The following is a 71,874-nucleotide window of genomic DNA, read 5'->3' as shown; positions in this document are numbered from 1 at the left end:
TCGATTCCCGGTCAGGGCACATGCCCGTGTTGCGGGCTCAATCAATGACTCATCATTGATGTTTCTCTCTCTCTCTCCCTCTCCCTTCCTCTCTCTGAAATCAATAAAGATATATTTTAAAAAAATAATAAAAAAATAAAAATTAAAACCTTATTACATTAAAAAATATTGAAAGGCCAATTTGGAAAACAACTGGCAGGTTAACATTTTTATTATTGTAAAGAATTCATTCAAATTAGTTTAAAAAAAAAACGCCCAGGAGATGCAGAGCAAAGGTCGACCACAGACATCTCACAAAAGAAATAAAACCGGTGAACAACTGCTAGCTAAATCATTGCAAATTAAGCAATTAATATTACAACTCTAAAAGCACTTAAAAAATAACAGTGATGCCCTGGCCGGAGTTGCCAGTTTGATTCCCAGTCAGGGCACATGCCCAGGTTTCAGGCTGGATCCCTAGTAGGGGGGCATGCAGGAGGCAGCTAATCCATGTTTCTCACATCAGTGTTTCTCTCTCTCTTCCTCTTTCTCTACAGTCAATAAAAACATATTTTAAAAAATAATAACAGTGGCTTGCTGGAGAGGGTGCAGACAAGCCTCTGTCTCATACAGTGCCGGTGACACGTCAGTGCTGTCCAGTCCTGTTAGGAACAAGTTAGCAGTTCTTACTATGACTCATGAAACCATCCTACCATCAATTTAGCGATCCTATTTTATGGACTCTAGCTTAAGTAAAGAATCCAAAATAGTGGATATGGTGAAAACTGTGTGAAAACACGTTACTCATTTATAAAAGTAAAACATTGCAAATGAGTTAAATGTTTAGCAATAATGGGCTATTTAGTGAGTGATGACATAGTGCCCAAAGGAATATTGTACAGCTATTGAAAGTAATGATTGTGGCCTGACCAGTGTGGCTCAACGGTTGATCCTCGCCCCATGAACCTGGAGGTCACGGTTTGATTCCTGGTCAGGACACATGCTCGGGCTTCAGGCTCAGTCCCCAGTAGGGACAGTGCAGGAGGCAGCTGATCAATGACTCTCTCATCACTGATATTTTTACCTTTTTCTCTCTCTTCCTCTCCCTTCCTCTCTCTAAAAATCAATAAAACACCCTTAAAAAAAGAAAAAGAAAAATTTTTAAAGTAAAAAAAGAAAAGAGAATCACCCCAGGAGCCGTGGGAGCTGGTTCAGCACAGATGGAATGGACTGGAACCAAGGTGGACAGACTGCCATGCTCAGTGCCCTCGCTTTCTGATGTCAACCTTGTGCAGTCCAGTTAAAATCACCAAGGAAACTGGGCCTCAGGCTATCGCCTAGTCCCTTCCACGTGAATTGTCAAAGATTTTCTATTCATGTAAGAGACCCAGTGAGAATCAGTAAGTAGTTGGCTCAGAGCAAACCCATGCCCTTTACCTGGAGACGAAAAATAAACAAGAACATGGCCCGTCGTCGGTGAACAGACCCTTCGGTGAGGGCAGGACGTGCAGGTGAGCGCTGAGAGAGTGGACACGGTGGTTTATGCTCCGGCTCCTGCTGGAAGCAGGCTGATTCAGCCTCCCTATTTCTTCTTGGAGGTGACTACTTAAAAGGACATATGACATAAAGCTTGGTTTTTATCAGGCGTCTGCAAGTCTCCAGTTGGCTTAGTGCAAAGGGCTTGTGTCTCGGGGTTAGAGCCTCACTCCCCACATGAGTGAATCACACTTACCCTCTGCTGGGTTTCAGCCTTGTTCCATGTCTCTTAAGTCTGCCTCAGAGACAGAGTCCCCTCCTTGCTCCATCCTGCGCTAAAGCTTCTTTCTGTTGCAACACACTTGTCTTGGGCCACCAGCTCCGCTCGCTGTGGCGGTTTATTTAGTCCAAGGATATCCGAGCACTGGGGTTGCTATAGAGATTTCAAGTGGGCTGAACTGTCCAGGAAAATCTTGGGAAAGCCAGGCTAGTATCTTCTGAAGCTCAATGTGAAGAGGACACCCAGGCATTCTTTTTTTGAATTTATTTTTGAATTATAGTTGACATAGTATTGTATTAGTTTCAGGTGTACAGCATCGAGATTAGACGTTTAAAAACCTTACCAGGTGATCACCCAGTAAGTCTAGTACCCATTTGGGCCCCTACATAGTCACTGCAATATTATTGACTATCTTCCCTATGCTGTATTTTATTCTTAAAATTTGTGCTGTAAGCAAAAGAACCCCTAGGAAAAGTGGTCGGAATGCCTCTGCCTGAGAGAGAATTTTAAAAGCAGCAAAAAAGCTGTTATTTTTATGATCTGACCAAGGAGATTAAAATCACAACTGTAACTTTTGGTGTCAACTATTTGAGAACATCATGGAGGTCAAGACACAAATGAATGTACCTTTTCACCAAATGTATTAGTTATCTGCTACCACATAACAGATGACCACAAAGTGGGCAGCATAAAATAGCCCACGTATATCATCTCATGGTGCCTGTGGGTCAAGAATCTGGGCACAGTTTCGTTGGGAAGATGCTTGCGGTCTCTCATGAAGCTGCATTTAAGGGGTTGGCTGAGCTGACATCTCCTCTGGACCTCAAATGGACCTCAAGCTCACATATGGGGTTGTTGGCAGGAGTCACCTCCCTTTGGAGTGTGACAGTTTAATTGCTGTCAGTTAAACTGTTATAGCTTTATTGATTATAAGATCCTAGCTGGCTAGTGTCCAGAATCAGCCCTCAATTTCTTCCCACCTGGGCCTCCCCAGCATGGCAACTTGCTTTGTCAAAGGCAGCAAGACAGTCTGCTAGCTAGATGAAAGTCACTGTCTGTGTGGCCTAATCACAGAGGTGACATCCCCTCACTTTTGCCATATTCTGTTGGTTACAAGCAAGTCACAGGTCTGCCCACGCACGTGGGAGTGACTAGGAAGAGGCGAAGTCTGTCTGTTACACCAAAATGTTGACTTAAATAGGACTCACCCCGGGTAAGGCTGCTATGTAGGAGTGAGATACTTAGTTAGTGAAAAAACAGCTCTTAGTGGAAAAAAAAATAGCCCTGAAAAGAAAGCCCAGACTTAGATCTGCTGCTACTCTGGAGTCCATCAAAAGTGTGTGACGCTAAACCTTCCAGTTAGCTGCTCAGGTACCCACAGTCCTTGATTGGTTGTAGGAAATGCTGTCTTACCTGTGTACCCTCAGCATCCCTGCTTTGGCGGTAACTCATGAGAGATGCTAAGTGCTGAATGAATGTTTCTCAAACCTATGGTTTCCTTGGGGTGGAGGCAGTGTACTCACCAGTTCAGACTGTGAACTTCGGAGCCAGAAAAACCTGGGATCACATCCTTGCTCTGCCTTTTACTTGCTATTTGACGTTGGGCAAGTTACTCAAATTCTCCAAGTCTCAGTTTCTTCATCTGTGAAATGGGGATAATACTACCGTATTTTTTTGCATCCGAGGCAGCATGCACTTTAGAATACAACTTTATTTTACGTGTAACTCACAAAGAAAAACTGCTGTCAATTAAACTGATATAACTTGATTGATTATAAGATGTACCCTGATTTCAAACATAATAGAATGTGAACAAAAATGTGCTTTAGAACTGATACATGCTAGTGCCCACCTTCTGTGGTTTTTTAAAGTTTAAATGAGGTCGTATGCATAAAATACTTAGCAGACAGTACCTTTCATATAGTAAGAGGCTAATAAGTATTAGCTATTTTATTATCGTTAGCAATTATGGTCTCCTTGCAAATTCTAAACAAATCATTTTAACATCTGAAACTGAGTTGCAGAACACCGTTACAAAGCCAGTGCCGAGTTTTGCAAATAGGCGTGGATATTAGCAAATGGCTGTCTCAGCTCTGCGGTTCTGTCCAAAGAGCTCAATAAGTGTGACACTCGACAAAGACCTTTTGGTGGCAAGTGTGCTTCTCACATTTCATCTCTAAACAAAGGTAGAATAAAGGCCCGAATTACACTTCATGCTTCCACAGGTTGAAAGCCAGCTTTGAGTGCGGCTCCGCTGCGCTTGTCTGCCCCGGTGATTGCTGCTAATTTGGGGACTAGCCGAGCGGTTGCCCCGCAGTGAGTGGAAGGGAGGCCTTTGTGCTTTGAGCCAGCAATACCGCCCAGGACAATGAAGACCTGGTCGAAGCAGTGGGCTGTCTGGTCTAAGCAGCGGGGTGCTGGTGCCATAGCTCTGAAGGCACCGCTCTAAGAGCATCAGAGAGGGACAGTCCGCACGGAGATGGTGTCCGTTAAATTGGCTGGGACACCTTGTCATAACACTTGCCCATCATATCTCTTAACCCACTCTTCTTGCCGTTCAGTTGCCTGTGGGCCTCCCTGGACTCTGAGCTCCGAGGGGGCAGCAACTGTACCTTTTCCCCCCAATTATCTCTGCAGTGACTGGCACCGAGAGGTTCTGGAATCTTCACTGGCACATTGAGTGAATACTCTCTAACCATCTGCAGAGAAGTGAATTATATATAATGATGCCAAACTTTATCAAATTTAAATTAAATGAACCCATTTGAAGTTGAGTAGAAATGATTACTCAATAGGAATTTGTCAAAATGGTGCTTTATGGGCTACCACTAATAAGGCATGTTCTGGCCCTGGCCAGTGTTGCTCAGTAGTTACAGCGTTAGCCCATGCACCAAAGGGTTGTGGGTTCGACTCTAGTCAAGAGCATGTACCTGGGTTGTAGGTTCGATTCCCGGCCCTGGTCAGGGCGTGTCTGGAAGGCAACAGTCGGTGTGTCTCTCTCACATTGATGTTTCTCTCTCTCCTCCCTCCCTCGCTTCTGTTTTCTCTAGAAATCAATGGAAAAATATCCTCAGGTGAAGATTAACAAAAAATAATAATAATAAGGCATGTTCTGTAGATGAAACCAAGTTCCTGGGAAAAAGGCCACGGTGACAGCTGGAGGAGCAGCAGAGAAATTGTGATGGTGATGAGCCACCTGTCCCGTTTACGCCGCACCACAGGGCAGTAGGTGAAGACCATTCTCCAGTGGTCTTCACAGCCAGGGGACAGTGGGCAGGTCACTTAAACGTGCCGTCTCTGTTTCTTCGTCTGTAAAATGGAAATGATAATCGTACCTTCTCATGGGGTTGGTGTTAGGATAAGAGGAAATTGTGTTTTCGAATACCTCCTACAGTTCCCGGTGCAGGGTGTGCAGTGGGTGACAGATGACACAGTGTGGTCATAGTGGAGACCAGGAGTTCATATGTCTGGGTGCAGAGACTTGGGGTGTTCTCAGGGAAGCCCTTGACTATCTCTCTCCTAAAACCCGAAGGACTTGGGTCCTGATGCAGAAAGCATGTTCCTAGCTCCTCAAATCCGTGTTCTCTGCTGACAGACTCCAGGTGTCTGCAGTGTCCCTCAGGCCCCGGTGACTCTCAGCCCTGACTGTGGGACAGCCAGCCGGCCCCCTGGCTGCGGGCAAACATGTGCTCCAGCACTGGATTAGGGCTAGTGCTCTGGTCGCTCCAGCGATGGAAATCTCCAGTGCTCAGCGACCAACACACCAGGAACTGGGGACGTGGTCTGCTGGGCCAGGGGAGACTGGCAACCCCGAGCCTGAGTCCTCAGTTATGTAACCTGCGCACTCAGCCGTTTGGGGCACCATGCTCCTGCACTTGCCTTTCCTGTAACATGTAATGTCCCAGGGTGGAGTTTTGTAAAACAGCAGAGCTCATCATGTGAAGCCGCGGCCCTCAGCTTGGCTGCGCACCCAAGTCGCCGGGGACATTGGGAAGCAGTGCAGATGCCCGGATCCTGCCACGTAGACCTGAGCCTCTGGGGTTGGCAGCAGGTGACCCCCGAGTGCTGAGGAGTGCAATGTAAAGACCCTGGAATCACCTTCTCTCTCAGCAGTCGTGGCTGGTTTCTTAGCCGGACGCTTTCGGTTTTGTTCTTTCTTAAGTGTCTTACTTGCTTTGGGTTTCGGTGGAGCTGGGAGCTGACTGGACAGGAATCTTAAGCTGTGGTGGGGTGGGGGCGATGCAGTGACTGACCCGAGTGACTACTTGGCACTAGGACCCGTGAGGGACTTTTGCACAGTCATTGTCTGCTGTTTTTATTCATTGTTTACTAATTTACTGCAATGGTCAGATCTGACTCAACCCTCTGAGGTAACAAGCAACCCCCAAATCTCCTTGGATTTAAACATTTTAAGTGGCAAAGGTTTATTTGTGGCTTATGCTTCATGTCCATCTAGGACATTGACCTAAAAGAAATGTTGAAACTGTCTCAGTAAAACGATATTAGGAAAAATACTCTGGAAGAAACGAGTCGAGAAGGGCCCTTTAGCTTTGGGGGCAGACAGGAGGCGCATTCTCATTGCTGACACGCACTCTTTCCAAGGTTCGGCACTAGCGTGAGGGACACGTGCGCCTACTGGCTCAGGGCGGGGGGCCCTTCAGCCCTGCACCGTCTTTTCCATCCACTCCGCAGCCGGCTTTGGAAATAACTTTTCTCGGGGGTGGTCGACAGTCCCAGCATGGCTGATACGACTTTTCAACTTTCAAATCATCCTACCCTTTCCATAGACATTTTCCTTACTGCTTCCTTCTTTACAAAATATCCTTTTTGGGGGGGGGGGGGGGGCACATTATACTTACAGCACCAGGGAAAAGCATCCTTTAGAGCTGCGTCTAGGGCCGACTGCTCTGGAAGCAGGAGTGGCATCTGACACAGATGCACCCATGGGGAGGCCACGCTGCAGGTTTGCTATTTGGGTTCAGCACTGGAACCCAACCAGTTTTTCTTGCCCCCTTTTTTTTCCCGTCTGAGTGGTGGAAAGCCCAGAAATATAAGTTTGCATGCCAAGAGATGGCTCTAAATATAGTGCTGGGTGGGCAGGAAGGTTGTTTGCTCATGAGTGCAACTGGTGTGTGCGGGTGCTCCCGGCCGCCCTGCAGCGGGACGGGCGCGCTGGGCTCCGCCAGCCTCAGCCGCAGGCGCTCCAGGGGAGACGCAGAACAGGAGCTGGGCAGAGGTGCTGCACACTCAGGTCTGCAGCCCAGGTACGCAGATCAGCCCGTCGGCACATGGCTGGCTGCTTTACTCTTTAGGATTTAGGAATGAAACAAAACATAACGGCCAGCTCAGGGACCAGGGCGAAAGCCTTGCACACATTGTTTGTAAGAGGCAGAGAAGCAGTTGCTTTGCCTGTCTGCTTGGAAATTCAGGAGCACGTGGCTGGTTCCCGTCTCCCCGCCAGCTTTGGAACCTGACTACTCTTCCCTTGTTCTCCAAGGCAGCTTTTCATCTCTCCTACCTGCTCGCTCTTGACACAATTGAAAGGAAATAAAGCTAGTGGGATTAGTAGAACAGCTTAAAACCACTAACTTTAAAAGGTCGTTTTTACCAAAAGCAGGGCAGGCCAGCGTCTAAAAGCTTAGTTCAGAACCGCCCACCAATTGCTTGCCCTCAGCAATGAAATAAAATGTACTTTTAAACCTCCACTGGCGAATCAGGTTGGCCCGAGGGGATGGAGAGACTGGGTGCAGTTCCTTGATAGAGGTTTACTTTATCTCACTATGTTTTTTTCTTTTTGTCTTGGCAGTGGACATAAATGACAGCTTTGCAGATACACGTTGATTTGGTTTTTATGGTAAAAGCCCAAGGAAATACTGTAAAGTAGCCAGTGCCTGTTATAGGATGAAATCAGCTGTGTTGGATGTGTTTGCATTGAACAATTCACGTCAGCATGCAGTGGGGTCTGTAACCCGGCGCCTCCTAACTGAGACCGTTAACTCAGTAACAGGAGCAGGGAGGAGCTGGGCCAGGAGCGCCCTGGCCGACATGAGCCAGCCACTCGGAGCTGAGCAAACCAGTGATCTCACAGTGACCAGCTTCGTCACTGGTGGTTGTGGTACTGAAGGACCACACGTTAGCATCTAGCAACTTCCTGAATCCCGTGTGTGCTTCTAGAGTCCATTGATTGGGAAAACTCATTGCTAGTCATTCATCCATGTTTTTACATTAACTTTTATTTGACTCATTATAATATCTTCCTTGCATGTTTGGAAATAGTACAAATATGTGAGAGGCAGATTGCAGTCCCTGAAACACCATTTGCCTCATCATTAGCAGTCCACAGATCGTGGCCACTGAAAATCAAACCTTCTGTCCGTGGGCAGTTGTGGGTGTCCATGCAGACTGACAAAATCCTTCAGGGCCCACAGGTTGGAAGCCAAGAGAAAGTCTTGCCTGGGCCTCTTTCTGGGCTCCTCGTCTTGACGCTGTAAACACAGACCAGTTTAGAAGCCACTGGCTGACCCCATGGTCTTACTGTGGTTGGGGCAGGACGCCCTGACCATGAGAAGCATCTCGCCACCCACTTCCCCCTGCGGTGACATCACTCGTGCGATTACTGGCTGCAAGTTTAACAGTGTCCTCAGCTTTGCACAAATGTGTCCAGGTGTTCAGGTTTTAGTGGCCAAAAAGGAGCAACACTTTCCTCAATACCACTCTCCTGTTACAACAAGGTTAGTAACCTGCGTTGCAAGAAGAAACATTTTCCCACTCAGAATTAATTAGAACTCTTCGTTTGTAAGCATTTTTTATTTTTCCTAAATTGATCTTCATGCAAAACAGACTTGTCTCTTGGAACGGTGACTCCAAGATGCCTTTGGAGGTTTCAGTAAACCCAGAGGCGCGTGGTGCAGAGCAGTGGCCGGGAGCCCCGGCTGCGGAGCGCCCGAGATGAGGCTGGTCGGCGCTGATGTGCGCTCTCGGTGTAGAACGCATGTGGGTCCGGGGGACTTTGTATGAGGGAAGGATGTAAAATATCTCTCTAGTAATGTTCACATCGCTTCCATGTTGAAATAGCATTTTCATATGTTGTGCTAAATACAATACATTATTAAAATTAATTAATTTTTCCTTTTTTTTTTAAACTGAGTACCAGAAAATTGATAATGACATGTGTGGCTTGCCTTGTGCTTCCCAGGGACGGTGCTGCCCTAGGTAGGAGGAGGCCCCATGCCTGCGAGTCAGTGAGCGGGACAGGCAGGACCCGCCCCCAGCTCCCCAGCAGGCCACACTCTGCCTCTCCCAGGAGCAGACTGGATTGATCGAGGGGCCCTGAGGAGAGTGCTGAGAAGGGACCCAGGCAGGGCCAGGGCCGAGTGCGAAAACGTGCCCGAGCTCCCGGCCTCGACTCACTCTCCCAGGAGTTCTTGATGGGCTTAAGGGACAGGCGAGTAGAAGCTTCCCGGGCACTGCTCTAAATTCAAGCCAGAGCTAAGGTGGCTCTGTTAGAATGAGCACCTTAAAGAAGGGGCCGCAGGGCAGGTGAGGGAGCAGTCGAGGCCAGCAGGCCCGATTCAGCTTGAACATCAGCCCTGGCGAAGGGGGAAGGAAGGAGGGAGGGAGGGTCCATTCCTGGACACGATGCTGACACCACAGGGGTGGGGTCACAGGTGCCCACCGTTGCTGCCCTCCACAGGGACACTTTCCTCAGAAGGTATTTTCTGAACGCAAACAGCGCACTTGTTAAATGCCAAATGCGGGCCAGGCACTGGGCTTTTTCTGTGCATTAAAAGATTAAATAAGAGAGTAGGTAAAGTCCCTGAAACCTCCAGGTGGTTGTCATCTGCTAGAGGGTTAAAATTGGATATTTCTTAGGAAGTAGATGGGGTCATTCCTTTGTGGGCAGCGGGTCTGAACACACCCCTCACCCACTGGGAGATGGCCCTGGGCCTCCATCGGCTTCAGACCTCCCCCCAGAGTCTAAGCTCCACAAGGGCAAGGATCTCTGTTTCTGTTTGTTCACTGCTGGATCCCAGCACCAAAAGCAATGACCGGAAAGCTAGGTGCTGAGTGAATATTTGCAAAATGAACCATGGTTTGGATGAACACCCCTTTCCCCTTCAGAAAACAGGCCCAAGGGGGCTCCCGGAGGCCTGAGAGTTGGAGAAGACATCTGCAAACTAGTCAACCGCCTCCCTCCCTCTCCTCCTTCCTCTCTCTTTCCTTCCAAAAGTTGGTGTCTTTTCTGACTCTGAGCCAGGCCTCCCTGCCCAGGTCAGTCTTTCTCTTTCTCCTGTTCTTTCCTCATCACACCCAAAAACATGCTTTTTCTCCTGCCATTTCCTACAGTCATTGTCTTTCCTCTGCTGTTACCCCAGTAAGATGTGGATTTTTGGGGGGAGGCTTAAGAAAGTAAAGGTGTTGCTGCTGCATTGGTTGGGCCCCAGGCTCTGTCTGAGGGGACCTGAGACCCCCAGGGCAGCCTTAGAGCTCTAAGGTCAGAGGTCTGGTTGCTCTGATGCCAGTCGGGCAGGACTAGACAGTGGCCTTAACCCAGAGGCTGTGGGCACCGTCTGTTGTCTGTCAGTTCGTCCTTCCCAGGCGTGAAGAACTCTCTCATGCTTATTTCATCACCCATACCTGCCCTGCTCACGTGAGGGCCTTGGGCGTACCCAGCTTGGGGCAGGGCGCCATTAGATGTCGCTTCTGTTATTTTTGGAAGGGGCATCTCTATGTCACACATCTATTTTCCAACAACCCCAAAAACATCTCCAACATCCGATGGTAACACATCTGTTTCCGAAGGCGGCTCATAACATTTGCATAAGCCCGTCATGAATAGCAGTGCTCTATTTAACAACGCCCCTGCCTCCCAAGAGGAAAATGAAGTACTTTAAACAATTTTTAAAATCTACTTAAATGCTTCAAGGTTCACGCATGGAGTGGTTTTCATCGCAGTTGCTGATGCCGGCGTGGAAGCCCGCAGCTGGCCAGGGTGCAGCGAGGGTGCAGAGCACAGGCCTATTTCTCCAGTGACATCCTTGGTCCAGGTTCATTCTAATGCCACGCTGTCTGCAAAAAGTAATTTCGCAAGTCTTTGTTCCCCTGTTCGCTTCCTACTTCCTTTTTCCCCACATAAAACAAACAGCAAGTGTGAACAAGTTTTTCAGCAGTCGGTGGTTTTTGTACCACTTCATAGTTTGCAGTATTTATGGCATAAACTGTATTTAAGTCCCATAAACAGGACCTTTCAATTAAATTGGAAAGAAGTGTGAAGTGCTTGATGGGTTCCAGAAACATCAGAATCTCGGTTGTTCCAGAGCCTGTCTTGTGCATCGAGACCACAGAGTCATGGACTGTGGACTTAGCAAACCCCAGAAACGGGGCTGGAAGTCAGAGCGGGCCCTGTGAGATTACCCACAATTTATTCAGTGACTCGGTTCCTTCAGGCAGAAAGCTAGAAGTGCTGGGATCTGGGAAACAGAAGTGGAAAACCCAGAGTAAGCACGTGTTAGGAAGACAACAGATTGTCAGGGTATAAACTGGATTCAGGGCCACCCAACAACTTTCCACTCTAACACTCTTGCCCTTAAAATGGGAACAGGACTGCTTTACCTTATAAAGGACTTTGTGGCTGGTGAGTGCTTTCCTGACTGTATTCTCCTCTCATCTTTCTAAGATATGGTGAGCTTGTGAGCACGTTTTGCCTGGTTGACTCTGCAGATTGCATTTAATGCTCTTCCTCCAGGAAGGCTTCCCTGACCCACTCCTGCAACCTGTGTCCTTGCCACCAAGCACTGGTTTCAGGGCCCCCACAGCACTGACCTGACCCCTCTCCCGGCACCTGCCGCTGCTCACTGAGCTGGCCTGCATTGTCCGATGCCCCTGTTGGACGTGTAAAGAACTGGAAAGCGCAGGTTCTGTGTAGTTGATTCTTGTGCACCCCATTCAGCACTGTACCCGGCATGTCACAGCTGCTGTGTTGAATGATGGAGGTAAAAACTGAGGTTCAGAAAACATAAATGTCTTGCCCAAGGCACTAGATTGTCAACTTCATGAGAGTAAAGAGTTGGACCATCACATTCAAGATGATTAGCCCCCAACACCTAGAAGAGTGGTTGGCAAAGAGTAGGTGCTTAAGATGTTTGAATGAATGAATATAGCAGGTGAATTGTAGAGCCAGGACATAAACCCAAGTCTGCACTATTGAAATCATACGCTCTTTTTTATTATGTGCAAAAACATGAAAGGACATTGAAAATATTATCTAATAAGCTCCTATCTCCGCGCATGGCTCTGTGTGAGCCACTTCCACATACACGATCTCATTAATCTCCATGACATTTGGGCACATTCTGTAGGAGGTTACATTTCTCTTGGGTAAACAGCTACCAGTAGAGAGTAGATACTTGTTTAATTTTATAAGAAACCATCAAACAGGTCTCCAAAGACACTGTACCATTTTGCAATCCTCACAACAGAACCGAGTAAAGTCTGAGTTGTGCTAGGAAATTAAATCTCCTTCCCCTTGACAGAAATATATTTAATCAGCTAAGAGTGCTTGAGACAATTTTGATGTTTTCCTGATCTTTCCAGAGGGCCTGCTTTTCCCGTGGCGTGCACTCCGCCTGTCTTTAGCATCCGCTTGGTTCCGAGGGCCCTTCCACTTCATTTTGAAGTGTGGTGTTTTGTCAGCTGTGACCTGACACGTGGAATTTGGCCGCACTCATGTACATGGGCTAGTGTTCAAGGACGCGAAAGCACTTCCAAAACTACAGAAAGAGGAGTGGCAAAGTAATTTTTTATTGAATAAATTTGGCATGTCACATTATATAAGTTTAAGGTGCTACTTTGATACATTTGTGTATCAAATTTAAGCCTATGAAGCTTAAGCATGTTACTTTGACACATTTATATGTCATAATATGATTGCCCATGTGGCACGATTTATCGTGTTGCATTTTACTACAGTATTATTGTCTATTCATTAGACTATGCTTTAGGTTCCCATGGCTAATTTACTACTCATCACAAGTGTACACCCTACAAAGTAATTTTTTAATTGACACACTGATGTATAGGAGTCCCTCTTGTTGTGATATACACGCTTCCTAGCAAAACAGATTGTAAAACTTATAGTGTCCTCTGTTGAGTATAAGTTTAAAGTGTCTCCCTTATTTAAAACTTGGGTGGCTGATCCCTTATGATACTGGACATGTTCAACACACAGTGTTATTTCTCCTGGAAAATGTGATTTCTGCTTGTCATAAAATTTTCTTTTAGAGTATTTTTTCTGGAACTTAGCTACATAATTGTCACTGCCCTGTCAGCCAAAACTAAGGAATTTTCCTCCATGCTTGAGGAATTCCGTGAACTGAAATTCCTCTTTCTATCATGACTGTCGTTTAAGGTTAATATAGTAGATTATACACTGCAGAGGTAGGGGCTGCCATCAAAAATATACCTTAACACTGCTTTAAAATTCCATAGGTCCTCAAAAAGAAGTATAATTATTTAGTGTCTTAGTTATGCATTTGGGGATTTTAATTTTTTTCTGTCAAGTATATTGAGATGATACCTACACTTAAACTATACTGTAGAAAATTAAGGAAAAACACTAATGGAACACTATGCGACGTGGTTGGAAAGGAAGGGACAGGTCTCCTCGTAACTGCTTATCCACTAGTTCAACTATTTTGAAACTTTTTCATCCCATGGCACATGAACTAACTCCTAAAATTCTGCAAACACAACATAAAACAAATTTTTTGCCAATCTGATCAAAAAAATAGATATAATTTAGATTCATTCATACCATACTGCTATTGTTGTGTTGGCCTTTGTCATTTTTTTATTTGACAATCTAAGGGAAAGAGGTCAGTGCCCCTGACTAAATAGCCAAGTATGGCATGTTTTACAAATTCTGGCGGCACACCAGTTGAAAAGCACTCTTCTAGTTTAAATAAACCGTGTGATTAGCTATCTGAATATTTACTATTGGTTAGCTCTCGAGTCCTCCCATTACCTCTGGCCTCCCCAGTGGGAAAAGGGTCGGCCCATCAGTTAAGCGCATTGTTTTAAGCAAAGATCTCCCTTCCCCCGGCTCTGTGCATCAGTTAGTGTATCTGTGGATTGTGATAAAAATGTCGTGCACTAAATTGCAGCCAGATGAGTTCATGACAATGTAGCAGGATGACAAGGAGATCGCTGAATGGATATTTGAAACTTTCCATGATCTGAAAGTCACTGAGTTCTCTGCTCTCCTAAGTGGCTGCACAGGGTGGCAGGGGAGACTGGTTAATGGTATGATTAGCGGTTTGTAACACACTTGGCTTGTGTTCTTCCCTTGTGATTGAGCTACTTTCATGCAGCACCTTAGGGATACATTAACTCTTTCATGGCCCTAGGATGGAATTCCATGAAGAACTTCTCCCACTGTGACTTCGGTGTTCTAGAATCACATGGTCCAAATAAATACATTACGAGATACATGTGTAGTGTTAAGTTTTCTAGGAGCCACATTTTAAAAGGGGAGACGAGCCTGGCCTGTGTGGCTCAGTAGTTGAGAGTCGACCTATGAACCAAGAGTTTACCAGTTCAATTCCCGGTCAGGCACATTGCCCGGGTTTCGGGCTCAATCCCCAGTAGGGGGCGAGCAAGAGGCAGCCAGTCAATGACTCTCTCATCGATGTTTCTCTCTCTCTATCCCTCTCCTTCCTCTCTCTCTGAAATCAATGAAAACATATTTAAAAGGGGAGACAAGGCAGGTGAAGTTGACTTTAATAATGTATTTTATCTAACCCAACATGCCCAAGATATTATATCTACAGGTAGGTAATCAATATTTTTAAATTATTAATGAGATATTTTAGATTCTTTTTTTCAAAATAAGTCTCCAAAATCCGACATCTCTCTTATTCTTACAACACATCTCAACTCAGACAAGCCACATTTCAAGTCTCGAAAGATCTTATCTCACAGCCCGAAGGTCATGAAAATCCCTGACTTTCGTTCTTAGCTTAGAGAGACATTCCACTCTCCTTAGGTCTTAAGATTATTAGAAAGGGAAGCTTTGATTATTAAACAGCCAATATGTACTGAACTTGCACGGTGCTAATAAGCGTGTTCCACTGGCTTGGCATCTCATTGACTTCTCGCATGACCCTGTGCAGCTGGTGTCAGCATCTCTGCATTGTCCATGAGGAGCGGAGATACGGAGACATCGATTTGCCTGTGTGAGGTCACGTGGGGGGGAGGTGGCAGAGTCAAGATCCGAATCCCAATCTGCCGGATGCATCCCCGGCTCACTGTCCGACCTTGGACCACTGGAGACTCCAGGCTTCTGAGCATCAGTTCACATTTATTTAGTGGGGGACGTGTGGGGTGCTTACCCACTAACAGCACCGAGACATCCGTAAGCGTGGGTATAAACCCTGAGTCTTGCTCCCCGTGTGGTTTGGTGGGGAGGCTCTTCTTCTCCCCTGGAGTAAGGCTCTGGGCCCCGGAGCCGCGAGCTGTAGACATAGGTGAGGGGCCAACCTCGCCCCTTCTCGGCTGCCCCGGCAGCTGGTGCTTCGAGTGGAGGAGCGGGGAGCAGACGTGAGCCCCGGACATACTTCCAGCCACAAGGCTGAAGGAGGGTCTGATGAAGTCCCGTCTTGCAGGGAGTTTGTTGGCACGTGGACCACATCTGGAGCTCGCCCTGCCCTTTGAACTGCTGCCTTTTGTCCGTCTCCAGGGCGAACAGGACAAGGTCGGGAAGGATGGGCAGAGCACGAGGCCTTCCTCTCTCGGGCTGCTTCTGCGGCTCCGGTTAGCCCAGCGCGGGGCGCCCCGCAGCCACCCGGACGTCCGCGTGTAAGCAAGGATTGACTGTATGCCTTGCGGGAAGTGTGTTGCCAAACAAACAAACAAAGATTCAAAAACCGTTCACCGAAATCGTACAGGATTATATAGGCTCCTTTGAAAGGAATGAAGCAATCTATCAATTAAGGGAGTTTATCAGCTTGGCAGAGAAACCACAAGATACTTCTGTTGACCTTACTGTGGCAAAACAAGCTATTTGTGGACTGTGGTCAAAGGTGGTTAATGTTTTCCTTGGTTAACGTCCTGAGCTCCTTCTTTCCTGTTTACGCCTCCCTTTTCTCTGTCAAGCGTAAGCACCGAAGCAACATTTGCTGCATACACATCAAAGAGAATTTTCTGCTGAAGGCATCTAGGAAAAAATAAATTACCCATTTGTTTAAATAAACTTTATTTCTCCAAAATGAAGATCTGTCTATTGTATGCTGAAAACACGGGCCCATGAAATAGAGAACCTGCAATTAACGTGGAAGCTTATGTCCTTTCCGCCCCTGGCACATCCCCAGGAAGGAAATAATCTGCCCAGAGCCAGGTCTCCACCAGGGTGGGTGGTGACCGTTTTGCCATCTGGGTAGCTCAGTGGAAAGCGGAGGAGATGCATCCTGGGTGAGGTGGGCTCAGCACCTCCCAGTGAAACTCTTACTTAACTTTGGACTCCAGGTTGAGTATGTGTTGTTGTTTTTTTAATATCTTTTACTGATTTCAGAGAGAGGAAGGGAGAGGGAGAGAGAGAAACACTGATGAGAGAGACAAACGTTAATCGATCAGCTGCCTCCTGCACACCCCCTACTGGGGATGGAGCCCAAAACCAGGGCATGTGCCCTGACCGGGAGTTGAACCAGCGACCTCCTGCTGCATACGACGCTCAGCCAACGGAGCCACACCCGCCGGGCTAGGTTGACTATGTTTGAAAGGATTTTGTTGAGTGTGGATTTTGTGAGTGTCCCCTCAGAAGACGACAAAGATACTCTGCCCCTGTTGCAACACCACTGATAAAATGAAAGCCGGTGTAGTGAGTGGACTGCACACTTTTGCATTTTAAACAATGCTCTCCGGACACCAATCTCCTTCCATCTCCATGTGTTCACCGACCTGGAAGCAAGCTCTCCAAACCCCACATTTGGGGGATTTTTATAGAGGCCTCACTGCAAGGGCACAATCCATTTTTAAGTCCATTTCCAGCCCCACTCCCCTCTCAGCAAACTGGGGGACGGGGCTGGAAGTTCCAAGCTGCTAATCCTGGGCTGATCTTTTGGACGACTTGCCCCCATTCTGGAGCCACCCAGAGTCTCCTCATTTGAACAAAAGATACTCCTATCATAAAGGAAATTCCAAGGGTTTTAGGAGCTTGTTGTCAGTGGCCAGGATCAAAGACCAAACATTAGTAACAAAAGATGCTTCTAGTGCTCTTATCACTTAGGAAATCACCATTGTAGGAACTGGGGAGAAACCAGACTATATCTTTTCTATTAGTTCACTGTAGATTCTTAATAAATACTGCTCTCCACGGCTTTTCCCTTTACAAGATGGGGGTCTAGTGAGGTAAGAGACGCCAGGCTTGGCAAATAGCCCCATTTTGGTGCCTGAGATTTAGGGGTGGGAACAACCCCCTCTCCTGTGTTCTATTGAGTTGTTAGGGCACGTTACCATCCCTCCAGCAGAGCTGTCCCGTGACCTGTAGAGTGGTGTAGCACAGTGACTACCAGTGTGGGCTTTGCGGCTGTCTGACCTTGGCAGATTACCTTTCTCTCCAGCCTCAGTTTCCTCATTGGAAAAGTGTGTGTGTGTGTGAGGGGTGGGGAAGGTATGCCTGCTTCACAAGGTTGTAATAGGATTAAATTAGATCATATAGCCCGGCCCTTGTGCCTCAATGGTGGGGCGTTGACCCATGCACCAGGAGGTGAAGAGGTCACGGGTTCCATTCCCGGTCAGGTCACATGCCCGGGTTGCCAGCTTGATCCCCACCAGGGGGCGTACAGGAGGCAGCCGGTTGACACTGATGTTTCTCGTTCCTCTCTCATCGATGTTTCTGTCTCTCCCTCTCCCTTCCTCTCTCTCTAAAATCAATAAAAATGTATTTTTTTTAAAAAATAGATAATATATATAAAAACATTTAGCAAAGTTTCTAGCATACAGTTAGAGCCAAATAAATAATAATAATTCTATGATTTAATTATTGCCATGGTGGGTTTTTATATACTCTTGGACTAAACCACTTCGAAGTCTCTCTCTCTCTCTCTCTCTCTCTCTCTCTCTCTCTCACACACACACACACACACACACACAGCATAAGGGGCCCGTTTGATAAGGGCAGTAATCAGTGACTTATTCACTGATAAGCTCTGTTTTCCTTTCCTGCAGCAGCAGATAGCAGGCATGCAATGTGTTACATTTCCCACCATGCCTGTGAATAAAATGCCATTTCCTCGGGAACAGCTAGAAATAGCGAGGCTAATTTTTCCCCGTGCTCTGGAAGGGCGGGGGCTCCTGCTGCAGCGACTGGAAGGGGGCCACATGATGTCACCCTGGTTGCACTGCCAGGGGATGAGCTCATGGGGCGGGGCTGCTGCAGCTGTGCCAGCCCCTCCTGATAGCTGGTAGCTGAGCGTCAGCAAGCTCCCCTGTCCCTGCCTCCCACCCGCCCCAGCCGCTGCTCAAAACAGGAGGCCCTGCCTGATGAATGACAGAAAGCCAGTGTGGGGAGGCACAGAGAAGGCCGCCTGTACATTTTAGGTATTTTGCATTACTAAGAAATCAGTAAGCTGCGGCAGAGCCCCTGTGGTCACTGAGAAGCCTCTGTGCTCACTTTGCTCTGCCCTTTGTCTGAGAGCAGCTTTCCCCTTTTCGGCTCAGACCGCAGCTTGATTGGGGCCTGACCCAGCAGGTCTGGGCTGACCACAGGCCTGGCTGCCCGAGCCCCGGGCTGCGGCAAGGGAGAGAGTACGCGGGTTTCCTTATATTCTGCGTTGTGAGTATGTTCACACCCCTACCAGTCTACGTGGCCTGACAGGTAACGGCTAAACACACGGACTATGAGAGTCGGGCAGCCTGAGTCTGGGTCCCCACGCAGACACATGTGCTGTCTTTATGACGGTGAGAATTGTGCCATAAAGCCCCACTTTCCCCATCTGTAAAATGGGGGTGATAAGCCTAGATCGAAAGAAGGTTACAGCCCAGCCGGTGAGGCTCAGCAGTTGAGCATCCACCTATGATCCAGGAGATCGCGGTTCAATTTCCAGTCAGGGCACATACCTGGGTTGTGGGCTCGATCCCCAGTCCGGGGCCTGCAGGAGGCAGCTGATCAATGACTCTCTCATCATTGATGTTTCTCTCTCTCTCTCTCCCTCTCCGCTTCTGCTCTCTGAAATCAGTAAAGACATATTTAAAAATAAGTAATTTTTTTAAAAAGATAGCAGAACTAAATTTAAAAAAAAAGAAAGAGGGTTGCAAACATTAAATAAATGTTGCATGGTAATTGCTAAGATACACACACCCAACTGCTTTATGAACCAGTCACAGCAAGAGAATATAGGTAATATGTAGATGTAAATAGCCAGCTAAGCTATATGTATTTTTAAATGTGAATTGGAAGATGTAAATGTTTTATAGAATATACTTTCAAGGAAATTATTTACTCATGAAAAAAGCCTGTTTGTGTTTTAGCTTTTATTATGGAAATTTTCAAATATACACTGACACAGACTCATATACTGAACCTCCCATGTACCCATCACCCCACATCAACAATCATCAACATTTTGATAGCTTTGTTTCATCTACTCCCCACCCTTTCAGTGGAGTATTTTAAGGACAAATCCCAGACATTGTATCATTGCAACCCATAACACTTGAGTATGTACTTAAAACAGAAAAGGATTTCCTTTTTAATTTAACCACAGTTATTACATACCCTATAACATTAAAATAATTCTTTATTACCCTCTAACCTCCAGCCCATATTCAAATTTACCCAATTGTTCAATAATATCTTTTTACACTTTTTTTTTTTAATTGCAGAAATTTCACTTCTAGGACTATATCCTAAGAAACCCAAAACACCAATGAGAAAGAATCTATGCACCCCTATGTTCGTAGCAACACAATTTACAATAGCTAAGATCTGGAAACAGCCCAAGTGCCCATCAGTGGATGAGTGGATAAAAAGCTGTGGGACATTTACACCGTGGAATACTATGCAGCTATAGAAAAAAAAAGATCTCTTACCCTTTGGGACAGCAGGGATGGACCTGGAGAGTATTATGCCAAGTGAAATAAGCCAGGCAGAGAAAGACAAGTACCACATGATCTTACTCATATGTGGAGTCTAATGAATAAAATAAACTGATGAACAAAATAGATACAGAAATATAAAACCTTGGAGCATTTGGATGAATTTCAGAGGGTAGGCGGGGGGGGGGGTAATCAAAGAGCTTAGATGCATATATGCATGACCTGTGGACACAGACAGCAATGTGGAGAAGGCCTGGGGGGTAGCAGGTGGATGCTGGGTGGAGGGGGTCAATGGAGGGGAAAGGGGGGGACATCTGTAATACTTCTAAAAATAAAGATAAATTTTTTAAATATCACAGAAAATATCTCCAATGCTTAGCTTTTTAAAAAGAGGATTTCTAACTATTTCATATGAATTCTTGCTTTTTCAGAGCTAAATTTTAAACATTAAAAAACACATATACTGATATATATGCAGTAGGCAAAAACAATTGCTAATTTGTTTTTGTCAATTGTTAATCTGAATGATTTAAAGTAAGTGGTTTTGTACTGGTTCGGGTAACTAAGTAACAAGTCTGTTCTTTTTTTATCATTAGTTTCATATCTGTGATTCAGATGGCCAATACGTTTATGTGTTCATTATCTAAACATATGATTTAAAAATCTTACTTATCTGTACTTGGTTATATGTAAACATATAATTTAACTTTCAGAAAAGAACATCTCTTCCCACTTAAGGACAAGCTCTGTATGGGTCCAATGTGTACCCAAAATCAGTGTTAACATTGAAGTCCCCAGGGAAGTATGAGTTATGTCCATAAAAATGTATATGTATACTTTATTTTTCTTTTTTTTAATATATTTTTTTATTGATTTCAGAGAGAGGAAGGGAAAGGGAGAGAGAGAGATGGAAACGTCAATGATGAGCGTTATTGATCGGCTGCCTCCTGCACACCCTCTGCTGGGAATTGGACCCGCAACCCAGGCATGTGCCTGACCAGGAATCGAACCTCGGTCTCCTGGATCCTAGGCCGATGCTCAACCGCTGAGCACACCGGCCGGGCTACACTGTTTTTCATAAAGGATATAGTCTCTCTTTCACTGGTGGTATAAGGTTCCCAGGATGACAGCATGTTCTTCTTTGACAAATCGAGGTCATTCAAAGCTTCTGTGGTCCAGGCTTCCCTCCCAGTAGCCCCGCCGCCTTCCCCTTCCCCACCCCACGCACCTGAGACCCCCACGTTGCGCACCCGGCCATTCTCTCCCTGCTCCTCCCTGGCCGCCTTGTTCTCAAGATATTCCGTGTGACTGAGGTGGAGTTGCCGAATTTGGTAAATAAACCTATGGGAGGCGCAGTTCAATGTGAATTTCAGATAAACAATGAATACATATTTAGTATATCTCAAATCTTGCATGGGACGTACGCACAGTATACAAAAATTTTATTCTTAGTTTATCTGAAATTCAAATTTAAGTGGGATTCCTGGGTTTTATCTGGCAATGAAACCCTTCAAGGCTTGGCTTTTCTTCCAGGAAGCCTTCCTGGCTTTCCTCCTGCCACCCTGCTACCACAGCATTTTGGTGGAACCTCTAATTAAGTACATAGGCACCCCAGTGTTTTTCATTTGATGCTTGAAACTCAAAGCTGATAGGCTGTGGCCCAGGTGAGGGTCTTGAAAACATTTTGCCCATGAATTCTCCACAGGAATTCTGAAAACTATACTCCCTCTCATAGATTTTAAAGGTGACCTCTTAAATCTTGCATTATGGGTCTCAATAGTAATATTGAATTTAAATAGTAATTTAAATAATAATAGTGATATTTTAATTTTTTAAAAATAACATCACTTTTAAAGCATCCACTATAATCTAAATGCCATAGTAATTTGACACCCACCATCACTCACTTTTTAAAATACACACATAAATACACTCCATAGTTTAAAATACACTCCAGTTTTCTGCAACAAAAATATATTTATAAATTTAAATGAAAATGTTTTACATTCCCTGTGACCATGTGATTCTGAGTGCTTAACTTTTTTTTTCTGGTCTGAGTTATAATTACAATTATTGGTCGTGCACATTTGACCAACACAACATATAGCCATCAAAAATTTGGTAAGCAATAAACATAAAAATAAAATTTTATTAAATAACCACATTCCTTGATGACATAGATTTTTTAAAATTTACGTATCTGTGGATGAATATTACATATTTCTAGAATGAGACACTATTCAGCATCAATTTATTCCTATTTTTTTATTTTTAATGTGAGCAATGAAAAAACTTGTCCACATAGGTAGGTGGAAAGAAAAGAGTTTTTTTATATCAATGTTACAATTATTTGAACTTCTTTCAAGAGAGATAAATGCCAAACATAATGGTATATCATGAACCACTATTTTTAATGATCTAACTTGTTTAGGTTGTTCTTCAGTTTTCTTGAAACCAATGAATTGGAAAGCCCTTGAATTGCAAAAGAATTTTTTTAATCCAATACTCAGGGTCATCACTTCTTACGACACCAACTCTGATGGACTTCTCAGGTGCCACCCGGTCCGCCTTACCTCACTGGGCAGTTTACAGGAAGATGGATAAGAGGCTGCCTTTCTCCACGTTGTGGGAGAGGGTGGCTGGAGACATGGACAAAGGGAACCCACTCTCCCCAAGCGCCCGTACATTTTCCAATCACTTACAGGAGCGAGGACACTGTAGAAAGTAGACCGACAAGTTGAAGTGTTTAATAACGAATTATTTCCATAAAAACGAAGTTGATTGCTTTGAAAAAGCCAAGTTGCTTTGAAAATTACCAACACACTGGGTGCTACAAAATATCCTGAAAGACTGGAAAACTCTCTGAATTGTTCACTTCTCTTGCTTGGTAGAAATGTCTTTAAACTCTTGTTAATTCATTACTTATGTGACAGTCATGAACACTGATGGGGAGGCCCCTGTGTGCTAGGATCATCCTAATGAGCTGTTTGCATTCATTAGTTAACGCTGACTGCAGCCCCGTGAGGTAGGCAGCTTCTCGTGCCCATTTCACAGATGAGCACATTGAGACGGAGGAACAGGAACCGGGTAGAGGTCACACAGCTGCTGAGTGTCACCACCAGGCAGTCGTACTCGGGTATTGGTTCTTAATGAGTAACTCTCTGAGATCTGGTTTCTTGTCAATGAAGGAACATCCAAACCTGTAGGAAAATGTTATAAGAAACTTTGGAGCCAAAAAATTAAAATAAAAAACTTTAAAAATGAGGACATACCCAGAAGCAAGATACGCAGTTTTATAAACTGTAAGTCAGGAGCAACGCTGGTGCCTTTAGTGTCCAGAAACTGCTGAGTCAGTTTGGTACAAAACATAATAAATCACTGTGTACATGATGAAAATGGACATTAAAAAGTTTTAAACAACCAAACAAGTTCTAATTTTTAACCAAATACGTTGTCATATGCCTTGGGGGAAAAATTCTCAGAATACCTTTGGCATGCCACAGAGTATGGTTAACAATGTAAATAATATGTTTTCATGGGGCAGACAGGTAAACCCCCATGCAACTTCTGATACAAACATCTGTGACCCATGTGTCCCCCGCCTTCCCCAAGCCCCTCTCAGATCTGAAGACTGTGACATCTGCGTAGGTCCTTCATTTTTACATAAGGCATCTCAAGCTTCCTCCTCTTTCTATTTGCTTTAGTTGCATCCTTCCAAAATAAAGTTAGTTTTCTCAAGATTCAACATTTAGTTTACAAATCTCGGATCCTGCATCAGCTGCAGGCCAGACTCTTCGGCTCTGGATAGATTCGGAGCCAGGAGCAGAAGAAGCAGAAGCAGGTTCTCCCTCCCTCCCAGCTGACAGTTGGGAAGAGGGTGTGAGCATTGCCTGAGGTCACAGAACGGGGGGGGGGGGATGAGCGACACCAGAGCCGGGTGCAGACGCCCGGGGAGGGGGCCCCAGCTGGGCCCTGCCGGAGGACTGGGATGACAGGACTCACCGAAGGCCGGGGCGGCTTAGCCTGAATGGCTCAGTGCAGGGCTTGGTGCAGCCTCTGAGATGTCCTTCCAGATGCACAGCGGGGCCCGTGGACACATCCCTCCGTATCTTCCTGCCTTACCACTGAGGACAATGACGAGAGCTTCCTGCTGGCCCCTGCTCTCCCTGTGGCTGTGGCAGCTCTTACTGGTTAAAAGGAAAAGACTGGGGGCAGCAGGACACTGAGTGCTTCCCTCACCCAGATACTGAGCCTCCTCCGCGCTGAGTTACTGAAATGGAACATTCTGGAAGGCAGCAAGTTTGTGGATGAAGTTCCTGTGGCTGCAACACAGAGTCTGCTCCATAAACTAGTCACTAGTCTTGCAAATTCCCCTCATGCTTTAGCATTTCCTACCTACGGACATTTATGAAAGGAAAGTCCAGAAGTTCTCATACCCTGTGTGGCCTTGGCTACGAAACTGAGAGCACGTCGGGGAGGGAAGGAGAGCAGAGGTGGGCTGTCGGCTTGACTCCCATGGAGGCAGGGCACAGAAATAGAAATCTGCTTTATATTTATATACAAATACACAAGGTCTTGTCAACCTCAGACTCCACCAGGGCTGACTCCAAGCAGTCACAGCTGGGAGCTGGGGAAGGCAGCAGGAATGACCAGCGGGGCGCATGAGGTCCTGGGAAAAGCCTGGAGTAGAGGAGGACCTATGGACTTGCATTCAAAGCCTGGCTGTCCCCTTGAAGACCTGTGTGACCTTGGGCAAATCAACATCCTGAAAGCTTTTCCCGTGGTGCCACTGTGAGGATGAAATGACACAACGAACACAGAACCCAGACCGGCGACCCCACTCCCTTGTGGTCCCTTCCTTGTCAAGTAAGCGGAGTGAGTCCCTGAGGTCACACGTGGGACATGTGGAAGCCAGTCGGGCTGAGGGCAGACCCAGTTCTCAGAGTCTGCTCACTCTGATGAACTCGAGAACGCCCCTGCCAGCTGCAACAGGGACCGGCCCTCAGCTCCTTACTCTCTTAAACTCCATGAACTAGCCAGAGTCCGTGGTGAGGACGGAGAAAATGCCCCCAGGAGGTTGTGGAAGGGAGGAGGCCTTTTGAGTGCATGTCAAACACCCCAAATATGCTCTTTATAAGAAAAGTGGCAGCTCCATTGTCGTAGCTCCTTAAAGCTTCGTGACAGTCGACCTCTGTCACGTTTTGAAAAGGGCCCCCCTGCCCAGCTGGCATGGCTCAGCGGTTGAGCATCGACCTAGGATCCAGGAGATGGTGGTTCGATTCCCGGTCAGGGCACACGCCCGGGTTGCAGGCTTGATCCCCAATGGGGGGCGTGCAGGAGGCAGCCGATCAGTGACTCTCTCATCGTTGATGTTTCTGTCTCTCTCTCCCTCTCCCTTCCTCTCTCTGAAATCAATAAAGATATATTTTTTCATATATCTTTATTAGTGATTTGCGTACCAATCAGTTATTGTTACTTTCATCTTTCTTGGAAGCTTTCATGGAGCTTGTCTTGTTCTGGTGCAGAGCTCGATAGGTAGTCTCTCATGATAGTCAAGACGTTACTAAGTAATGGGTCCCGCTGCCGATTTTAAACCTTAGTAAACTGTTTGTTATCCAGTCGAAGCCAACAAAAATGTGTGGAGTGCCCACTGTGCAAGAATGGACTAAGTGGAGCCCTGGCCGGGTGGCTCAGTTAGTTGAAGTGTCATCCGATGCACTAAAAGGTTGCGGGTTCGATTCCTGGTCAGGGCTTATACTTAGGTTGCGGGGTTGGGCCGCATACAGGAGGCAACCAGTTGATGTTTCTCACATCAATGTTCCTCTCTCTCTAAAATCATTAAAAACATATCCTTGTGTAAGGATTAAAAAAGAAAGATGAGTGTGAAGGAACAGGATTGTGTACACGGAAAGCTAAAACACAAAACTGCAAAAATTGTATCAGGTAGATATTGGCACAGCCATGCTGAGTAGCAAACTGCCCGACACCCACAGTCAGTGGCTTGAAACGTGTTCTACATGCGTGCCCCTTCGTAGGCAGGTCGGCTTGGGGCCAGTGCATCTGGGCTGCATGTCAGGGCCCGGGCTTCAGGCTGCACTTGGGCTCCAGTTCACCCCCATGACTCGCCCTCCTTGGCAAGCCAGCCAGAGCGCGTCCGCCGCACAGGGATGGCAAGAGGGACACGCACAAGCCCGTGATGCTCCTCGAGGCCCAGGCCCAGAGCCAGCACACCTGCCCCATTCCCCTGGCTGAAGCAGGTCCCGTGCACATCCAGAAACAGTGGGGTGAGGAGAACACCCCCCCTCTAGAGGAAAGAACTTCAGGGTTGACGGGTGTGCATGGGTACTGGGACTACCACAGTAACATAAAGTTCACAGCGTCGGGGTGTCGTACAGAGAGCAGTTCATTCTAATTAAGGGATCATTATCACTTGCTTGAATTTGAGATAACCTTAAAAAGTGGGTAGAATTTAAATAAGCCAAGTTGGGGGGGCTGGATATTCCAGGGAGAGTGAACTCCATAAAGAAAATTATGGACAACACTGACTTTAGGAAGGGGTTGAAAAGCTGGGGCGACTGAGGCCCTGGAACAAGGGGTCATTGGAAGGCACACAAGGGCCAGCAGACACTGTTGGGCAGTTCTTCAATATTCTGGGTTCATATGATGAATTTGCCAAATGCCCTGAAGCATTATCCCAGAACAACGGACATAAGCATAAATATTTTCATGCAAGTTCAGCCCATACATAGCTGAGAAAGAGACAATTCTAGATGGGAATCAGCTCATGAATGGCCTTGAATGTCATGCGGGGGGGTGGCTGTCATTCAGCAGGTGACATGGAGTCATCGAAGATCTCTGATTTGGAGAAGGGGAAGTGTCATAATCAGAGTAAAGTTCAGCAAGATCACTTAAGAGGCCGTTTGCAGACATGATGAGAGATGGTGGCCAGAAGGTGAGGAGAGAAAAACTAGAGTAGAAGACAGACCAGCCAGCCGACTGGTAATACTCCCAGTCGGAAGACAGTGATTCAAAAAGGGGATCTAAACAGGAGGGAAGGGACTGGAGTTTGCAGAAACAGTATCAAAAGGAGCTGGACAGAGTTCAGGCCAACAGAGGAGGGCGAGGCCGTTGTATACATTATCTCCCAAATCTCACGACACCTTGCGAAGCAGGTATTGCTTGTTCCACTGATAGTGGAGAAAACAAAACTTGAACCGAGCTTTTCAGCTGCGGAGTCCGTGTTTCCCATCCCCTGCTGACACCTGAGCCTCAGGAGTTCAGCTCTCTGGTTTCCACTGAGTTCTCAGTGCCGGGCTCAGAGGAGGAACCAATGAACATTTTCCCAAGTCACTCGATGTGTGACCGAGGCTGCTTCTTGGGTGCGTGGCGCTGTGACCAGGCAGTGGGATACTTGCGTGTCTTCTTTACCGTGACAAGGAACAGTCCTGCTATTCGTGCGAGATTTGGGGAGTGATGAGTGGACTCGAAGACATTTCACACATATTTTTTCTACTTGCATTTTCCCTGCCAAGGAGGCTTTTGCATTCGCTAAAAGTGTGGGAGAGGCTTTAACCACTGCAGTTATTTAAAGAGTATGGAATGCCTTTGCCACTTAAAAATGGAAGTGTGATAAAGTTTCAGCAGTGTTTTAATTGGCCTTTCTTAGTTTTCCCTGCGGCAGATAAACGCAACCAGCAGAGGAAGCTGACAGTGAGTAGCAGCAAGGAACAGATCTTGCTGGTCTGGTACTGTCCCTGACAGCACAGGCCTTCGCGGAGAATTTAATACGGCTCCTCAGGAGACAGGACTAATGACATTGTAATCCCAGTTCGAGAGACTCCTGAGGTCTTGTTTTCAGAGTTTAGGAACAAATGTGCAATCTTAAGGATACAGGACAGAGATTGGTGCCAAAAATGTAACTGTTGTTCTTGAAATGGCTAAATTATGGGGGGAAAACCAGTTTCAATAGCTCAAAAGAAATTAGTTGGCGTTTTCTGGACATGCTGTTAGACATCTGTCCAAAAACTCCCCCTGTGGGCCAGAATACGTTTCCCGTGAGCAACCAGGATCAGTTACGGTGACCAAGAGTGGTGAGTGTCAGTCTGGAACACGTTGGCTCCAGGGGCTAGAAGGCTAAGGAACGATGTCTGGGTGACCCAGGGATAGAGGGGCTCAGATGAACCAAGATTCCGGAAGTCTGCAAGCTGTTGATTTCTAAGGGATCTGCTTTCCTTTGACCCTGTCCAAAGAAAAGAACATTCTAGAAGGCGGGGGTGGGAGGGCTCATGGATATGGATCCTGTTAAGTACTGGGGAGAATCCTAAAGTCTTCTGACCTATAAGCATCAAGGCCTTTGAAGTCAAACTCCCATAACCCCAGTGTGCCATGTGACTTGGTTTACGGCTCCTGTCCTTAGTGTTTATAAAGAAATTGAATGATATCAAGAGAGCCCCTTGGAAGGAGTTGATAGGAGTCCCCAGTGTCTTGTCCTGAGGGCATCCTCACCTGTTAATTCTGAACGCAGGTCGCTCATTAGAGTCTCCTGGGAAGTTTTAAAAATATCAGTGCCCCAGGCCCACTCCAGAGATTCTGATTTAATCAGTCTGGGGTGGAGCTGGGCATCTGTATTATCTTTAAAAGGTCTTCAAGGGAGCCTAAGGTGCAGGAAGGTTTGAAGAATGCAGGATTAGACCAGTCGTTCAAGCAAATCTATGCAAGGTGGGCATGGAGGCCCCCCCTGGCCTCACCAGCCCCCCACCTTCCTTGGGCCTCATGCTCTCCTGTATCCCCACATCCCCAAATCAGAAGTCGGAAGCCACAGCACAGACAACCCTAATCCACACAGCAGAATCACTGCCATGAATGAGTAGTTGCCTAGGATGCTGCCCCAGGGTGAGGGGCCCTGTTCTGAACCTCTCAGGAGAAAAAGAACAGAACGCTTCCTCTGGGAGAACCAACACGCGCGTCTCAGTTGTCTTACTGAAAACAAAGCACAAGGGCAATTTAATTCACATCTCATGTGGGCTTAATAAACTCACAGTGATACTAACAGTGATCCTAGAAATGCAGCCTGTAGCTCCGCCCACAAGAGCGGGAGGGAATGGCTGTTTCGAGATGTCTCATTCCCTGTCCCGTCTGATAGCCGGCAGGACCTGAATGCAGAGTGTACCTTGGTGGCCTGTATTTTAATGAGTCGTTTCATTTGATGAGTCAGAATTTTCATTTTTGCAGCCAAGGAATGTGATCAGCGTGCATCCATAATTCTTTTTCATCTTAGAAATCACTATTGTTTCCATGGAATCAGTTGAATTGATGAATATTAAATCTGCTCCTTGCGTGCACAGAGGCAAAACAGCAGGGAAGAAAGATCAGTGGCAATAGAGAGATTCTGTGCTAAACAAAATGTTTATGCTGAAATATCCCAGTCCTGGCCCTATCGGCCTCCTGCCACCACCGCCTTTATAGGACCTGTAATGGGACCTGTATGTCACTCACAATTGCCCTCAGATAACTTATCAATCAAATGGGAACCAGTGGTTGCTAAGAGAAACTCAATTTTGGAGCCTTTTTTTATTGAAGGAAACTGCTGATCTAAGTATGTAATGCCAGGAAGAAAAAGATCAGAGGCCCTCGGAGGAGCTGGCCAGTGGAGATCGTTACCAGCATCCAGTAATCCCACGGAATGAGGTTGCCTAGAGGACCCAGAAGCTTCCTGGAAGCCAGAAATACCTCCTCAGAGCCTTGGGAGTTGTCAATGCTTCGTTCATCAAAAAGGAATTTAAAAACCAAATTGAACAAACAAAATAAAACCCAGAACGTTTGATACGCAGATGAACTTGAAAAGTCTCAGGGACAAGAGGACCTACAGAAGTGGGCAGCGTTTTGAGTGGTGCCAAATTTTTCCTCGTGTCTCTCATCCGTTCGACAGGTATTTGTTGGATGTGTCGGGTACTGTATTCAGCTCTGAGAATAAGGCTGCTTTCACCCACACTGATGGGCTTTCATCTCGGAGGTGATAGAGGTTTGGGAAGAGGTTCCCTCTGGTACGCTTCGTTTTCCTTAGCTTCAGTAAGACTTCCTCCTCTTACTGTCCTACTTTGACCCAGCAAACTTCCCGCGAGATGGCAGTTTTCATGGAGAGGAAGAACATGCACCTACCTGGGGCTGTGGCTGCTGGTGAAAGAGTTTGGACTGCACTCCAGATGGCTGTGTTATTTATCCAGGAAAAAGTAGCAGCAGTGTTGTCAGGCCCTCTCTAATATAACAAGTTAAAGAAGTCATTTTAGGATTGTGATATATTCTTCTAGAACCCAAGACTCTGTTGGGTGAGGTTCGTGGTCCAGCCATCCCTGGGGGGAACCCCTCTGAGTGGTACCAAAGAGGGTGTTCTCCTTAATGTCAGCATTAGATACAAGGAGGGCACCTCTCAAAGTCCACCACTCACTGAACTGAATCTTAGGCAATGGCATTGAGACATGCCTGGCTTCTTAGATGACAGGTCTTTCCCTAAATGGCCTATTACTGAAGAAACTCACTATTTGAAATTGCCTGTTTATTAGCTTACTTCTATATTATCTATCTTCTCTATGCCTCCTCCATAGGGCAGTACCTCGTCTTATTCACCGATACCTAGGCTAGTTGCCTGATATGAATTGTACTAAATGTTCCATGACTGATCTAAATAACTGATGATCTAGATGAAACTAACCTGGAGAGACATCAGACTTTGATGTCAAAGCTCTCAACGTAGTGAAATGACCAGCTGAACTGAAAAGGTGACATTTAAGACCAACAAAGATGAGGTCTATTGTCTGGGACCCCAGTTTCCATTTGCACAAGGGTAGGATGGGGGGAGATATGGCTTAACAGCAATGCCTATGAATCACTTCGAGGATTTGGTTCAGTATAGGTCAGCACTATGGAAAACAAATGCCCAGTATCATCATTAGAAGTGAGTCCTCCATCCTAGTCAATTCATTTTCAACGAGAGGGCCAAGGCAACTCAAAAATTGTCTTTTAAACAAATGGTGCTAAGAGTGTTGGAATATAGATATGCAAGAGAATGAAGTTAGATCCCTACCTCAACCATATAAAAAAAATCAGCTCAAACTGGATCAAAGACCTAAGTTTAAGAGGCAAAAATATAAAACTCTTAAATGAAATCATAGGAATAAAGTTCATGACCTTGAGCTAGGCAGTGGATTCTTAGATATGACACCAAAAACACAAGTGACAGAAGGGAAAAGAGCTAAATTGGTCTTCATCAAAAGAGAGCCCACAGAATGGCAGAAAATATTTGCAAGTCATATATCTGATATTGGTCTAGTATGGAGAATATATAGGAACTCTTACAGCTCAATAATAAAAAGACAGCTAACCCAATGAAAAGGGGCAAAAGGCTTGAACAGGCATTTTTCTGAAGAAGACGTACAAATGGAAAATAAGCACATGTGAAGATATTCGACATCATTAGCCCTTAGGGCAATGCCAATCAAAGTGCTTTCACACCCAGTATGACGGCTGTTATAAAAAAGACGAACAATATTAAGTGTTGGAGAGGAGGTAGAGGGATCGGAGCCTTTATACACTACTGGTAGAATTGTAACATGGTGTAGCCGCTGTGGAAAACAGTTTGTCAGTTCCTCAAAAGGTTAAACACAGAGTTACCATGTGACCCAGAGCAATTCCGCTCCTAAGTAGATACATGGCCACACAAAAACCGGTATGTGAATATTCATAAAAACATTCATAATCTCCAAAAATGAAAAACAACATAAAAGTCTCATCAGCTGGTGAATGGATAAATAAAAGGAGATCTATCCTTACAATGGAATATTATTCAGCAATAAAGAGAAATGAAGTCCTGATACATGCTACAGCATGGATGAACCTTGAAAACAACGCAAGTGAAAGAAGCCAGTCAAAAAAGAACACATGTTACCTGAGGCCATTTGTGTGATATGTCCAGAATAGAGAAATCTATAGAGACAGAAAGTTGATGAGTGGTTGCCGGGGGCTGGGGACGAGTTAGTGACTACTAATGGGTACAGGGTTTCCTTTGGGGAAGATGGAATGTTCTAGAAGTGCTAATGGCCGCCCAACTCTGTACACTAAAACCCAATAGATTATATACTTTAACAGCATGAAATTTTTTGTATATAAACTGTTACTTAATGAAGCTGTTATTTTAAAAAAGAAAAAAAGAAGAGTCCCCAGAACAAGGTCCCCTTCAGAAAGCACTGGTCACATCATGCCTGAAATGATGCATTCAGTCCTGGGCTTGGGACAGATGGAAATACGAGCTTATCTCACCATGGAAATTAGGACATTTAGACTGTTCAGAGCAAACCCCAAGACACATGATGTTTAGTCTACTTAAAAAAGAAATGATTTACAGGGAACATACAAGTCCTTGAAATATGAGTGACACTCATGTGAAGAGAGATGCAAATTACCCTCTGCTGTCCTGAAACACTGAGCTACCTGAGGAAAAGGCTGCTGTGTTCTCAGCACGGGGTCAGTGAGCGTGTGGGAAGGCGGCAGAGGCTTCAGATGACGGGTTGACCTGGCTGACCCCGAGCTAGCTTTCCGATTAGTGGATCCTATCATTTAATCCCAGAAGCTCTCCTGGTTTGTAACCCATCCCTCCGATCTCATATGCCTGGAAGTATGTGATCTTTTTTTCTTCTTAATGCACTTGTTACCTCGCATGTTGTCCCATGAACATGGACCAGTATTTTTGCTCACTTAATAGACTCTTAAAATAGCTCCTGACATCCATCCTTATTACCCAGAAGTCGGTTCATCAGCAAACCCGAATGTGCTTCTGTGGCCTTGTGCAGTCATTTATAAAATGGTCCAAAGCCGCAGTTTCCTGGGAACTCGGTGGCTGCCGTGTCTCCGTCCAGACAAGAGCCCCCTCGTTTCCACCTTTTTTCTGTCCGTGAACTGGTTATGAGGCATTTCAAAGACTAAAGGAGTGGTCTTCAGTGCCCTTCCTGGCAGCACCTGAACGGGCTGGGAGCCCTGCAGGGCCTCGCCTCCGAGAGTCCTCAGCTGCGCGTGAGTGCAGGAGGATGGAGGCCTTGACCCGCACGCACCTCTCTCCTCAAAGGTTGTCATGGACGAGTCAGGAGTCATTTGTTTTGCAGAAGTCATGTCACTTAACTTTCACCTGCATAAAAGGTGAAAAAGCTGAGCCTCAGCCGTTGGTGGGAACCCTGCTTATGAAGCAGTTACGCTGTATCCGCCCTTTAGCTCGGGGCACGTAGAGACAAGTTGTGCAGCTGGAGCTCACAGGTTCTCCCTTACGTTTCTTTAAAACAGAGAGTGTTTGACCTGCCAGAGGCTACAGATCAATGTCAAGGAATCCACCCACCCACTGAAATAACTTACAAAGTCCATGGGCAGGGATAATATGCATTTTTCTTTCCTGTTTCAGAGTTTACACCTGAATGCCATTCACAGCGTGTTCCTCTAGTCCTACTGTCTGTGACCACTGGTCCCAGTATCCATGCGACTGTCACTGTTTGCTGCTCTTCACTTCCATTACCACTGCACCTAGCAGAACTGTCACTGTCCTCTTTCCAGTTGCTGCTTAGAGATCATCCCTGACATCTCTCACTAGCAGACTGGGACATGCCTAGCTGTGGAAGCATTTCAGACTGTGGCTGCAATGCACTAGGAACACCCCTGGGTGTTATCAGAAGAGTTGTGTTGGCCTAGGCCCGGGATCCTGGAGCCGGCCTTGCCGTGAGCTGAGCCCTGCCCTCCCTGCTGACAAGCTGGCCCACCTTGTCCCCAGGGTGTGTGCCTGGCCTCCAGTTTGTGGGAAGCCGCACTCACATGTCTGGCCCTATCCCCTTGCCTAAGGCTCACCAACCTCTTTCCCTAGCCTACTGAATGAAAATACTGTATTAGCTTTGGCTGCTTTTACAAAATATCAGAGACAGCAGACATTTATTTTTCACAGTTCTGGAAGCTAGCACTTGAAGATCAAGATGCGGACAGATGGGTTCTTGGGAGGGCCCTCTTCTTGGCTGGCAGGTGGCTGCCTTCTTGACCGGTGTCTCCTCTTCTTCTTATAAGGGCACCAATCCTATTCTGGGGGCTTTGTCCTCATGATCTCATCTAAACCTCCTAATACCATTGAACTGGGGGGTAGGCCTTCACTTATGAAGGACACCAACGTTCAGTCCAAACAAACATATACTGTGGTGTCCACCTGCCTGGAGGGGAATCCAGCCTCCACCACTTTGCTTTACATCTCAGTGCCTCAGTGTTCTCAGCCCTGAGAGTAGGACTTACAACAATGTTGACCTCATAGATGTCTTATGAGGACCAATTGAGTTCAGGAGAGTGACAGCTGGAGCAGTGGGTGGCATACAGTAAAGGCTGCATAAATGTTAACTACTATGATTTATCTAAGGAGGTGCCTGATATCCTGGGTTTGACCCAGTAGGAGCATAACCCAAAGGAATTGTAATAAAGGTAACTCTTGGACAAATATTGGAGTGGTCTTCAGATAGTTCTGGAGACAGGAAGTCCTCTCCTCCAAGGACCCCACACAGCAGGGCTGGTGGAACCGGGCCACTGTGTCTGACCTGGGACTCCTCTAACAGGCGGACTACTCAGGGCACCCCGTCAACTGGTGCTGAGACTCTTAGAACTGCTCCGACGTCCTTCCTACCCAATGCTTGCTTTCGTCACTCCTTAACCATAGGTGCAGACCTGCCAGAGGGCATGCAGGCTCTCCCCACCCTCTTGGGCTCCCACCGCTCCATCCTTCCAGGACGTCTTCCTGATAAGTCACTTACAGAACTGATCTTGTCTCGGTGACTGCTTCCTGGAGGACTCAGACCGACACAGCTATTACTACCCCTCTCAACTTCTAAAACTTTCACCTGCCTACACATGAGAGCAGGAGCTTATTTCTGTCTATGCCGGTTGAAGCTTCTAGAAATAGCATACTAAGTGAGAAAAGTAATCTTAATGGAGTTAGTGACAAGTCAGACTGAAAAAGGCTTTTTCTCCATATTTTTATAATCGTGTTTAAGTGGCTCATTTTCTCATCAAATTTCAAGTAAATCCAGATCCCGTAGTCTGTATGCTTTTTAATTCCTTATCATAAGCTCCTGGGTTTGTTTCAAGTATATAGAAAGGCAAATGGATAATGATGCAGACAGGTAACCAGTGAGCTGTTAACTAATAGAGGTCTGTTTGCATTTGAAATATTTAGAACTTCTTAATAGCTCAGAATCGAAAGATAGATTGAATGGGTAACTCCACCGCAGTTTAATCAACGCGCTATTACGGTAAGTGCACCTATAAACCACAACTACGCTCGTGTGACAACCTAAATGAGTGAAAAATCGCCGGCAGAGGTAGAAATTATTATTTATGCCTGAGAGCGCTCCAGTCGTTTCTAGTGATACTTTCTACATTAAATATTGATTCCAGCATCCCGGGTTTCTAAGCCATTGATATTGTTTTCAGAAGAAATGTGAAATGGTAGCTCCAGCGCGCTGCTTCCCCTGGACTGCAGTCTTCTCCCGCTGCGGCCGACGCCCTGCTTGGCATTACTGACCCGTATTCATCTGCCTCCTATTGCAGGAAACCGGATCTGCCCTGGCCAGCGGCCAGGCAGAGTGTCACCGACCTGCTGGTGTGCCCAGCAGTAACCTTTGCATTGTGTTCCTGACTGTCGGTCTCCTGCTTAGCCCTCGGGGGAGGTCGTGTTCCTCGTGCACAGAGCAGACACAGTTCAATGTGCAATTGTCCAGCCTGTGGGTGTTCAGTGCACAGGTTTGATTTCATAGCACTGAGATGGTAGAGCGGTGCACAAGTTTAAGAATGAGAGAATTACCATTTTCTACAGACAGGATACCTAATTGACGGTTTGAATTGATGTGTCACCCAATCATAGCTTTATGAACTGACAGTGAAAATGTAAGGAAAGAACCCAGGCACAGAGCAGTAATGTTGTGAGTGAGGATCCTCCCAGGGGCACGTTGGAGCCCCTACTCCTGTCCCAGGAGCAGGCATCCCAAGGCCTCGTGTGGTCTTGGACAAGTTGAGGGGCAGTACTTTGCACCTAGTAGATGTGGAATTGAAGCTTGCTTGAATTACATTGTAGGAGATTATCTTCGATAAAAGCCGGTTCACTTCTAGCCCGTGAAACTAAAGATGTTTCATAAGAGCAAATGTCGTACAAACTATATGAATCTGCCACTTTTATAGATAAAAAATAGTGAGCATTGGAAATTTCATGTGGTTCAGACTAACAATATAAAATAGGTATTGCCCAGCAGGTGTGGTTCAGTGCTTGAGCGTCAGCCTATGAACCAGGAGGTTCAATTCCTGGTCAGGACACATGGCCTGGGTTATGGGCTTGATCCCCAGAAGGGGGTGTGCAGGAGGCAGCCGATCAATGACTCTCATCATTGATGTGTGTGTCTCTCTCTCCCTCTCCTTTCCTCTCTCTGAAATCAATGAAAAAAAATATTTTTAAAAAAACAGGTATTGACATAGAAGGTAGAATTTGGGTAAATGAGCTGAATTAAAATCTAATCATTCACAAGATTTTAAGCATATTATAAGAATTATATTTAAAGAAAACCCATTTAATTTAAATTCTATTTAAAGGATCCTTTTGAAAGCAAAGCACTTTTTAAAATAAGAGTAATAAACCTATAATCTATCCTGTCAACTTGAACATTTATATGCTATGTCCCTATTAATATGGAATCAACCATGTATATAAAAGAAATCCTTTTTATAAGATGAGTTTAAATGTAATACAGAAAAAAATGTGTACTCTAAAACAGATTGCTTTTAGTTCACAAATATAGTTCAATTGGAGAAGGTGACAAGTACATCTTAAACTTAAAGCAAGGTTATAGAGATGGTCATGCAAACAGCATTAGTGTGCGGTTTGAAGACTCCCTTGGGCCCCTAGAATTAAGCAGGCCTGGCTGGCCGAGGGCCCTCAGAAGGCATTTGTAAAATGGGACGATAACATGAAGCCACAGTGGCAGTTTAAACAGTATACATAGAGCATCTTGCTCAGTAAATATTAGCTGTTATTAGAAAGAAGATGGCATTTTGGAGGAAAAAACAGATTCCGTTTTTTAAAGCCAATCCGGAACTGAAGCAGCTTTAAAAGGGATTCCGTCTACACTGCATACCGGTTAGTCCCCTCTTCATAACACAGGGCAGGGCAGGGCAGGGGCTGCATCCGTCTTGCTCAGGTGTACCCAGAAGTGGCTAAAATCTGCAAGCAGGTCCCAGACACTCAAACATGAAATAAACCAAAATTTACAAATAGAAGAAGAGCCCCCAGCCCTCCTCAGCCTGAAGAGTGAGAGTGAATTAGCACAGGACGCATCTGACACCTCTGCCCAGCGGGAGTGGCTGCCCCAGGGGGACAGGACCTCACTCAGAGCAGGGACCCCGGTGCCCTCGTAAACTGCTCCATCTCTGTCTTGCCTGTGCCTCCCCTCACTCCTGGGCAGCCTGGCGGGGACACTATGAGTCCTCTCTCCCTGCGAAAACAATGACATAAAATGTACAGCTCCGAGCCCACATTTAGGTCTGTTGCCGGCATGATGATGTTACTATTTCAGGAAAAGAAAGTAGTGGAAATAAGTAATACAGTATTTTTTAACCTTTTTTTTAAAAAAAAAAAAAAGCTAGAGACAGAAATCACCTTATTTTTCTTTAATTGGCAAACCAGAAAATGCTGGACTTGTCTTCTCCCAACTGCCCTCATGAAATAACTATTATCACCATAAAATGTAGCTGGAAGTTCTTTCCATTATAAAGACCTAAATGGATTTGAGGCCTCCGAGCAATAAGATAATTAACCCCACCAGTAAGTCTGCAGTGACCCGACTTGGACACAAATGCAAAAGTGAGAGATGCAATTTTGATTACGGTTTTCTTCCCGAAGACAACTGTGACACTTATCAGGTGGACCATTAACCCGGCAGACAGCCCGCCACCCCGGGCACTTCCATCCACTCGCCCTGCCTCCCCCACCCCACCTGGCCAGCACCCCCAGGATTCCAGGGGGAAACAGCTCTAGCCCTTCCACACAGTCTGACCATTGCTTTGGCCGCTGCTGAGGCTCGGGAAGATGCTTGGTCGGATGGAGACGTCAGCAAGGACGTGGCTGACCCGGACAGAGGCCAGCCCCCACGGGCAGGATACAGCTCCCTCCAACTCCCTTAATGTCCTTCTCTGTACACAGAGAGCACACAGGCCCCCACAGAGACACACACAGGCAGGTACACATAGGACATAGACACACACACAGATATAAGTACAGAGACATGCACACACAAAGGGACACACAAGACATACACACAGACTCACACAGACATGCACAGAGAGACATGCACACATAGACTCAGACACACACACACAGAGACTCACTCAGATATACACTCATCTACAGGCACACAGACCTACACAGGATGTCAGCTCACACTGACACACACACACAGATATACTCAGGACACAGGCTGATACACACTCACACAGATGCACTCAGATACAGACACACAGAGAGACACACAGACTCACACAGGACATCAGCACACACACACGCACACACACTCACACCCCATCACAAGAACCTGATGTATTCCCTCTGGTCTTCCACCACCTGGTGCCTGACTGGTTGTCCCCAAAGGGTGCTCCCACACACACAGAGGGCTCTGTGTTGGGGAGAACTGCATGGACTAAGCCTGGCTTGTCACCCCCGGGAGAACATGGTGGCTGCCATCAGAAGCTCCAGACCCACAAGGCACAATGCTGCCCTGAGCAACACTCACTCCCGCTCCCATCGAGGACTACAGCTAATCACCCAGAACTGTTTCCAGGGGACTTGGGACTTATTATTTAATGATGTTATTGCTGCCACTCCAGAGATCCCTGATGGGTCTGTGAGCCTTTGCGAACACAGAAGAATTATCACAGACTCTGGAACAAAATCAATTTTGCATAGAGAGGCCAACATTCATTAGGGCCAATGAAAAAATATTCCTATGAATGATTTATTGAAGAAGTCATAAATTAAACAAATGGGACTACATTAAACTAAAAATTTCTTGCATATGTTGCCCAACTTATTTCATCGAATCATCCCCAGCTCACACTTTGGGGGATTTTCATGTTATTTCACCTATAAATACTTTAGTAGGTACAGTTTAGGTTTTTAACCTGAGATTAGTTTACTGAAATGAGAGTTTGGGTAAAGGATGGTGATAATAATAATTACTATTTATTAAGTGTTTAGTATATACCAGATAATATACACACACACACACACACATATATGTGTGTGTGATTTTATTTAATTCTTTAAAAACCCTATGAGGTCAATATTATTGTCATTCCCATTTTATAAATGAGAAATATGAAGCTTTGCAAAGCTACGAGATTTGCCTAAAATCACAGCTAATAAATGCAGTTGCTGGGGATGAGCCTCAGTCCATCTGCCAGATGTTGTTGGGGTAAGGAGACAGAAATGACAAAGTTATTGGATGCCTTCAGTACATCTCCTAGGGTTATAATTCCAGGTAAAAAGAATGGCTATAGTTTATGTGCCAAAATACTGGATGACTATTAGGGGGGAGAGGTGCTGATGGAAAGGCTGGTGGATGCCGGAACTAGAGGTCACGACACCGCTGAACCTCCAGGAACCAGGGGCTTCTGCTTGAGGGAGAAGAGGGATGGGCTCCTGGGGGAGGCAGGATGACTGGCCCAGTGGAAATAGGATGAGCTCAGGGGAGAGCCCAGGTACAGAACTAGGGGGGATGTGAGGATGTGGGAGGGGCTATTAGGATGGAACGTGCGGTCCTGTGGGCAGAGTGATAAGGGCCGGGAGAGAAATCCTTGGTGGGAGGACCCAGGAGGAGAGAGCAAGTGAGAGAAAGAGGGACAGACTGGATCTCACCTTTTCGCGTGAAGTGGAAAGGACATCAAAGCACTTACCTAGTTCCATGCTGCTCAGCGTGTGGCCCACCGGCCGATGTCAGTGTGCAAACTGTCAGCGGTCCACGGTGAGCAGACACGCGGAGAGAACGCAGCAGTGTAGACGTCGCACATAGCAGTGTGACATTGCCATGGACCAACTTGTATTTTACAAAAGCAATGATCCGTGACAGATTTGGGATTTCTTTAAAATGATCCTTCCCCACAAGTGGCTGCAGAAGCACTGGTCCGTGTTGCCTGTGTGCTGTGATGTGCTAGCTCTGCTTCTCACATCTTGTTTGATCAAGGCCGCCGGACACGTGATTGCAACAGGCAGCTTTCCTGATCTTCCCTGTGGTCTTAAAAGAAGCACTCAGATGAATTTGGAGGCATTAACAGTGACTGCTTTCTGCTACTGGGTTCCTTTAGAAAGGAAGCCGTGTTTCTTTCTGCTTAGTCACATTTAGTAGTTAACGGGATCCGGTTTGCCAAACTCTTAGTAAAAGCTTTCCCAGAATGACAAGATCCGGGATGGTTACCGTGGCCTTTCCAGTGGAAGAGCTTTTCCTGTCAGACTTTATTCCTTGTTTTAGGATTACCACAAGGTTTCAAAGTAATTGGACTTGGTCTAGACGGCAGATTTTGGCCGTTGCTAAGGAACGAGATTAGTGCTAATCTAAGGAATATATTCTTCATTTTTATTTCCATTTGTTACTACAGCACTTTAATTGCAGATAAATGCCTTTTACGGCTCTCCGGGGTGTAAAACATTTCTCTCTTAGCTGGTGGGTTAGCCGGGGAGGCTGTGTGTGTACACATGCTCCAAGCAGATGGCAGTCAGGCGTGAAGTGGCTCAAAAGAAGAAAAAGCTGCTTGTGACAGAAACAATAGCTGGCCTTGTAGGCGCCAGCCACGGCCGAGCGCTCGGGACCAGACCTGCAGCGCCCACCCCTACCCAGCCCGGGGCCTGCACGCCGTGTCCACTGACGCCGTGCACACTCCCGAGCGCCTCCATGTCACAGATGACACCGCTCCGCAACCGCTGCCACAGTCACCAGGCAATCAGTTCCGCAGATAAAAGATCATTGTCAAACCCGAGGAACTCATTTTCCACCCGGCAGCCAGAGTGAGCTTTTCGAAAAGCAAACCTGATAGCATCGCCCCAGTCTGACCTGACCTCTCCGAAGCCCAGTCCGCTTAAAACACCTCAGTACTCCCGGGGGCCTGCCCCCTGTCCCAGTGCACAGCGGCCTGGCCCACACTCTGGCACTGCCCCCCAGAGCTCCTCTGCCCCCAGCTAGGCAAGGCCAAGGGTCACTTCCAGGCTCCCTTAGCTGGGGACCTACGTAGATCCAAACCAAGCCCATACCACCCTTCCTGGCTTTTGTCACATCTGTAGGTTTATGTTAATTTGTGTAGGTTTGATTAGGATCTAGTTCTAGAACAGTCTAGGTCTCAAGAAGGCAAGGCCTGCTGGGTTTTCTTTGAGACTCTATTTGCAGTGTCATAAGAGCCCCTCGCTCAGAGCTAGTCCTCTAAGGGTACAGGTTGAAAGCAGGAACTCAGGAACATAAATCCAGATGCAATAGGGCTCTGGCAGTGTGGACGGTCCTCCAGAGCCATGATGTCATGAGCTGGATCCTGGCCAAGGCACCGCCTCGAAGCCCCTGTGAGGGAAGCAGCAGCTGCTGCTTCATGTGCTGGTTGTCACCTCACAGAGTAACTCCTGTGAAGTTGGAACAGTTTGGTTCTTTATGAAAAACACCACCACCAACAGCACCCTCCCTCCAAAAAAAGGAAAGGAACACCTGCTAGGGCTGGTGCCCCGTAAGAAGTGCGAGGAGAGCCATTGGCTACGCCCCTCGAGTGTGGGATAGATGCCGTGGGCGGACGCGTGAGTGCGAGGGTTGAGGGCTCGTGACCGTGGAACCTTGGCTGCAGGTGAGACTCTGCCTGTGCTCACAGATGTTTTCTCATTGAATCCTCTCAACAGATCTGTTTTTACCCTACTTTTGCAGTCGAAAAAACGGAGACTCAGAGAGGTTAAGTAATTTCTCCAAGGTCACACAGCCAGTCATGGCAGAGAGTGGACTTGAAGCCACACAATGTAACTCATTGCAGAGCTGCCCCCTGCCCCCAGCTGGGCAGTCTCTTTTCTCCCAGAGACCTTAGCCCATATCAAGGGTGTGCTGTACTCGCAGACTAAATAACGTCTGTTCATAGAAGAACAGTTGTCTCTTAGTCTATAGTACTTTGGGTTTGAGTTAAGATTTAACTAAAAATAGCTACATAGCCCACCTTCAGTTTCTACCCTTTCCATTACCATTTGCATTTTGAACCATTTCTAAAATCCAGATCGATCAGCTACCTCTCTCCCGGGTTCATGAATGTTCAGTGGCTCTCTCTGCTTGCAAGAACACGAAAAACCACTTAGCCGGGCACGTGAGGCCTGAGAACCAGCCCAGGCTCCGTCCCCTCTTCTCTCCCACTGCATCCTCTGACCGGAACTCCTGTTTACAAGCCAAGGACTCCCCTGTTTCTTGCCTGAAATGTGACTCTCCCATCTGAAAATCTTACTCAGCCATCAAAGCCAGGACAGCCAGAGTGACAAAGCACACATAGAATGGCAATGAATATGACTATTTTTAAACTAATTCTAAATATTAATTTCCATAATACTCAACCAAGTCTGGGAGGAAAGATTACTTTGAAAAGGCCTCAGCCTGTTATAAACGTGCGATTGGGAAGGTCTTCAACAGTAGGTGCAAATTCAGCTTCCAATCAGTCCAATCAGGAGAAAACATTTCGTATCATCTAGAATGAGCTGGGTTTTTTCTTCAACAGCCCTAAATCTTCCAGAAGGGCTCTGCAACAGCTTTCTCAAAGTGTAACAAATTCTACTTGGTGTATCATCTCTTTGTGTTTAATTATAAGGATTTGCATTTGCAGAACCAATTAATCAGTAATTAGCACTGTACCAAAAGAAATTAAACAAAGATAAAAAAAACAAAAATACAACTCAGCACAGGGCCGTAGCACCCGGTAATGTTCCCTGCAGCGTGATGAAAATACTCCCTGAGAAACACGGGTTAAGGGAATGGTGAGCCGGGTGGGCCTTTGGTACTTTGTCCTCAGTGACCACAAGTGCGAATGGGAAGCGTGGGGGTTGTGCAAATCCAAAACTCTGATGATGCTAACAGTGGTCTGCATTTCACATTTCACCGGGAATCCGCTTTGTCTTGAAAGGTAGTGGCAGACTTTGGCAATGCAAAAAAACGCATGTTTTATGATACTTTATTAAATCTTCATTTTTTAAAAAAAACAAAAAACATAGATCAGCTTTTGAGTTAATTATCAACTAGACCTCTGAAACAAACTTTAGATGTGAAAAATCAGAAAAGATGCAAAGCAGATTGTGGAAGAGAAAACAAAGGCCCCCGAAACCAAAGAGTAGAAAAGGTGTGACCATGGGGTACATCCCTGAAGGAATCAGGGCAGAGGGCAGGGGACCCTGTCTCTGTGGAGTCCTGCCTTTCCCAGCACCCGGCTCCTTGGCCTCTTATCCTGGCTCTCAAACATTTTGTTAAAAAGAGAAAAAGAGAAGACAGAGTTGGAAAGAGCAGTCAGCAGCCTCTGTAATTCAGTCCTGGGACAGATGAGTGTGGCCTGCTCCTGTCCCCACACCGGTTGTGGAGCGATGGTGTCAGCTGGGCTCACGGTGGGCAGCCAGCCGACGGCAGTGTATCCAGCAAGCCTTTCTCCTTCGAGGCCCCTAGTTCCACCTCCCCCTGACATGCCTACATGGGGGCAGGGGGTGAACATCAATGACCTTAAAGTCCTTTAAGTTTTCTCCAAAATGCTTCCGTTTCTGAAAGAAACTGGCCTCGCCTTCACTCCCAAGTCCGAGATCTTGTGAACTGTGGATGTTGTAGCCCATTCACAGTGTGCTGAGTGACTGAGCAGTTTTTCCCCTGGTGTATGAGGTCGTCTTGAAAACTGCAGAGTAAATTGCACTGTGTACTCACAAGCTTGCTTTCTAGAAGCATCTTTAATTGCCAGTCTCTGAAGAAAGTATTAGTCTTTCAATGGAACACTTTTCCAAGAAAGAGTGTGAGGTGCTTTGAGAAGAACCGCAGAAGGAAACTTCAGATTCCCGGCTTGGGTTGGGACAGTAAGCTTTGCTTAGTAATTTAACATCCTGGGGGTCGTTGGAGAGCCAAATTGTAGTACTTTTTATAACTTCACCATGAAATTACTTGAGCAGCCCCATGCCCAAAATTGGAAACAATTTGGTTTTTCTCTGATTCAGGAATCTTTTCCCGCTGTGCTGCTGTAAAATTTCTATCTCTCTGACTTTATTACTTTTACAAATTAGACAACACACCTATGAATGAAACTGCATTTGTCACCGTGACCATTCATTTGTCCATATGGCTTATTAATCCTCTGTGGTGGGTCTTCAACTGTCCCCCAGTTTAAAATGTTCATGTCCTAGAAGGTGGTACAATTTACCCAATGTTGGTGATTTTAACTTTGGTGAAATCAGCGTAAGCAAGCCGACTCCGGGCCGCAATGATCATTATCTTGTGAGCCTTTATTCGAGGTTAACCAGCCAAAATTCACGAGCCAGATTAGGCCATCGGTCTCAGTGAGTGATGGCCGTGGTCTTCACTTTAGGGCATGGTCTTCACTTTAGGGCATGGTCTTCACTTTAGGGCATGGTCTTCTTCACTTTAGGGCATGGTCTTCACTTTAGGGCATGGTCTTCTTCACTTTAGGGCATGGTCTTCACTTTAGGGCATGGTCTTCTCTTTAGGGCACAGTCTTCTTCACTTTAGGGCATGGTCTTCTTCACTTTAGGGCATGGTCTTCACTTTAGGGCATGGTCTTCACTTTAGGGCATGGTCTTCTTCACTTTAGGGCATGGTCTTCACTTTAGGGCATGGTCTTCTCTTTAGGGCACAGTCTTCTTCACTTTAGGGCATGGTCTTCACTTTAGGGCATGGTCTTCTTCACTTTAGGGCATGGTCTTCACTTTAGGGCATGGTCTTCTCTTTAGGGCATGGTCTTCACTTTAGGGCATAGTCTTCTTCACTTTAGGGCATGGTCTTCACTTTAGGGCATGGTCTTCTCTTTAGGGCACAGTCTTCTTCACTTTAGGGCATGGTCTTCACTTTAGGGCATGGTCTTCCCTTTACAGCAGGGTCTTCACTCTACCACGCGGCCTCGGCTGCTCTACCCTGTCCCCCTCCTGCAAAGTGCAGGAGAGCAGCTCGCTGGATTCTGCGTTCCCCCGCCTCTCTCTTCCATCTCCGAGATGGCTCCAGTTAACATTCAATACCTGGAAGCCATCCTGAGTCACCCCTTTTACTCATTGCACACCCAGTGTCTCAGTCAGTCCTGCCAGGTGACCTGCCACTGCCCCAACCTTCGTCCCAGCCACCATCCCCTCTTATCTTGGTTTCTAGCAATTCTCTCCTCCCTGGCCTCCTGGCCTCTGCCCCGCCTTCCCTATAACCCATTCCCCAGAGAGCACCTCGGTAATTATTTTTAAAAATATGAATCTTGTTATGTCACTAGGTCTGCTTAAGTCCCTCTAGTGACTACCTGTAACACTTAGAATAAGTTTGGATCACCTCCCATGGCCACAGGACCCCGTGTCCAGCCCTGCCCCCTTCTCACACTGATGGGGTCTTTCTTCAAATATCCAGCACTCATTCCTCTGTGGGGACTGTACCCAGCTGCCCTTTCTGCCTGGGGTGGTTTCCCATCTCCTCAGGGCTGCCTTCTCCGCCCCCTCACATGTCACCTCAGATGTCACCTCCTCTGAGAAGCCTTTGCTGACCACAGTCAGGCATGGCAGCCCTTTGATGACCTTCCCAGCACTCGTCCCTATCAGAAATTGCTCTGTCCCTTTTTGTTTGTTTCCTGATCATTGTGTTTCTCCCCGCCAGCCTCGTCTGCCCTCCTTCACGTGTCCCCCGTGTGTGCGAACAGTGTGTAATACACCCTCAGTGAACATGTGTTGGATGGATGGCCAATGGGTGAATCCCCTTTCTAACACTGTAGGGTTTTGACCCGATCACTTAACCGCTGGACCCAGCTTCTTTATCTCTACGATAAAGCTAACAACACACTGGATTTTCAAGGGGATAAGTTCAGGGAGTACACGTGGGTGTCAGCTGTGGTACTGGCGTGACCCACAGCCCATGCCGAGCGAGCACTGTTAACAGTGTCCCTCCCTGTTTTCTAGGAAATCCTCGGAGGAACTGGACATGGACAAGGTGACAGCAGCCATGGTACTCACCAGCCTGTCCACCAGCCCTTTGGTTCGGAGCCCTCCTGTGCGGCCTAATGGTGAGCCCGGGGATGGGGTAGGGAAGGGCCCCTGGGTGCCAAGACCACAGCCTCCCTTTGAGGGGCCTCATAGGGGGTCTCATTCCTATCAAATGAAATGAACCCTCGCTGTGGGCAGGAAGCCAAGGGAAATGTGGGAGAAATGGAGACTCAGGGCCACCAGCTCCCTCACCTTCCCAGAGGCCCCAGTGCGCCTCAGTCATCCCCCCACCTGCTCCCCCACGTCACGTTGCCAGGACACTTATCTGCAGTACTTTTCCCTTTCCCCGGGGAAGTGGAGATTGGTCCAATGAAGTTGTTTTCCCAGCATCATTTCTGTTCGGCAGGAGAGGTAGATGTATCACAGAGCTCTGAGGATTAAATATTTTGAAAAAGCATTATCCCAGACTCCTCAATCAAATACAATTACTTTTTCCATTCATTCACTCAGTATATGTTTATTAGGTACTATGCTTAGATGGTTTGAGTACATCATTGACAATAATGTCCATACTCCATGTAGTGTTCAGTCTCTCTGGAGGGGGGAAAAAGACTCTCAGCCACAGCCTTATCAATGGCTAGCATTTACTGAGCACTTGCTAGGTGCCAAGTACTAGGCTTGCTTTATCTCCTGTAATTCTCACAACTCTATGAGCTGTCGTTATCACTAGCTTACAGATGAGTAAACAGAGGCACATGGGGAATAATTGACTTGTAAATAGCAGAGCTGAAATTCTCCTCGATACCTTCCCAATTCCAGTTCTGTTCTCTCAGTTATGACTTAATGTGGCCTCACATAACTCAGTGTGAGACATCAGGAGGGCAGTAGGAGATGCCGTTGGCAACCTGGCTAGGAGTGTGGACAGCCATCCGGGGCTGCAGGAGAGCTCTTACGTGATTTCGGCACTGGAAAGTTACAGTTGAGTTTACAGACAAAAACAAAAAAGAAACTACAACAATGAAAAATTACATGTGGGTGTCCTGAGCCTTGGTGGTCACAGAAGGGATGGACAGGACATAACTGGGAAGTGTGAGGGTGGAGGAATCGACAGGACGTGGTGATGGACAAAGAAGATGAAGGACAGGGAGTGACAGGGTGACTTCCAGGCAGGCGGCGTGCTTCTACAAGGAGACCCGCTCCCTGAGATGGGAACAAAGGCAGAGGAGCACGTCTATTGGTGAGTGTTTGGGGCAAGAGCCGGGGTCACTGAAGACGACAGGTCCAGTTTGAAGACATGTAGTGGGCAGTACTGAGGCTCACTCAAGGGCAATGTCTTGGGGAGGCCCGGGCCGCCCATGCCGAATTGGAAGGCAGCATTTTGAAGCCGTGAGACTAGATTAGAGCACAGAGAGGCAGCGAGCGAAGACCAGGAGGAGACTGAGGGGGCAGGGGTGAGGCCCACCGTCACCTAAGGGATCAGCAGGGAAAAAGAACCCAGGAGGAGCCTGAGGGTGACAAGGTGGAGGAGAGCTCGGAGAGTGCGCTTTCATGGAAGCCAAGGGAAAAACGAGTTTCAAGGACAGATGCCTGATGCTTCAGAAGCTCAAGCGTAAAACAGACTGAATTCTGCATCCAAAGAAGGTCACGGAGATCTGGCAGGAGCGTTCACAGTGGACCACCCACTGCGGCAGTCAGGCTGCAGTGGACTGAACTGTAACGCACCGAGACCACGGAGGGAAAGTGACCACCAGGGAACAGCTTCTCTCCAAAGCCAGCCTAGCCAGTAAAGAGACCGAGGGATCTTCACACGTAATTTGGTAGTAAGTGCGAGGTGTGAAAATAAATGTGTTGAACATCCAGTGAGTCCTCACCAAAGCTACTCCTCTCCAATTGTAGGTGTGCAGAGTGATCAGGGTGCTGGGAAGTCAGATCAATACAGTAAAACAGTAGCGCCCGACCCCCATCATGACCATCACAAGCCCTGGAGCGGGTGAAGTGACTGTGAGATGGGCCCTACCCTTGCTGTTAAGTGACATCACCTCTCTTCTCGGGGCCTCTTTAACAAGCATCCTGATTTACTTTGCTCTGGGTGGCAATGCCGCCAAAGAGAGACTGCAGTAAAAGCAAAACTGAAGATACCCCCAAAGCCAATCCTAGGAAAAAAGAATTGCATAAGACATGGAAGAGTTAATAGAAAAAAATTCTTCGATGTTACAAACAAGTATTTACTTTGTCCCAAGCTGGGCCACCAGATGCAAATAAATTGTAGATTTTCATTGCTTTACAAACAAACAAACAAAAAACCCACAAAACAAAACAAAATTAAAAAAAAAGGAAGTGCAGAATTTCCTAGAATCCTCAGAGGAGAAAGAACATATTTTAATGCAATCATTATTTTTAACACGGCATTCTTTTTGAATTAAGAATGTTTTTAATGTTTCTTTGTCTTGAAAGGTTAGAATCAAAATAAACCTTTTGCTTCTTCAATGCAAATATTTGTTAGCATAGTTATAAAGAAAGTAATTCACTGCTCATTATGATTTTTAAAAAATAACTACCCAAATAATAATCCTAAATTGCCTGCTAGCTCATTAAGTCTGCAACAGGCAGCAAATTCTTAACGAGGGAAAGCAGTTCATGATAATGAAAGCGTTGGATTTTTTAAGAAATAAATATTATGTCCAGAATTATTGTATATCAGTGAATTTTTGAAAACTGTCGTTTTGTACCTGGAAAGGATCATTTTGTCAGGAAGTAGGTTGCAAAGAGAGTGAGATTCCAGCAGGGCCTGTCTGCATTGTTGCCAAATACATGTTTAAGATAAGGAGACACTTCTCTCTAAAAATATATATACATATATATATATATATGTGTATATATATATATATTATGAATTGGTTCTGACTTTTTTCTGAAAAGTTCATTTCTATATCACATGGTCTTTCTCATTAAATAGTGTTTCTTAAGGGAAATGTCATTACTAAGTAAGCAGGTTAACTTTGGGCATTGCCATGAAGCAATGCAACCACACGGCTTTTCAAAACAAATTGTTGCTTTTCAAAATAAACTCAGTTTCTCATACTTAACCTGATTACACCACAAACATATTTTATTTTACAAGTACATGCCGTGGTGTATTTTTAAGCCTCCTGAGCCTGCCAAGGAATTTGTAACACCAGGTAATACCACCTAAGGCCTTCCATGAGGCTCCTCTGGAGGTCCTGTTGTGTTGTACGCAGCTGTCTTATTTTTATAAAAGGCCACTCAGGTCTGGCAAGTACATCTGTCTCCGGTTGACTGCAGGGACTGGAATGCTAATTTGGTTTTGTTGGTGCCAGGGAGGTGTGATCCTGCAAAAATGACCATTTGATTGGGTCAGAGCCTTGTTTAATGAGCTAGGTAACTTTCTTCTGCGATTTCAACTTAAAGCTCATTCTTCTAACTGGACTTTTTGCTTGACGTAGTTGAGGAATATGCTGCACATCTGTAATTGGGTGAAGGTAGTCAAGACAGTTTTCCATGAATGCTTGTCCACTATGTGTCTTCACCTCATTACTAATCGCACAGATATGAACAGCATTTTCCTAATGAGGCATTTTGGGATTTTTCCTCCCTCTGTGTACTTAGAATATAGTTTTAATATATTCAAAATGCACATAAATGTGGAAGAGAAATTATCCGAAAAGAAGGTCGAGTTTATACAAAAGCTAATTAAAACCAGGCATCTTACAAGGGAAGGCAGATCTTCAGTGATTAAAAGAGCATCCCAAAGGCATTCTAGCTGGGCGAAGATCTCTTCACATCAGCAGACATTTCATGTTCCCCCCCCCCACGTGGAAAGGTAAAATTCAACAGCCATCTTCTCAGTAATTATGACCGATAAATTCTTCTCTGATCTGAGCTTTGTTGGAAAAAGGAGGATTCCTACAACATAGGACCCATGACTGAAGGAGAAAGACGGCCAACTGGTAGACCAGGGTTTGGGCCCCGGTTCACCTATGATCAGCTGCAAGTCGCTTAACTTCCCGGTGACTCGGGTCCTCCTCTGTAAAACCAGCGGGGACAGCCTCTGCTCTGAGAGACGCATGTTTTGAGAACACATGAGACTGTGAAGAGCTTTGTGAGATGCAAAACACCAAATGCAAAGCACTGTTATTGGCTTTAGGTAACTATCCAGAAATTATTATTTCTCTTAGATTCTTACATCTTGGACTAACTTTTCCCATAAAGCTGTTCCAAAGATCTCGGACCTATAAGAAATTCCTTTTTAGAAGTTAAAATAGGGGGTGGGGGAGGGGGGCAGTATTGCAAATCATTTCCCTCTTAGAAACATGCTCAGTAAACCCAGAGTTCCCCAACCTCGGTGAACGAGGTCATCTTTTAACTTGTTTTCATATCATCTCCACTGTCATCCTAAGGAAAGACATGCCCAAAACCACCCACATCCGAAAACGGTTAGGAAGACCTGTCATGTGATTAAAATAGCTCAGTGTTTGTAAAGGGTGATGCAGCTCTTTCCCCGAGGTATGCATAGTGCGCCCCCAGCTGTGGCATGTTTCTGGGTGGGCGCAGGTGCCTGGGAGGGTCCAGGCGGGTGCCGCGCCCCAGGCCCTGCTCCCCACTGGCACTGACCCTGCCCGTCTGCACCCGCAGAGGGCCTGAGCGGGTCCTGGAAGGACGGCGGCGCCCCGTCCAGCAGCTGCAGCAGCGGCTACTGGAGCTGGAGCGCCCCCAGCGACCAGTCCAACCCGTCCACGCCGTCGCCGCCGCTGTCCGCCGACTGCGCCAAGCCCTTCCGCAGCCCGGCGCCCGACGACGGCATCGACGAAGCCGAGGCTGGCAACCTGCTCTTCGACGAGCCCATCCCCAGGAAAAGAAAGGTGAGCCTCTCCTCCCGCCTCCCGGGCTTCCACGGCCCGGATACGCCAGGGTCCTGGTGGGAGGCAGAGCCACTAAGCGTGGGCACGTGTCTCCCGAGGGCGCTGGCCCCCCACCCGCTCGGGTAAGTCACTGCCTGGAATCAGAGTTGGCAAGGGTGCCACAGCTTTCACAGGGTTTGGGAGCTTTAAAAGCAGACGTCAGGCACGCTGTGGTGCTTCACTCACTCTCCTCCTGTAAAATAAAACTAATATTTTATTTTTCACCTGTAAAATAAAACTAATATTCTTTTTTCTCTCTTCAAAAACCATATTGAAAGAATGTTTTGCATCTTATTTTTATAAAACAGGGTGTGAAACACATGAAACCTGACACATAAACATATGTACGACTTACAGACACAAAAGTATGTTTACTAAACAAAAGTATGTTTACTAAAGTGAAAAGGAGATCTAATGAATTGATTTAATACGTTGATTACACATTTATTTAATCCTCACAGCCGACCTGTCTGGTCAGGGCGTTTTCCCGACTTGATAGGAGGCGATTGACGATCAGGGAGATTAGACGTGAGGTTGCCCTGCCCCGCAGGCCGCGTGGGCCGGGCCTGTCTAAACCTAAAGCGCATATTCTCGTCATAGGCTCCTACGTATTTACACTGTCATGCCCACTCACAGTGGTTCAAAGGCATTTCCACATCACAGAATGAAGCAGTCTACTGCCACATCTAGTGAACATTCTAACATTTTTAAATGTCCATGTCAGTGTGAAGCTGTTACTTTATATATTGGTCCTTCAAGTCGTTCTTGGTGGCTTCACTATGAATCGCTGCTCACAAACGAAAATCCAAAGCAAAACCCTGGGGACTGCAATGCAACCTTTCCCCCTCCCCAATTTATTTCAAAGAGGAAAACAAAGACATGGCATTGATCCAAACTGTCCTTCCCTCTGTCTCTGCTAGTGTCACTCAGCATGTGTAACTGTGGAGCCTGCACGGCCACTCTCTCCACCCAGTAAACGGGATAAAGGAGGCCCCCGCCTCTCCCAGAGGCAGCGCGTGAAGATTGCTGCTCCACACACCAGTCCGTCAGTCAGAGGGCTTGTTCGGCGTCCTGTGGGCCCCCAGGGACACTGGGTGTTCGCTCGACTAGGGAGAGAGGCTGGCACTTATACGGGTGGGAAACCACAGGCAAGACAGCCTTGGGGACCTGAAGGGTTGTCCTGTTGCTTCAGGCTGCACAGACTTTCTCTCTGGGGTCATCTGGCTGTCATCAGCTATGGCCCGGCCAGGTGGCGAGAACTCCCAGTACAGGGACCCCATACTTGTGCGGTGCCCTGCAGAAAGTAACTTAATGAGCTGTGAATAAATAGCACTTCATTAATGAACTGGACAGAACTCGGTGCGTTGTACACGATCAGGGTATTGTTTCTCGGTGCTTCTGCTTCATTTGTACGTTCGTGTATGTGCTGTGCATATGGGATCTCTTACTGTGGCTCATGGGCAAAAAGCTTGGAAGCCCCTGTTCTGTGTCTGTGGGAAAGGAAGGAGCCCCATTCTAACTTAACTTTGCTACCCTGCAAACTTAAGAAAATCATTTACCTTCTCTGATCAGCAGCTTCTTCATCTGTAACAAAGCAAACAGGTATTATCAACCCTGTCTCAGGACATCCACGAAGATTCAAAGTGACCATAAATAGAAAGGGTCTATAAGCCCTGAAACCCCACCTCCTGGAATGAAGCAACATTGTAATAAACACAGTAGGGTCCCTACAGGAAGGATAGATGGCATTCCCTGGATCTGATGATGGGCCTGACCCTCCTCCTGGTTATGGAAGTTCTCGTCTCCTGCCCACCCCCACCATGGACACCGCACCCCCACCTCCCCCGTGATCCAGGTCCAACATACGTAAAAAGGAAGAGAGTGTGAGATGTCCCCTAGACAAGCCATCATCTCTTACTGTAAGTAGCGAAGGAGAAACATTTTCTGATAACTACATTTGTATACTTACAGTTTTCAAAATGCATTTAAATGCAGCATTTCGTTTAATCATCACAAAAATCACTGGCATGTCCACATCCCCATTTTGCAGAAGAGGCTCATTGAGGTTAGGTGACTTGCCCCAGGTCCTGTAGTTCCTAATGTGGCAGAGATAAGATCAGCTCAGCTGAAATTACAAAGAGGAAACTCGAGGCAAATTCATTTGAAGCATCCGCATTTCCCTCCGCCCACAGAGGAGAGTCATGTGGAGAAAAAATAATCAGAGGCAGCATCAGCCAACATTACCTGGCAGGGTGGGAGAGGGGTGCAGAGACTGGGGAAGAAGCAGTGGCAGGGAGAGGGACTGCAGCCGGACTTCCTGCATGAAGCACCCATCGCTTAGGATGACCCTCAGCCAAGGGGGGTGGGAATGCTAGAAGGGGAAGTGAAAGTCTGTCTCCCAGCCGTGGAAATCAGCCAGCCCAGTTATAGCAGAATTTTTCATCCTTGGACTGAGGGCGCTTCCCTGGTTGTGGGAGCTGGATGCTGGGACTGCGGGAAGGTGCAGTCCCCATCGTGACCACAAGGGGTTGCAGTGACCCTAGATGCGCCCCAAGCCAGGAAGAAAACAGGCCTCCCAAAACTTAACCACCAACCCCAGGGGATCTCTGGGAAATCAAAACGTGTTAATAACTAATTATTAATGTGCTTTTTTCCCGTATCAGATTCCAGATTTACCCCTTCCTGAACAGGATCAAACGATTCGGGCTTGGGAATTAGCACCCCAGCGCCAATACTTATGTGACCTTAAGCAAGTCTCAGTTGACCTCTCTCAGCCTGTTCCCTCGCCTTTAAAATATGGGCCTTAGTAGCACTACGTTGGTGGGGTTGCTGTGAACATTCTTTGAGCAGCAAATGCTGGCTGCTCATATTTTGCCTTTGACAACTCACAGTGGATATGTGAGAAGTGTGGGTGTAGAGAGGGGGGTGTTTGCCTCCATCCCGACCCCACCCTGACAGCTACCTGGACACCCTGGGCCCCTCAGCCACCTTGGCTTTATTTCCAGTTAATGGAGGGCCGAGCCCACGAGAGCAGCAATGACAGTGGCAGAAATCGGGGCCATACGAGGAAACCGACAGCTCAGGTCACACCAGGTGGATGTCATGGTGATGACACAGCACCGCCAGTCAGAGCAGGAGAGGATCAGGGACAAGAGTGAGATCCAGGCAATTCAGTGACAGCACCATAGAATACTCTGCCACCGGGCAGTATATATGGGATAGGAGCATATGGAGGACTTCTGAAGTCACCCAGCAGAGGCTCAGCTTCTCCACGTCACAGGACTGTTTGATCCTGTGATCAAACGTCCCTGAAGGTGAGAGGCACTCTTAGAATCCACTGATTAAGAAAACACATAATCACTAGGGATTCTTGGTAATTCAGGGATGCTTTTGTTGTTGTTACAGAAGGCATTTAAAATCAACTTTATTTCAGTATAATTTCCACACAATACAATAAACCCATTTCAAGTATACAGTTCAGTGAGTTTTGACGAGTTTCTCTCCACCTGGGTAATGACCACTCTGATCCAGGCCAGCACTCCTGGTGACCCTCCGCAATCAGATGCCCCCGACGCCCCACAAACAGGCAACCGCTGAACTGACAGGTTAATTTTGCATGTTGTGGAATTTAAAGTAAATGGAATAACACAGCCTGCGTTTTGGGGTGTACAAAATTCCACATACTGGCAACAGGAATTCTCACCCGTTGCTGGTGGGAATGTAAAATGGTGCAACCACTTTGTAAAACAGTTTGGCAGTTTCTTATAAAGTTAAGTCTACACTTACCGTCTTACCAGCAACTTCACTCCTAGAGTATTTACCTAAGAGATGAGAAACCTGTGTCCACAGGAAGACTTGTAGACAAATGTCCAGAGCAGTTTTCTTCATCATCACCCTAATCTGGAAACAACCCAAATGTCCATAAACAGGGAAGTTGATGAACGAATTGTGCATATTGCTTCAATGGACCACCACCCTGCACAGACCACAACGAACCACCGATAACACGAAGCAATGCCTGAAGCTCAAAGTCATCATGCCGAGGAAAGAAGCCAGACATTGAAGGATACATTCCGTATTATTCCATTTACAAAAATGTTTTAATTTTTTTTATCATCACAGCATCAGTAAACAGTGCATGTAGGTGGGAGATGTTTCATCGATGCTTGGTAAATGTTTGAATTCACCCATCACTTTGCATCAACCTCTCACACCTCACAGGCACGAAATACTCATCTTGTTCAGTCTTCCTGTTTTACAAATAAAGAAATAAAGCCCCAAAGTGGTGAGATGACATGTAGAAGGCTGCCTTCCCAGTAAAGGAAAGGACTGGAAGCCCTGTCAGCTTCTCGGCAGTTACTGATGTTTGAAATACATCTGTTCACTTCTCAGTCTTGGAATCTGCTGAGGGTCTGAGTGGGGTCGTCGGAGCCTCTGCCGAGCAGTGTGGGTTCCTCCCACCTGAGGCCAGCTGAGGACCCTGTGTCATGAGCAGACTCACCTGTGCAGGATCATCAACGCTCCTTTCCTTCAAGGAGCCTGGTCCTCTTGGGGAACTTGGGTGTAGGAACCTCCATCCCCAGCACACACATACACGCATGTACACACACAAATATACACACCCACACACACATGTACAGATATCACACCCTAATGGTGTGTAGACGTACATGAGGATCTTCTCAGGTGCCTCAGAAAAAGCACCTTGGTACTAACCGAAGGCTGCTGTGTGGTGAACTGGACAGTCGAGGGAGTTCTGGAATAGAGCTTTGATTGGACTGATCCCAGGGCATGAGTATATTCTTCAAAATGCAGCCATGCCCCTCCCCCGGGACTGAAGGTGACCACCAGCAGTCGTCTTGTCAGTCCTGAGTATCGGTCTGGGTTCTGTGAGGAAAGCAGAAGCCGCTCCATGAACCCTGAGTCGGCAACAACTCACACCAGAGCCGAGGCTTCATGGGAGAGGCGGCGAGGGCCGAGACCTCAGCCTGTAGCCCCCAAGGCAGTTGGTGTCAGAGACAGTCCAGAAGCTTCTGCAGAGACGGAGAGCCTTCAGGGCCTGGGCCACAGCACCGAAGCTGGGTGATTCTGCAGAGCCTGCCAGGAACTGCACGCCGGCCCGAGCCTGCTGGTCCCCCCGGGAGCTTCGGCTGCCCTTGGTGTCGCTGCGTCAGACCAGGCACTCCTGTGGGAGACCTCAGCACAGGGCTGTGCCAGCCCACGGTGGCCTCCCTCCCTAGGACCTTCAGCCTCGTGAACTTCGGTCGAGCTGCCAGAAGGAGCCAGGGTTCAATCAGATGGCCGCAGTCAGACTTGGCGCTGTAACTCTGCTTCCTGGGCCGAGCTTGGGCCCCTTGGCGAGCTGGGCAGTGTTTATTTAGCTGTTTTCTCCTGTCTCCTGCTCCCAGGCTCACTTTCCTGCAGTGTAAGAGCGAGTCTGTCTGTACACGAGGACTTATTTCCGTTGGATGTAGTTAGGAGACTTACAAGCACTCCACCGCCATGGAAGGGGCCTCCTGGTTTGAGAGCGTCTCCACCTATGTACTGAGAAGACCCTTGATTTCATTAGAATTGAGCTCATCCCACTAATGTGCTTTTTACTCTCCAAAATTAGTCATGCATGTATCATAGGGTGACCTCCATTTTTAAAGAAATACCTTTTTAAAATTAAAAATAGGCTAATTTTTACATTTGGAAACTAATGTCAAAATAAGCTACCCCTCCCCAATGTTTTTGCTGTGCAAGAATGCATGTTTATTTGCATTACATACCACCCCCCAAAAGAAATCATGTTGTTCAAATTATTTTATAACCTACTTTCCCCTGTATCCATCAGGTCCTTTGAGGAAGCAGATGATGTCCTCAGTGGAGTAATTAAAAAGAGTTTGATGGCCCTGGCTGGGTAGCTCACTTGCTTAGAGCATTGTCCCGATACACCAAGGTTTTGGATTCGATCCCTGATCTGGGGCACATACAAAAATCAACCAGTGGGTGGGTGGATGGATGGATGGATGGATGGATGGATGGATGGATGGATGGATGGATGGGACAGGAAATCGATCCATTTTTTTTCTCTCTCTCCTGTCCTCTCTCTCAAATCAATAAGTTTGTGGGTTTTTTTTAATTTTAAGTATTTGATGAAGAGGCTACAAAGGTGCAGACAGTGTTGGGGGAAACCCTAAGGGGCTAACGACAGGGCAAGGCCATTACCACCCCTAAGCCTGAAGAGACAAGCAAAGGGAGGGGTTTCCAGAACCCAGAAAGTTACCAAAACTCTGGAAATACCAACAGAAGTTGTAGTTTTCGGAGGAGAAATGTAGCCACGCCCACCTGTGGCCGGGCAGAAAGGAAGCTGGGGAGCCCATAGCCTCCTGTATCCCAGTGCCAGCCCTAACCTGAGACCCATGGGCAGAGGCCACTGGTACAAGTCAGCCTCCAGGCACGGAGCAGGTAGAGATAGTTTTGAATAGTACTGCTTCATCGTTCGAAAAATGGGCAGAAGACACTCCTAGTGTGAGGATCTGTCCATTATTGTTGTGAAGTCGTGATGTGCTTTGAATAAAAGTAAGGAAAAAAATGTGTCGGGGTGGCCCTAAGACAACATTGATAGGCTCGTCTTCATTTTAATGTAATGTCTCCTCCCCTTTCTAGAACTCCATGAAGGTGATGTTTAAATGCCTCTGGAAGAACTGTGGGAAGGTGCTGAGTACTGCGGCAGGGATCCAGAAACACATCCGGAACGTCCACCTCGGGTGAGGCCACCCTGCCTTTGGAGCTGGGTGCAGGGTGCTCAGTGCCCACTAGGGCCACCGCTCAGGCAGGACCCAGCGTGCCGAGCCTTAGAGGCTCTGAGCACAGGAAGGGCCTGGGCTTGTGGGGGCTCCCAAATCACCATGGAGATGGCCACTGCAGATAACAGAGGCCCGCACCGCACAGTGGGAAGATCGTGGGTGCCAGGTTGTACTGTCCTGAGTGATGTTAGTCACTGCTCTGAGCGCCTGTTCCCTCTGAAGGTGAGGTTAATAATACGATCAACCCTGCAGGGGCTTCACATGCGAAGGTCAAAAATAAAATGTGGTGAGAGTGATTTGTAAAAAATACAACACTAGGATAGGGTAGGACCCCCCCTGAAATGTGCATCCCCCCCTCTGCCCCGCAATGGAGAGTATTTGCGACTTTGAGCCTCAAAGGCACATAAAGCCTAAAAAGGGTTTAAGCACCACTGTGTCCATCAAAGCTGCTTTTGCTATGGTCAGGATGGTTGGTGACCTGGTTCTATCATTTTCTACACTTTGCCTTCTGTCTTATTAAAACCTTTCTAAGGAAAGACAAACAGAGGCTTTGGGACCCGCAGTGCTGAGGGGCCATCCCTGGGGCAGCGGTGGTTCTTCAGTCTTGTCCTTTAGGCTCCAGGATCCTCTCGTCCAGGTATCTGGGACTGAAAAGGGACCTTGAGAAGCTGTAAGTCATGGCCGGTGTGCAGACAGCAAACCCAGATGCATGCCCAAGCCCCTAGATGCTTGGACACAGAGGAGTCCTTTCAACAAGATGACAAATAGACATAACAGTCACTTTGCCCAGCAAGGAATAAATGTAGGAAATGCAACATCCATAAAAGTGGTATAAAAAGAAAATAACTGGGTTCTAAGGTGATTTTGCTGACGTGTGGATGGGTCTTTCCATGACCGGAGAAAAGCAGGGACCTCTTCCCCAATCAGAGGGGCTGATGTCTGGGAACACAGTCCCTTGGAGGCAGCATGCAGCTCACCCAGGGGGTGTGGCCCAGAGGGTCCCCCTGAAGCACTGTGGGCAGATGCCCCAGTCCTGTTCCTGAAGATTCCAGGAGGAAACCTGGCAGTGCTCCCCTCTGAGGTGTCTTTAAGTCCATCTGCCCAGAAAATAGAACCCTGTTCAGCGCTGCGCAGAAGCCGGTGCCACATCCGAGTCTGCAGACCAAGTCGCACCTTGTGGTTTCCTTTGAGCTCCTGGCGCTCTCCCGGTGGGCGAGGTTCACAGTGCAGTTGCTATATTTGCTTCCCTGGGGCTCCCTTTTCACTCTGTGCCCTAAAACGGCCGTGGGGACTCAGATTCACAGCCTGCCAGCACTCCCAGGACTGGCCTGGGCTCTCAGGAGATCCCTGGGACCGGAGAGAGGAATCACCTTTGCCTTAGCCCATGAGCTCAATTTCGTGACTACAGGATGATGGGACATTTTTAGTCCGTGTTGCTTGTGGACACCAAAGCCCAAAGAAACTGCCTCTTCGTCTGAGGTCATGCAGTGCACACCTGCCAGTGTGGAAGGTACCGTTGTTCTCCGACTGTCGCTCGGTTCTCGTGCTCCGGGCTGATCCTGACTCATCCCCGGGTGGGACGCACCATCTCCCCCGCCTGTGTGTGGGACTCTGCAGCCAGCAGCAACTCGGCCTGCCCTTGACTGGAAAGGAAGCGGGGACAGGAATAGAACAGCAGGCGCACATTCTTCGTCCCACTCTCCCGAGCCTTCCATGGAATGCTGTCGGAAAGCCAAGGCCTCCCAGACGCTCTGCCTGAGTACTTGGGGCACGTGGAATGGGGGTGGGAGATGCCACAGATTTGGCCAAACAGAAAGATCGAGAAAAGGAGGGTTTTATTTTAGGTTCTCTGTAGGTAGCAGAAGTGGAAAAAGTTTTCTGCGAGTCAGTGATCCGTCCATGAAATGCGGGAGACCCCAGGGGAGGGAGACGCACAGAGCCCTGCTAAGCCACCCGTAGGGCCAGGTCACTAGATATGCGCCGCTTCTTTTGAAAATGGCCCGTGGAATAAACGTGTCCTGAGGTTTGGACAGTTATTCTGATTTACTCAAAACGCTGTGACAAACTTCTACGACTCAGGACACTCTCTGCCTTCCAACATGGACCTCGCTCTGATTTTGTGAGCACTGCGTGCTCCTCGGGAGTCAGGAACGCCGCTCAGCGCCGCGGGTGCTCACTGAGCCCTCCCCCGGGCAGCACTGCGCTGCCCTGTTGCCTCAGTGAGGGGCTGGGCTCCGGGGCCGGCCGGCCGCCAGAACCTCGCACACAGCTCCACGGCCGGTGCAGGATTCGAACCCAGGACCACGACTGAATTCATGCTCGTCATCATCGCGCCTCAGCAGCATGGGCCCGGTTCATTCATTCAACACTGAATAGGGACCTGCTGTGTGCAGATAGGCTGACCTGTGCGGAGCCTCAGGAAGATGAGCGACACTGGCCCTGGAGACTGTCGGAAGGAGGCGACAGAGGCTAAAAACTTACAGAAACGTGAAGTAATTTAATAAAGTGAACTAAATAAAATGAACATCCTTGCGAGGGAGCACAGGGGACTAACATTTAGGAATGAAGTCCTAATCCTAGTCTTCAACGCATATCCCGAACCCCCTCCCAGCCACTGTCCCGCCCTCATCTGGGTCATCCATGTAAGAAGGTGCTGAGATTCCTCAAAGCCCAGTGGCTTCCGTGACATTCAGAGGACAACACAGAGCCCTTCCCATGGGCTGCAGAACCCTCAGACCTCGCCTCTGCCGCTTCTCCTCCCCCAGCTCCCTGCTGCCCCAGCCGCTGGCCTCTGCCCTTCTTAGACACCAAGCCACCCCCACCCCAGGCCCCCCTGCTCCTCACTGTGTATCCCTGCAGTCTGGCGCGGGCTCGCCTCACCCAGCTCTCTGCTCAGATCACCTCAGCCAGGCTCCCTCTGAGCTTGGTTTAAAAGACACTCTCCATCACTTACCCTGCTTAAGGACACTCTTATGCCGCTTAATTTTTCCTTCTGGGATTTATTACTACCCAATGCATTAAATACCTATTTATTTGTGGGTTCCTTGTCTGCGTCTCCCACCAGATGTAACTTCCATCAAGGCGGAGTCCATCTAAGATTTGGTCACCCTGATATCAGGAGACTAGAAAAGTGCCTGCACATAGTTGATTCTCAATAAATTGGTGAATAAGCAATTGATTGGTTGACTGATTGAATAAATTGCTCCAAGAGGTCAAGGAAATCTTCCCTGGAGGTGGATAGTTGAGTGTTGCAGGATGAGTAAGAGTTTGCCAGGCAGATAAGAGAAAGGAAGAACATTCCAGCAGAGGGAACAGCGCGTGCGAGATGGTTTAGTCTGACTGTTTTGCTGTCCTTTGCGTTAGGCGTGTTGGGGACTCCGATTACAGCGATGGCGAAGAGGACTTCTACTACACGGAGATCAAGCTCAACACAGACTCCGTGGCGGACGGACTGAGCAGCCTCGCCCCAGCTTCGCCCTCCCAGTCCCTCGCTTCACCTCCCACCTTCCCCATCCCGGATTCAAGCCGAACAGAAACCCCTTGTGCCAAAACCGAGACTAAACTGATGACACCCTTGAGCCGCTCGGCCCCCACCACCCTCTACCTCGTGCACACTGACCACGCTTACCAGGTGACGTGCCAGGGACTCGGAGCGACACTTTGCCCCTGACCAAAAGCAGTCGAGTTCTGACCTAGGAATAGAAAAACATCATCACACACTGTATGTAGCCCAGAAGCTGAATTTATTTTCATCAAATTTTTTCCATCATTCTCTTATTGTTAGGTGTCTACTTTCTAGTCTATCCAGGTTTTCACTGGCATTAATAACTTTACTGTGACCATCTCTGTGCCTGTAGCTTTTTTTTTTTCTTTGAATTCACAGAAGAGTCATTACTCAGAGGCTGCAGCCTGAACAGTACGGCTGCTGCTAAGTATTGCCAAAATATTTTCCAGTGGTGCCAGAGACAAAACCACTGTCATCAGCAACTGTATTTATCATTCAAAAAAACCAAATCTGCAGAAGAAGAATCTGGCCATTTATTTAGCAGACTTAAACTCAAGAACAGTGGAATAAAGTGGATTATTAGATTGGATAGTGCAATAAATTTTATTCCTGGCTCTTGTGATGTTGGTCAAAGAGAATAATTCATTCCTTTGTTTGTGTTTGTCAGCGCTGAATTTAGGTCCAAAATCAGGAGCTTGAACCAACTTAATGAAATTATTTTGTTCATCTATAAAATGAATTGGAACACACACCTGGAGATCTAGAAGGTCCTTCCTGAACCCTATATTCATAATATCAGTACTTCTCTGCTTATAGATACTATAAATGTTCTGCATAGAAAATACTAAGTACAGAAGCAGAGAAAGAAAATGTATTCCTAATCCCAATGACAAGAAAGCCCCTTGGTTAGTAATTTTTGTATGTTCTTTCAAGACTTTCTTCTATGTGTATGTGTAGAAAAAAATTAAGGAATCTATTGTAGCACTGTTTTTACTGTGCTTTGCTTTTCCACTGAATGTATCGTGAAGGTTTTTTCATGCCAAGGAGCATTCTTCAACAACATCATGTGTAATGGCTCTGTGGGTATATCATGATTTATTTACCTATTTTCCTATTACTGGACATTTGTGCTTCTAGTTTTTTCTATATGTAGTACATAGTTCTGCAATGAACATCCTTGTATCTATTTCCTTAGAATGAATTCTGTAAGTGGAACAGCTAATATACAGAATACTAGGAATTTTTATATATATTACCAAACCACTCTCCCAAATGTCATACCAATTTACACACCCACCATCACTATATAAAACTGTTTATTTATTTCCAAATTTGGTAATGAGGAATTATATCTCACAGGTGTCCTAAAATACAGATATCAATAGTCAAAAAACATCTCTTTTTATACCTTAGATAGATTGCTTAGATATATAAAAAGTTTCTAGCTACTCTCTTTGACCATGGTTCATGTATTACTATTAGATAATTAGTGTGTTATTAATACAGCTGAGATCATTTCTGAAGCCCTACCTTGGTAATGACAGCTAAGGATCTGAGGAAAAATGTTCTTTCTTAAGAGTTTTCCCTGTTTTCTATGTAATGGGGCCCCAAGACATTTCTATTTTCTATGAAAAAGGCCACTCCCCTATGACTTTTTCTGTGTAACAGGCCACGCCCCCGTGACCATTTCTGTTTTGTGTAACAGGCCACGCCCCCTGTGACCATTCCAGGATCGGCCAAGTTCACCCCCAATGGCAGCAGCTTCAGCATTTCCTGGCAATCTCCTCCAGTTACCTTCACAGGCATTCCAGTAAGTAGAAATACAAAAAACCAAACGTAAAGTTAGAGAACAAATTGTAGACACATGCAAGAAAAAGACAAAAACCAGAACGCTGGAAGTGCCATTTCCTACGTGGTATTTGTAAACTCTTCAGCAAGGAGTGGTTCAGACCTGCTGGAGCTATTCTGTAAAATATAAGAGCGTTTCAACTGTTGATAAACAACTAGTTAGAAATAGATAGAGATTTTTTTTGTTGGTGGTATATTTGTATGTTTCCAAAAGTCTTTATAAAATTAATCTCAGAACTCAGATCCTGAACATAAAAGAAAAAGACCTTGTACATAAATGGCATTTATCCTTATGAGTAACTTCCTAATATTTATGACCTTGGAATTATCATTTGTGGGTATATCATCTTGAAGGTTTAAAAAAAAAATTGAAATCACTTCTTTTCCCCAAAGCCCAAATAATCCATCCACAGGGATGGGTACTTTGAAAATAAATGAGTGCTAAAACATGCCACCAGGTTTAAGTAGTCTATAAGAATTGATTTGACGTATTAAGTGATTACTGTGTGATAAATTGCCATGAATTAACCTGATTCCTAAGCATTCATTTAAAAATATATTGCATCTTTTATAGCTTATCACAGAACATCCATAGACCCCACACTATTGATGCTCACAGCGGTTTCTAACTCCTGATAAGATCCAGAAAGTGGCTTATGATAATGAATATTCGAGCTATTTTCTCCTTCCCACCTCTCTCCCTAAGGACCAGACAAAAGCTTCTTATTATCAACCCCTGGCAACTCCCAGAGGTTTCCAGCAAATACTAAGACCTCCTGCAGAGCACATAATAATGAAAGTGGTTCAATCAGTTCTGCTGCTCTCTACCAATGAATATTTATTAACTCCCTAGAGGACTAGCCAACAATAAAAAGCATCCTGCTGCCAGCAGTTTGGGAATTTGTGGCTTCCAGAAAATGCTCCTGGAATTCGAAGTTTAAACAATATTGTGCATCTGGAGTAATCATGAAGGTTGCCTGCTTCATGAAATAGTGATCACTGCTGGTCGCCCTGAAAGACCGAGACCGCAGCCAGGGATGAGTGGGTGGACGGGAGGAGAAGGCTCGGACCTCAGGTATTAGTGTCATTTTTGGCAAGAACAGGGATCTGCTGAGGTGGGTGTCAGAGGGTAACAATCAGTCCTTTTGGTGACTTCTGTTTTGTTAGACATAAAAGGACGAAGAGTGGTTCTCAATGTCACATTCAAGACAACCCTTCTAACCTAGAAAGGCAGCTACAATCACAGAATTACGGAGACCTGCTATTCTGAATTCTGTTTATTCTTGTCTTTGATTTGAGAAGAATTTTCAAGAGCGTATACCCTGTTGCTCACATTGTGTAAAAACACGCATAGCATGTAAATGGAACAGCCCAGCTCAGATTTCTGTTTTTATTATTAAAATTTTTTAAATATATCTTGATTTCAGAGAGAGGAAGAGAGAGGGAGAGAAATATCAATGATGAGAGTCATTGATCAGCTGCCTCCTGCACGCCCCCTATAGAGCATCGAACCCGCAACCTGGGCATGTGCCCTGACCAGGAACTAAACCGTGATCGCCTGGATCCTAGGTGGATACTCAACCACTGAGCCACGCCGGCCAGGCCAGACTTCTTTTCAAATGGACTTTCCCCCCCTAAGTTTTACTAATTAAACCATTCCCTTCTGAAGTATAGAGAGATGGCTCCGAGTGTTAGGTTCTCCAAAGTTCCTCAACATCTTACACAGTAGGACACCAGCCAGGTACCTTCTAGTGTGTTTTCCGACAGTGAAATTTTAAACCTCTGCTGTGGGCACTGCGTATCTGTCCCCATCTCAGTGCCCCAGGTTTGTCAGAGTGTCCTTAATTTCATTGTCTACTGGTTCGGGGACACTCTAGACTAGAGCTTTGACAGACAGTATACAGAGTGGCTGGGTTAACTGGGTCTCCCACTAAAACCCTATGGGAGCTTCCAGTTTAGCCTTTCACCAGCCAGTTCCCAACCTGCCTGGTTGTGTGGTCTGGTTCAGCCAACGCCAGACTGTGAGCAGTCGAGCTCGCCATTCCTGTTTGAAAATAAAGATGAGGGTGGGGGGCGACGCTGTTTTCCAAGGCTTTGTTTTAGTCTAGAAAGAAAACAAGAAGGCTTAGCACTAAAAATGTTCTTTATTTGCTATTCTATCAATGCTTAATGAAAAATGGTGGCTGTTTGCTGTCCGCCTCCTTCTAGGGGGCTGGGTCTCACGGGTGCACAGCACACAGGCACAGGGGACTATCCCAAGCCCTCAGAGGGCACCAGTGACTGTCCTGTTTCTGCAGGGGTGCTATCCCACCCCTGGAAGACCAGAAGCCAGTTGAATGTCAGAACATGTGAATTCCTACCTTCTGTGTGAGTGTAACAGGGTTTTCAGACAGAGGCTCTTAGTATTTTCAGTTAGTGTTCATGAGGGCCTCACGTGTGTTCATGCAGAAGCATAGAGCCGGTGACGCTTTGTGACCTGCCCTTTAAGAACACATGTCTGTTTGAACTCCAAAACAAACACCCTGAGGTTGTGGGTCCTCTTTGAGGTTTGCTTCCCTCTTTGAGACCTGGCTTAAGAGAGGGACTGCTTTTGTGCACCTCCTGGACAGTGCAGAGAGCCTCCCTCTGAGAAACCCGAGGTCTGCGGGATTGTACTGATTCATTCACTGTTGCTGGACTTCCTGGACGTGGGGCTTTAATGAGTTCCCTGGGTAAGGCCTCTTCCCGGACGTGTGGAGCAGGAAGGCCAATCTGCATATTTACAGATGTCCCTGGGACTTCTGTCTTTTCTAGCCCAAGGCTGTGGACACAGGGGTAGGGAGTGGACCTTCATTAATTACAGCTCTTGGACCTGATTTTCCCAAATGATCCATCTTTTCTTCTAATTATCTCCATTCCTTTCTGTCTTTTCGTGACACATTAGTCTGCTCAGACTTCATTAGCAGAACACCATAGACTGGGGGCTTTTACCTCACTGAAATTTCTGTTCTCACGGTTCTGGAAGCTGGAAGTCCCAGATCAAGGTGCTAGCCGATTCATTCCTGGTGAGGGCCAATTCCTGGCTTGCAGAGGGCACCTTCTCACTGTGTCCTCACATGGGCTTTTCTCTTGAAGGGTTTGGGAGGAAATGGAGAGAGAGCCCTTTGGTGTCTCTTCTTAAAAGGACTCTAATTTACCTGGTGGATCGGGGCCCCACCCTTTGGCCCTCATTAGTCCTAATTTCTTCCTTAAAGGCCCCATCTCCAAGTATAGCCCCACTGGGAATTTGGGCTTTAACACATGGATTTAGGGAAACCCAAGCATTCAGTCCATAAAAGGCAAATGGGAACGAACAAGCCTGCTGTCCCAGGGCCGGTCCAGGAGGCTTCAGGCCCAGAGGGTTTCCCAACCTGAAACTGTAGTACTTGCTTGTTAATGGTTTAGCTGGTTCTGTTTTTTTAACACCTAGAGAAAGAAAAGAAATTTCTCCAACTTATTTACAGGAGGACATGGGTCCAACCCCTTCTCACCACCACATCCACACCCTTGTCTAAAAGGCCAGTACATTTCCCCACCCTCACCCCCCAAAACATTGCAAAAGCTCTGAACCAGTCCTCAGGCTCCTCTCCAGCTGTCTCTAAGCCATTCTCCAAGGAGCCAACCAAAAGCAATCTTTTCAAAGCATTAATCAGAAGTCTCACTTTCTTAAAACTCTCATGGCTTCCCTTCTTGCCTTTAAAATAACATTCAAATTTCTTATCACATGACAGGATCTGACACGGCCTGTCCTCCCTCCCTTCACCCTTTGCAGTCCCCACAGCTCCCTTGGGCACTCTGCACCCACAGGCTTTGGTCACGGCTCTCCTTTCTCTGGGGTGCCCTGGAGATAAGAGGTAGCCTCCTCGAGAGGCCTTCTCTCACCACCCTGAATAAATAAATGTTCTGCCCTTCTTCTATCATGCTGCGCATTGCCCTGTTTTATTATGTTGGTGTTCATTGACTCTCTCCCCACTTACAGTGTATGCTCCATGAGAACAGAGACTTTGTTTTGCTCTGGGCTTTATCCCCACAACCTAGAACATGCCTGATGCATAGTCAGTGCTTAACAAATATCTGTTGAATGAAGAGCATCCTGGAATCTCATCTTACTTCATACGAAAGGGGGCAGCAATTTTATAAAATTTAGAACCTTCCACAGTATCCCAGGCTGATGGAAATAGTGGCATGTCACCTAAACCTTTTCAATTCTCTGACTAAATAGGGAAATGTGCTTGGGATTCTACAAGTTCTATAGTAATTTTAAATTTTTTCTATTGTCTTAATCACTGAAAACAAGTCAGATATATTCTAAATATTCAAGTCAGAGTATATTCTAGATCATTCTAGATTATTCTAGACCACAGCCATGCGCAGCTAGAGCAGTCACTCCCCCTGGTTTGCTGCTATGTATCCTGGTCGGGGATGGGCAGTCGGGGGGATTTTGCTCCTGGAAGAACCTACATATCTACCCAAATGAAATGCATCTACTCCATTCAAGTCTTTTAGAAATAAAGACCAATGGTACAGAATAATTCAGAGCCATAGCAGCCATGGTTTAAAATGTTAAGGTTTTTTGTTACTTGTCTAATCTTTTTAAAATTAATGTCTGGAGAAATGACATGGATGTGCATACACTCCTTTACACGGAAAGAAAATAGAATGTACTAGTCCCTGAACTAGAGAAAGTCAGTTCTGTAAGCTTGCTTAAGAATGTCCCCTTGACTGTTAACAGGTAATGGTATTTCTATGGCCATGTTGGCTTCTAGATTATTACATTTGTAAATGTATTAAATGTCTGCTCTTTTGTAACAAAAAGATTATATATTTACTTGAAACATTTATCTTTTGTTATGAAAATTAGTTTGGGGCAGCTTTTGAGAATCCTAGGAGTTGGGAAGATATTTAGTGCTATGAGAGCAGGTGATGCGAAGAGACTAAGTGAGACTCCCAAGGGGAATGGAGAACAGAGGGGACCCTGTTCTTGTTACAACTGGAGGTGGAGCCATAAGGGGGTAGAGCTCAGGACAGCCCCTCCTGCCATTTCAGTGCCCATGACGTTGGACAAGTTATTTAACTTCCTTGTGCCTCTTATAAAATGGGAACGGTAGTCGTTCTTATTACATAGGGTAGTTGTGAAACTTAAAGCTGTTTGCAAACCTGGCACACAGTGCTGCCCAGTAAGTATTACATGGGTGAATTCATTCTTGATTGCTCAGGCTTTGGGCTTCTTCCCCTTGTTCCTTTTGGACCCCAGAATAGGTTTGTTGCTGTGTGGGTGTCTTGTGCAAGAATGGAGGTTACAGAGGGCCAAGGGCCATGTGGTGTCGTGGCCACTGACTAGCTGCATAATTTCAGATAAACTCTCTTAACCTCTCTAGATTTTTTCTTTTTTCTTTTTTGAATCCTCACCCTAAGACATGCTGAGAGGAAGGAAGAGAGAGGGAGAGAGAAACATCGATCGGTTGCTTTCTGCACACTCCCTGGCTGGGAATCAAACCCGCAACCTTTCAGTGCACAGGAGGGCATTCAGCGACTGAACCCACTCTGGCCGGGCGATTTTTTTCTTCTTTAGAAGGGAATCCATGAGGCTTGAAATAGGAATATCCTCTAAGGTTTAAAATATTGCTCAAGCCCTGGCCAGCATGGCCCAGTTGGTTGGAGCGTCGCCCCATACACCAAAAGGTGGTGGGTTCGATTCCCAGTCAGAACACATACCCAGCCTACAGTGCAATCCCCAGGCGGGGGGTGTGCGGGAGGCAGCTGATCAGAACATCAATGTTTCTCTCTCTCTCTCCAAGATCAATTCTAAAAATATTATTCCAATGAAAATGTGACTGTGGGCAAGTTGGATGCATAGATGTGAAGTCATGAGGGTTTTTAAGGTATTCATTGTCGCTGGGTCTTTTCTGTCGGAGATGCATTCGAATTCTGCCGTGAGCACCACCCCATCCATTTTAACACGTGAAGGAGGCGCTTCACCCCCGTGTCTAACGGTCGGTCCGGGACCACTGCCCACGTCGGAAAGGCGAAACATGGTGCAGAGAACCCGCCCGTCAACTCTGCTCTCCCTGTCCTCACAGGTGTCGCCGACACATCACCACCCCGTGGGCACCGGGGATCAGCGGCAGCACGGCCACACGGGCTTGTCCTCGCCGCCCAGAGGGACGGTCAGCCTAAGGTAGGACCACTCAGAACGCCTCGCCTCACGGGAAGTAACTGGAAGGTAGAGGAAATTCAAGAAACAGAGAAACCAGGGATACGATCTTCCATAAAACTTCCCCGTAAGGCATGAGACACCCTTTCTTTGGGTCCCATGGTTTCCCCATCCTTTGTCCATGAGTGAAAATTTGTCGCTTTGCTGTAACAGTTCGAGGTGAGTTCTACAGAACAGGCCGTGGTGACGACTGGGCCCACCTCAAGCCCTGTTGCCTTGGCCCCTGCGTTAAATGAACTGCAAGGGAGAGTTTCCAGCCCAGAGCAAGGGGCCCCTCCCAGGTCCCCCCGACCGGGGTGCCAGACATTTGAGGATCAAGAGAGCACTTGAAAGGACATCTTTGAAAGCTTGAGAGAGCAGTGCTCTCTGCTGGTATTTCCCGTGTGCACGTGTCTAACTCCCTGCTATGCAGACGGCCAACGTCATGTCCGCAGGGGGACAGGTAGAACCGTAAGAGTTAGAGGAGCCAGTGGAACGGCCCAGGGCGGTGGCCGAGAAGCCACCCGGCACGTGTGAGAGCCTGACCTGGGGAGAACCCTGCTGTGTTTCGTAACCTCTGTCCTCCGTCTTTTGAGGGATGTTGAGCCCCCCGCGAAATGCCCACTGAGCCCCCCCACTGACCACGCTGTCCTCGCCTGTCCGCAGGAAGCCTCGGGGAGAGGGCAAGAAGTGCCGGAAGGTGTACGGCATGGAGAACCGAGACCTGTGGTGCACGGCCTGCCGCTGGAAGAAGGCCTGCCAGCGCTTCCTGGACTGAGGGCCCGGCCCCGGCCGCCCCGCCCCGCCGCCTGCCGCAGCCTTCAGAAAGCGCGCGTCCTTCCGAACAAAACACACCTGGAGCCCAGGAAAAGCACCTCCAGGAACGTTGGTGGAATTACAGCAAAAAAGAAAACAAAGGTCACGCGGTCACTGGTGCGCCCAGAGTCCCGCCTGGAGCAGCGGCAGTGCATTTTCCGGGCCTGCGGAAAGGGAAGCTGCCTTTCTTCGCTGTGTGTCTGGGTCTGAAAACTGTGCACATCCGCAGCAGTGGAACCAACGAAGCCCGTTTTACCTAGAAAGGAGGCATATTTTGATAAGCTTTCTGAAAAATGCCATTTCTGGGGATTTTTTTTTTTTTTGACACAAAAAAAGCTACAGGTGATTCCGTAGCATTTGTACAAAGAACAGTTCCCGCTTTCATGTGAATAGTCTTTTCCCGGTTCCGTTGGGCTTCTCGGGGCAGCTCTGGGTGTCTTTTCCGTGTCTTTCTGGTTTGGTTTGTTTTGTTTTGTTTTGTTTTGGAGAATGGCCCCCAAACGGTACAGCTATGGGCCTGCGGGGCCCCGGATGGCGGAACCTCGACAAGAGGTTGGCGATGGAATCCCCAGCAGACCAGCTCCGAGCTGAGCTCGGGACATGCAGCTGTCACCACGGAAACACCTTGACGTCCTCCGGGGTCTGCAGAAGCCCTTCCCGGAGAAGCTCCTTCTCTACCTGCTCAACTCAGCCCAGAGCTGGCGCAAGGAGCCCTCCGGGTAAGCCTGGCGCCCCTTTCAGGGACATGCTGCCAACGGCAGCTGGGGTCTGCGTGTCGCCGCTTGTCTGACAAAGTCACTGCCAGGTGTCTGGGTCGTCGGGCTTTCCCTCAAAACTCCACACTGTCTGGTCTGAGAAAAGGTCAGGAGCTCAAACTGTCCCCGTGGGTTTGCTTTAGCCTGCAGAGCGCAGCCTCCGCGCCCCCGTCTGTTCAGAAGGCCACGTGAGGGCCACACACCGGCCTCCGGTCTCTGCACTTCGGTCGGTTTGAGGCTTTAGCGTGTCTGGGAGATGGGGCTCCTGAACAGTCTCAATGTTTTATGGGGTAAAAGGGAAGATCCAAACCTTATTTGTTTTGTAAAACTAGTGGAGCTGCTCGTTAAAGATGGGCTTAGAAGGGAACGTGGAGAACACCAAAAGGAACGGGGCGTCGGCTTAGGACACTCGGCCTAGGAGGGCGGGCTTGCACTGCGCCCCCTGTGCCGGGCTTCCTGACCTGGCTGGTGGGTGGTTGGTGGTGGGCTTTGGTGGTGGTGGGGTGGGGAGAGGGGAGCCGTTCTCAAGCCCTAGAGATCCCTGCCCTCCTCTCGACTCCCCTGCTGAAGAGTCGCTGCCCCTCTACCTATGCAAAGAGGTACGAGCACCTTATAGGATGCACTGTGTGGGGCGGGAGCCTGGGATCAGCCATAGGAATGTTAAAGGAAATTGCACAGAGGAAAGTTTAATATATGTCTAGAGATTGTACATACACCCTTTTTTAAAGAGTAGAAAGAAGTCATCTAGGAATAACAGATGCTCTTTTTTATATATAAGGAGGTTCTGCAGTGTAATATCCACAATCTACATTCTTATATTTTGGCAGTTTGATTTTTTTAAACTCTCACATGACTTTTTAAACATTATTCCCTGGAAGAGATCCTTTTTTCCTCCTTCACTTATTTTATTTTTTCCTTAAAAACACTTATTTCAAGAGAGCAGAGAAAGA

At 46.9% G+C, this 71,874-nt stretch overlaps 1 protein-coding gene across 1 annotated transcript; it reads left to right on the top strand.

Annotated features, from left to right (window-relative positions):
* The first annotated feature begins 46,059 nt into the window (after nucleotides 1-46,059).
* On the top strand, nucleotides 46,060-70,131 carry ZNF704 (zinc finger protein 704). Its single transcript, XM_016216063.2, has 7 exons — nucleotides 46,060-46,159; nucleotides 50,733-50,959; nucleotides 57,650-57,750; nucleotides 61,153-61,420; nucleotides 63,000-63,104; nucleotides 69,241-69,338; nucleotides 70,020-70,131. Exons 1-7 carry the CDS (start codon nucleotides 46,078-46,080, stop codon nucleotides 70,129-70,131), a joined length of 993 nt encoding a protein of 330 aa, XP_016071549.2. The 5' UTR covers nucleotides 46,060-46,077.
* The last annotated feature ends 1,743 nt before the right edge of the window (nucleotides 70,132-71,874 follow it).

The sequence above is a fragment of the Miniopterus natalensis genome, chromosome 16 (assembly GCF_054644295.1).
Source record: "Miniopterus natalensis isolate mMinNat1 chromosome 16, mMinNat1.hap1, whole genome shotgun sequence".
Lineage (NCBI taxonomy): Eukaryota > Metazoa > Chordata > Mammalia > Chiroptera > Miniopteridae > Miniopterus > Miniopterus natalensis.
This window is presented reverse-complemented; position numbering and strand designations above follow the sequence as displayed.

What these genes read in the sequence shown, in the direction of transcription:
- ZNF704 (XM_016216063.2), top strand. Translation starts at nt 46,078, where the DNA reads ATGGACAAGGTGACAGCAGCCATGGTACTCACCAGCCTGTCCACCAGC. An exon ending in ATCCGGAACGTCCACCTCGG is followed by an intron (nt 57,751 to 61,152) that starts GTGAGGCCACCC and finishes CCTTTGCGTTAG; the next exon opens with GCGTGTTGGGGACTCCGATT. An exon ending in TTACCTTCACAGGCATTCCA is followed by an intron (nt 63,105 to 69,240) that starts GTAAGTAGAAAT and finishes CTGTCCTCACAG; the next exon opens with GTGTCGCCGACACATCACCA.